This window comes from Theobroma umbraticum, unplaced genomic scaffold, assembly GCF_002168275.2.
Source record: "Theobroma umbraticum cultivar Fairchild unplaced genomic scaffold, ASM216827v3 scaffold_146.0, whole genome shotgun sequence".
Classification (NCBI taxonomy): Eukaryota; Viridiplantae; Streptophyta; class Magnoliopsida; order Malvales; family Malvaceae; genus Theobroma; species Theobroma umbraticum.
In genome coordinates this window covers 6169531-6223295 of record NW_018397265.1, presented here as the reverse complement: position 1 = coordinate 6223295, position 53765 = coordinate 6169531, and the positions used below count along the sequence as shown (strand labels likewise).

The following is a 53765-nucleotide window of genomic DNA, read 5'->3' as shown; positions in this document are numbered from 1 at the left end:
TCTTCATGGATTCTCTCATTGCTTTGCACGTTAGCTTCACAATCTGCTTGAGGTCCTTGGATTTCCCGACGAAAATTGGTGGGAGAACCTCCAGTAATGAAGCGTAACCGGCTGTTGGTCGAGCTATCTCAAATTCTCTCGCTAGATTTACTTCAACAATGTAGCGAGTTCCATTGGCATTCACATCGACATATTCATAACTCCCAGCTGGATAATACCGTAATTTCTTCCACTGGGATTTGCAGAGACCTGTTCATGGAAATCGTAAATTAGAGCTTATCACTCTGTAATTGACACTGCATATATATCATTATCAAAATCAATATTTACTGCCTAACTAATGTAATCATTAATCCCTTAGATTAATACTAGAAATTATGAACAGAAGTGCTAAAACCAAACAACTAACCAGCATCAAAGCCCTTGTCGCGCAAACGGGACATCAACTGACGCTTAAAATCCTCGGACAGCCTATCCCCTATGATCCCACATGCAAGTTCTGTCTCTCTGCAAATCTTTTGCTTCATTTCGTCTTCTTGGTAGCCATCATGGGAGTTGCTTAGCAAACTCTGTAACGTATGTTTCGCCTCAGATTCTGACCAATAACCATCGGTTTCATCTAGCTCTTTCTCTCCCTCTTGATGAACTTTTCCTTCATCATTTTCAACCTCGAAATCTCTCTCGAAGAAAGAATTCACTAGATCCGAAAGATCAGTTGAACCCTCTGGTGAGTGCTCGCTGCCGCTGCTCTCGCAGAGCCGCCTGGGAGCCTTGGCTGCTTCGTTGAAAGCCACTGCTATCCTATTCAACCTCGCTGGGATCCTCGACATCATAGACAGATGAAAATGTTAAAGGAACTCTCTATCCTGCCCGTTTCCTGTCTCACTTCTTTTGAGAAAGAATAATTGAAGGGGACGAAATTTTGGATCTACTGAAGTTACTTATATCGAAAGAAAGAATTTTAGTTCTAGGCAATTCTATCCTCCTAATGTCATCATGCTAGTGTCATAGACAAAAGCCAAAGCACATTCAATTAGAATATTCCCCAAAAATCAGGCTAGATTACTAGGAGATGGTCAAACAATAATGTAAATTATAACAGCATTATATTTATGGAGAGTGGAGATAAATACAGACTAAGCTATGGGTGTACCCAAGCTTAATTGTTCTATGAACATACCCCCTTTACAAGGCCGAATACAATTTGCTATTGGCACGTAGGTCTTTTTTAGTTAATTATCTCAATAATTGCATTAATTATATGATTTAAACATTTGTTAATTCACTATTGGCACAACCAAAGTCTCAAATTTTGAGTTGACTTGTTGACTGCACTCGGCGGCTGCGGCAGGTCGAGCGTTTGATTTAAGCGTCCATGCAAATTCCATGCGGTCTGCACGTGATGAATTGCACAAGCGGCTTGCAGAATTATGGTGCCTCGCGTCATACATGAGATTTTACTCTCCCTGCCGCCTTCGACGTGGAAAATAGACGCAGAGTATTTTTGTTAACTAATTATAAAACGGCCTAGTTCAATGAACATAAAGAATATGTCTAGGTACATTGAATCTGATTTTTCTCAAACCATAAGGTTTTCCAAGATAAGGAGGACCCTTGATAGGTAATCCTTAATAAGTAGTTTGAGGCAAGTACATTTTGGCATTGGTAATTACTAGATTAATTTTATGTTTGTGTTAATCTATAGTGGGATGAATATTGGGTCGCTAAATTAAGTTCTCTCACAGCTTTGAGATCATTTCTGGCCCCAGTCTTGATCCACTGATGTTTAGTGAAAATGCTAAAGAAAACTGCCAAGAGTGGCATCATTTGAATTTCTCAGCTACATTGTAATTTGGTTTGGTGGGTGATTTATGGACCTAAGTCGAAGCTAACAGGCGAACCCTCTGCCAGCTGAACGATGAGCTTTGATTTTTTTTTTTTTTAAAGATAATGATGAGCTTGGATATAGTGATGGCTATGCAAAAGTATTGACCAACTCATCTATTTTTGCTTTTCTTTTTTTGGTTTCCCTTTTAATGTGGCCCAATGGGATTTGGGAGAACAGCAAAATGAGAGGAACGGAGGCTTATTGCTGCCGAATCGTATAATAAAGGCTTGCATGTTGTTTTCAAGCGTTAGTTTTGTTTTTTCTCAATTATGGAAAATTTTATTAAGCATCCAAGTCCGGATACAAACATCGGCTTAGGCAAGGACAGTAAAGACAGGTCTAAGTGGACCTGCTACGCAACAATCAAAGGAAAGAAATTTGACACAATAGCATCTAATTACAAAGGTAAATTTACAGACCAGAACATAAAGCAAAACAAAAAGGGTGAGCCAGTCACGCGCTGCATGCCTAGGGAGGCTCCATATCCCTGAGAGGGTTCTCATCATTTAGAATCCATGAAGAAAGCAACAGGAATAGAAAATGATAGCAAGAACTAGAAATCTATGATATCAACAAGGAGTGAAAAATCACTAAACTAGAAGCATAATGCCAACAACCATATCGAAATAACATCAGCAGATGAGTGTTAGAATCACATCGAAACAAGCGGCATAGTACCATCAACCATGTCGAGGAAACACCAGCATGGTGTCAAATTCACAACGAGAAAACTCACCACTTCCAACAGTCATGGGGAGATTCGTTGTTCCTGCCTTGCTTTGCTAAAGCATTAGCAAAGGAGTTTAATAACTCTGTTATATAAAGTTATTTTTAATACATTTTGGAGATTTTGGAAGTTAGACTTTTGAGTTTTTAAGTTCAGATTTTAACATTTTAGGTATTTTTATAATATAAATTAGATTACATATTGAATAGTTAAATTAAATTGTTTTAATTTAATTTTACTTTATTTTGTTTTAATTTACTTTAAGAAAAGTCAACGTCGATTTCTATCATGGTTTTGTGCAAGATATCGCTGTGATGTGAGTTTTAATACATTGAAAAGTTAAGAGAATGTGCTATAACTTTTATTTAATACTTTGCCCAATTTGAATCAAATTAAGGTAAAAATCACATTTGAAAGTAGTAGACAGATACAGTTCTACACAAGATAGTATGGCAACTGAGGTCACAGCTCTAAGTTACTCATGGCCACGGCGTTGAAGAAGATATCGTTGCAGCATTGGGAGGATCATGGCCACGACACTGATCTAGAGGGGTGCACCATACAAATGGCTAAGAGCAGACCGTTATAGCACTAGAAAAGGAGTGTTACGATGCCACCAAGGCGTGTTACGATGCAATGATGCCAAGAAGTGAAGGCCATGATGCCACCCCGATTTCCAAAAATAAACTTTTGATGGAAATTTGGAAAGCAGGGCACCTTGCACATATTTAAGAGGCTTTTTGAAAGCATTCAAGGAGAGAATAGCAAAAGTTTTTCTGGAGAATTAGAGCTAAAAATTAAGTAAGAATTCAAGAGCAATTAAGAGATATTCCAGATTTACCAAGGTTTAACATCAATTTATTTATCTCTTTTGTGTTATTCCTTTTTTTTTAATTCATGGCTAAATTTCTTTAAATAATGTTTTATTTAGAAATTATGAGCTAATTTGCTTTTTTAAAATTGTAGTGGATTTCAACGTATAGTTTGAATACGTGTTTTTCTGCTATTTATCATGAATGGATATCGTTTTACTTATTCAAATACGTTTTTATACCTTTAATTGTCTGATCAACAATTAATTGATTTGTAAATTTAATTGAAACTGGACTAAAATTTGAATAGTGTATGTTTACATCACTTAGGTAATATGAATTACGATTCGGGTGGTCATATGCAACTTGCTATACATAGCCAAACTATGACACTTGCTTAATGACTTTAATTTAATTGATTCCTATAAACATATAGTGAACTAATTAAGTTAGGTATTTGTACAAGCATCTTGACAGAAACTTGTCCATAACTTTAGATTCTAGGCTAATAAACCACCCAAGAAAGATAAATAACAAGAAAAATTGGTATCACATAAAGTGTTGAATGAACTCATGATCTTAAGTTTTTAATCTACTGCTTTTCTCAATATATTTAATTTTTGTTGGTTAATTCAGTGTTTCTTTTAAATTTTGTTTTTTTATTAGTTTTACAACTTTTAGATTGCTTAAATTAGATTAATTTGCTATACAATTTTAGTACTTAGTAAAACTTTAGAAACAAATCCTTGTGGAAATGATAATTTAGACTTACTGTTTATATTACTTGCTCGATATGTATACTTGTGTGTACAAAATAGATAGCAAAGTTCCTTTCCCTTAGTACGTGTAGGAATGAAATATTACCAAGTTACATAACAAGGGTGTCAATCTCATTAAACACCCTCCATTTATCCCACGGTCTCTTGTTTGAGTGAAGAACCTACGCAAAGGCTATTTTGGAGTCAGACTCAAGCAAAAGTCCCTTTGTTAAAGCTAAGGGGAAGAGGCAAAGAGTTGAATAGCGTGCTTAATTGCCATTAACTCAATGAAGTTAGAGTCATGAATTCTGAGGGGTCTAAAGAAAATTCAAACCACATAACCTTTTTCTAAATCTCTACGCACACACACCACCACATCCGATACAGCCAAGTTTCCCTTTGGAAGAACCATCCACATTAAATCTCATCACCCTTCTTAAGGTGGAGTCCATTGCATTCAATTGATGGTGACGAAAGGCACACATAATCCCAATGTTCCAAGGATCCGTCCACCAACCGATCTCATCAATAGAATCAAGTTCAGCACAAGCACATAACCATAGGGCTAATCGTATACAAATAAATCTCTAAATTATCCCATCTTTTTTTGTTAAAGACAAATTTGTTTCTTGCCAATTATTAGGACTATATGGTTGCTCCATAAACAATCAAACTTCCTTAAAGACATTGACTTTAACAAAAATTTCATCTAAAACACCCATTCAGTTTTATTGCTTCGAATGGAATAGTTGCACACTTTTCAAAAAAATAGAATAATGACACAAGCATGTACTTGTTTTGTTATATTTCTAATAAAATTTTATAATTAAATTATAGAGATAAACATGAATTTATATGTTTACCTTAAACAATTTTCATTTTAAATTAATTTTCAAGTACATGGTCTAGATTCTTTAATAGTATTACTTGCAAGCTTACCAATGAGATGCGGTAGGAGTGCGTTAGCAGAAGAGAAGCAAAAAGACAAAAAGGAACAGTGCTAATACAAACTATATATCAAATCATGTAGAAGCCAGCAGGCCAAGATGTCGACACATTTTCAAGCACAGTAGTAACTCAATTGCAAATCAATAAATCCCAACAAATATACAATTTAATAGCCAAATCCCAATGCAGTGCAATTGCTCTACATGAATTCTAGCCAAAACTGACAAAAAAGGTTGATGGAGTTGCCTTGAGAATTGGATTTTGCTAGTTTCCAAAATGTAACCAGCAGAGCAAATCACTCCAAACCCACACGAGGAAAAAGAAAAACAGCCATCTTTATGTACAAATAATGCAATTCCCAGGAACGACTATGATTGTAAACCAATACTGCCGTTGGAATTAATTGCAGCATGCAAATAACCTCCTTTGAAACCACCCTTTCTGTCAAAAGTATCTCTGCAGTAGTAAGAAACCGTCGGCAACGTCTCAAACCCAACTGATCTTGTGGTTGTAACTGCGTCGTTTTTCTGTGATGCCTGTTTAGCTGAAATTTCATTGGTTGTACGCTTGTAATGGGCAAACCACTTGGCCTGCACGTACTTGTTTCGCCTCCAAGGAGGCACCTTCATGCCCTTACTTTTCATCGATCCTCTCATTGCTCTGCACATCAGCTTCACAATCTTCTTGAGTTCTTCTTGTTTTCCAACGAAAATCCGTGGGAAAACATCGATCAATGAAGTGTAACTTGTGGTTGGTCGAGCTATTTCGAATTCTCCAGCAAGATTTACTTCAATAATGTAACGGGTTCCAGTCACATTAACATCTACATACTCATAACTCCCTGCTGGGTGCCGCTCGAGTTTCTCCCACCGAGATTTGCACAGTCCTGTTTAAGCAAAATCAATATATATACTTCCTATTGCAATAAATATACATAAAAAGAACTGAATCTATTCTACCATATATAGTCTATATAAGCCATGTTTTCCCTGTCGGTTCTCTACAGTTCTAATTTATTGTCTATTAAACTCTGAATTAATGAAATAAAGGAAAATTAAAAGATGGAGAAAGGTGATTAAAGAAAAAACTCACCAGCATCAAAGCCGTTATCTCGCAAACGAGACATCAACTGACGTTTAAAATCCTCAGAGGACATGTCGCCTATACTCCCACACGCAAGTTTTGTCTGCAATAGAATCTTTTGCTTCACTTCATCATCTTCGTTCCCATCACAGATGTTATTAACCATTAAACGCTTTAACATATCTTTGGTCTCAGACTCTGACCAATAACCCTCTGTTCCATCGTTCTCATTTTCTTTCTCTTGCTCAATGTTACCCTCATCAGTTTCAACCCCGCAATTGCTCTCGATAAAAGAATTCACCAGATCGGAAAGATCAGTCAAATCCTCCGGAGAGTGGTCGCTGCCGCTACTCTCACACAGCCGTACCGGAGGCGCCATTGCCGCTTCATTGAAAGCCGCAGCTATCCTATTGAACCTGACTGGAATTCTCCCCATCATGAGCAAATAAAAGTAACTTCCCCCCCGCCCTGTTTCTGTCTCACTTTTGTGTGCTCCCCTTTCGCTCTTTTTGAGGAGAACGATTGAAGGGGATGTTGGGGTGGCTCTGGAGTTTATACTGGAAATGAAAATTTTCAGTTTAGGCAATGGTGTCGTTATGTGCTCATTCTATGGTCATAAATGAGGCCAAATGAAGAGAAGATTCCAGGAATATGTCGCCAGATTACACAAAGATGGTGATATTAGTGTAAATTAAACGGCGCTTATTACATTTATAGAGACACACAATCTTAGTAGCTGGGTATAGTGGGAATGGGATTTGACCTGATTCTTCACCGTTTCCAATGAATATCACCCATTTACTTGTCCAGATTCAATTGGTTATCGATAAACTCTCGTGGAAAAAGTTATATAATTAGCTCGGATGTCCCACGGTAAACAGAACGGATTAATAATGACCCCATACATTTTCGTAGATCAAATCTAAGACCTTTCACGTTGAAATTTTAAAACCCATATTTAATCTAAAATCAATTGTCAGGTAAATTAATCTTACTATATTTATATACTAAAATATCTCTAATTTTACAGATTTAAGATTCCTTTAACACTACTCTATTACTTGTTTCAGTGGGTTTTAACATGTAAATAATTCATCACAAAAGTGACAATAACAACTTTCTTTGATATAATGTTGAATTTTCACGTGTAAGTTTTTCATCATTAAATCTATAAATTTATTGCTTTAAATTGTTTAATTGAGCTGTAATAATTGAGAATTGGCTGCAGTGCATTTGTGAAGTTCCAACTCTCTTATCAGAGAGTTTGAGCTTGACTTGTTGGCTGCTCGGGTCAGGGCTTAAGAAGGCCTTGCAGTTTGAGTTGAGTTTCCTTGTTTAAGATTAGCCCATGGGTGTGCTCAAGGGACAGTTGCCAATGGTGGCTCGTCATACGTCGCTTCTAACTACTAGAACTATTTTACTGTCATATTCGGTTACGACGTGGAAAATAGACATTGGGTTCTGTTTTCGGGCGATCCAGAATCCAGGGTTTGCTGATATTGGAATGACCCAGTTCAATGAACCTGCGTTTATGTCTAGGTACAATGAATCTGATTTTTCTGTGATGAAATGATTTCCATGCTAAAGATTAAAGGATAATGTCATATTCCAACGGTAATGCATGAGAAAGTAAAATTGTTAGCTAATTCAATTTGGTGTTAATTAAGTCTGATGACTTCTAACATAAGCTTGTCCACGTCAGCATTGAACAAAGTAAAGCTAATTGGAATTTAATTAGTTAAACCCCAATCTCAGTATGGGTGTATCGGGCTGTTATTCCAGCTTGGTACATTGAGAGAAGGAACGCTTATCCTACTTGCTAAAGGAGAAAGCTTCCAAAATTGCAGCAATGAACCTGATCCGTTTTGTCGACGAGTAGCCGTTTTTCAAAAGCATGCATAAATTGTTCTATCTATAAAATGGGTTTGATCTATCTTGTACAGTTCATTTCTCAACAATTTATCATATCGATGTAATCTATTATGTAAAATTGTATCAAGAAGAAATTATTGTGATCTCATATCAAGAAGGGATTTTTTTCAAAAAAAAACTTTCAATAGTGACATATTTAAAATTATATATGAAAAGTGATTAAAGGCCTAATAAAAGTATATATCTCAAATTATATATATATTAAAAAAATAAAATTTGAGAGGTGACAGTTCGAGTTTTTGGAGTTAACTCACCCTCGTGGGATCGTGACCCTTTGTCCCGTCCGTTGTAACACGCAGGGGCGGAGCGTCCCTTCGTAATGGGGGCATGGCCTCTCAAAATTTATAAAATTTTTTATATATTATATATTTTTAATAATTTTTAAAATAATTTTTTATTAAATAATTAATATAATTAAAAAATAAAATGACTTTATAAACTCTATTTAATTTTATTCAATTTTTAATTTTTTTTAAATTTTTAAATTTCTCTACCCATCTTTCTCTCTTTTCTTTTTTGTTTTTATATTGTGAAATTATAAAAAAGTAAAATTTTTCTTTAATTTTTTTATTTATATTATTACTATTTATGTTTTTCAATTATATTCTATTTGTTCATATATTTTAAGTTTTTATAGATTTTTTTTAAATTTATACGAATCATCAATTATTTTTTTTGTTATATAGATTATATCTCTTATTTGTCATGGTTTTTTTTCTATTATGTGGATTTTATTTTTAGTGATTTTAATTTTTAAAAATTAAAAAATTATTACATATGTAATTTTCAAATATAAATTCTAGTGTTGCACTATTGGTTGTTGTTTAAAATTTCATTAATATGTTATTTTTTATTAATCCTAATTATATAAGAAAAAATTATCTTTGAGTATATATTTTTAATGTGCTTTATATTTTATATTTAGTTGAAAGAAAATTATCTTGAATATAAGAAAAAATTATTTATTCTGTATATCGTATTTAACTATTTCTATTTTATGCATTATAGTTTAAAATTTGGTATTATAAACTTAAATATAATAAAATAAAAATATTGCTATTGACTACATTAATTTTTTAGTTGATTATATTGAAAAAGACAAGATTTCGAAATAAAATAAATGATAAGTTTTTTACAAATAATTAATTATTTATATTAAAAAAGATATTACCATTGTCAAACAAAACTTTTTTAAAGCACTATTGTCTATTACAAGTTTTTTTCTTTTTGTTTCTTTTGATTTACCTATTATATAAAATTATTGTCTATTTATAATCTTTGATTATTAATAGTTTAAGTTTAATATATTAATTTAAAAAAAATGGAGAAAGTTAAAGAAGTCCTTTTCGTGATAAGTTTAATACATTAGCAAAATTAAAGATTTTTCTACTGGAAAACATTTCGTCAATAAAATTTGTCGACAAATTTTGATAGAATGGTAACAAAAGATAAATAGATTGATGGATTTGTTATTACCAACTGAATTTCAATAGATTATCAATAGAAAGTAAGTAATCAAAAAATAATCGAAATGCGCTTTGACACAAAAAAATTGGATATAGTAAGGAAAATTATCGATAAAATATTTTTTCTACAAGAAGGTTATTTTATAGTAATAGTAGTAAAGGAATTATTAGTAGTAGAACAAGAAACTTGAAGCATTTTATCGCCTAGAGAAGGTTTTGTGAAATTTAACTATACAAATTGTGTAGCCTTTATAAAAAATTAAATCTTGATAAATGCAGACAACAAAGTGGCTTCTAATCAGATGGCAGCAGCACTGTAGACAATTTCAATTTGAGGTAGAAACATATTAAATGTATTAACTGCTTGCCTAATGCCAGGAAAAACGAAAATGACTTGCATCGTCCAACAAGTAAATGAAATTCCATCACTCCAAAAATTAAGTAACCCTAAAAACAGCAAAAGAGAAAGAAAGTTGGTGCTTGTTTCTCTAATTGATTAAGATATCGTCCTACCACTCATAATGGCACAAACAAGAGCTGGAAAATTGGTTTCTTACAATAAGACAAAAGAAATAGGAAGTATTCCATAAAAAAGGACAAAATAGGTAAGAAACCATGTATAATTTTTTTCTTTTTGCAATCAAATGGATTCATTGGTCGAAAGCAAGGTTACCAATATTTTAATATGAGATAATTATCATTCACTATTTACCTAAGACTAACCCTTGATGAGGCATGTTTATATGCTTTATATATATACCACAGGAAAGTTGTTCCTCCTTAAAAAATTGCAGTAGTTTATGCCTGAAAAGGATAAGCATAGAAGAAAGAACTTATCAGCATTCAATCAAGTTATACTTATATGATGAAGATGCAATCTGGACCATAGAGTTTACCAAACTTCATAATTATAAGCCCTAATTATTTGGTATGACTTATCAGCAGAATGTACACCATTCACAATCAGCATTATTCTGGCTACCTCATCTCTTTCTTGCAGAAAAAGGGACATTGTGAAAATTTTCTGCCTCCCATCCTTTTCTTTATAATAAAGATATTATATATATATATTAGAGAGAGAGAGAGAGAAAGAGAATTCTGCCAAACTTATAAATTTTACCAAACACTTTAGTTTTCTGATGAAGTGAGGCTGTGATGGGATGAAATAACTATCAAATAGTTTTCGAAAAGGGTTGGGAATATGCTGTTTGGATTATGTTTAAGATTCCATAGTTTCAGCTCTCACCCAATACAAAAAGATAGATGAAATACCAAAGTCCAACCAATGCAAAGGCTGTGGACCCAATCTATCAACATTCTTGCGTCACAATCTGGGCAGCATCAAACGTCTTATCTCTACTTATCTGCTTTTGGTTTCTTTTTTTTAGTCTGAAATTAGCTTACATCTGCCATCAGCTGGGCCTGCAGTTTCCACTCACATCGACTGCCAAAGTGACACATCTCTAAACGTGTGGACAGGTGGGCAAGAGCCAATGCCCCTCAGTATTAATGAGGATCTCATGGGATTGAACATGTCATTGTTATGAGTTATCGTTCTAGTGAGTAATCCCTAAAATTGACAATAAATTGAAAGAAAAGCTAAATTGGTCACTAATTAATTGATTTTGATCACTAACAAATCACATGCACCCTCAAGGTTTTTTTTTTAATTAGAACTCAAAATTTTGTTTTAGGTATAAAATGTTAAAAAAAACCTTTGATTTTAAAATAATTTAAATAAATTTTTATTTTTTGATTGTATTCAATTAAATTTATTTTAAATCAAATAAATATTTGTAATTAATTATTGATTAACTATTATTTATCTAAATATCACTTATTATTTTGTGTCACATAATATTGATGTGATAATGACTTAAAAAATAAAAATATCATATAGTCAAATGATCATACCACAACATTATCAATTATTGTATATCAACATTTCATATTACCATCCTTTATAGCATATCAACATATCACGTAAGTACCATATGATATAAAATGATAATTAATATTTTGATTAAGTCAATTATTAATTATAAAGATTTATTTGACTTAAAATAAAGATATAATAACTTATTCGACTTAAACAAAACATAAAATGACTTGATTGAAAGTAATAAAAAAATAAAAATTTATTTAAATAATTTAATTTTTAATCTTATATTTTTTTATATACAATATTAATGGTAGTACCTTTTTAAACTCCTTATCTCAACTCAAGTTTATTCATATTTTATTTTAAAATTTTTTTAATATAAAAATTACTTTGAATCAAAGATTATAATCTTATCATCTGGAATATATGCAGCAATTATATTTATAATCACATATTGCATATCATATATCAAGTCATTGAATAGACAAACCAACTAACAAACTAGGCATATAGGTAGAGACAAATTTAACATTTAGTGGGATCAAATCCACACTGTGTGACTTGAACCTACACCTTTTAAGAATAGGCCTCTATATTTCCACTAAGATAAAACTTCATTAGCAACATTTGAAAGGTTAATTATAAGTTTTTATGTTTTATATTTTATATTATTTTTTCTTAGATTAAAGAAGTTAAAATTCTATTATTCTCACTATTTAATATCTAAGTGACCAATCATAATTTTAACTATATTAATCTTTTTTTGGTTTTTTTATTCAACTACATGTAAAATTAATTTGCTTTTTTTATTTGAAGTAATTTATTTAACCTATTCAATTACTTAGGTAAAATACAATCTAAAAGAGAATTATTCGCTTCTCCAACTATAAGTTAAACTTTTCAAGAACATTCTTAATTAAGTAATCTTTAATTTTGTTTCAAAATTTCATTAGAGTTTATTTTAGTTTACCTTATTTAGGAATTTATTTAACAATTTAAATTATGTGAAATACCAATATTTATTACATGAATTATGTGTATCTCGCTGCTCTAATATTAGGATTCTTAACTTAAAACTTGTGTAAATTTAATCAAGAAACTTCAACTTTTAAATATTTTACAACTCCACAAACATGAAAATTTGCACTTTAGTATGAAGAAAATAGGTTTCTTGATATATTTTATATATTCATTATTTAGCATAAAAAAATTCTAACCCTTAATATATATATATTTTTTAAAGGTACAAATTCATTGATAAAGCAAGGAATAAAGCATTCCCTGTTACTTATAACCCAACCCTTAATATTATACAAAACTTTTGCCACCTCATTTAAAAAAAATGTGACAATTATTGACATATCATTTTTTTCATTATTAATTATTTCGAGTCTTTTTTTTTTCAATCCTTTTATGCTAACTCATGGAAAATACTCAAAATATTACAATCATATGACCTCACATATATATATTTAATATGTAATACTCAAAATACTCCTTTTATTATTTATATATATTTAATTCAAAATAAAAACACAATAACAAAGTTTATCCTGATTAAAATACAGTACAATTCAATAATAACAAATTTAATATTTGTCCTTCAATCATGTCAATCTTCCTTGACTAACACTAAGAAGAATTATAGTAAGGTACAGTTCTTGGGAATTTGAGAGCAGAATTACAAGACAAATTTGGGAGGGACGTTCATTTCACATGTTGTGATTCGATCTTGACAACTGCAGTAAATTTCAATGTAATCTCTAATAGAATAAAATTTTGGTAAGATCTTTCTGTAGATGGTAATGCCGGTCACTTTCCATACCTATGAAAGATTATGGCTCCAATAATTCTTATTAATTAGGAACCATAAGGAATAATGTTCTCTTTGATCTCAAGTTTGTTTACATTTAATTTGGTAAAGAGATTTGAAAAACAAAATCGTGTATTATACATTAAAATTTAAAAGACATAATATTTTAAAAAATTTTAAATAAATCTTTATTTTTTAATTATATTTAATAAAACTCTTATATTTTAATTTTGAGAAAAAAAGCTAATGAATTGTTGTTTATTAAAATATCGTTTATTATTTTATATCATATTGTTGATGTAATATGTTGATATGTCATAATAAATAGTAATATAATGTGTCGATGTGATATAATAATATAGTATATATCAGCTTTCACATTCTATGTGCGCACCATATAAGTACAAAATGATAAATAATATTTTGATTGATGATAATTAGTCAATTGTTTATTATAGGGTCTATTTGATCAAAAATAAAAAAACAAGGACTTAATTGAATGTAATATAAGAATAAATGTTTATTTGAAATTTCTTAATAATTCAAGGACTTTTTGGAACATTTTATCAATTTAAAAATTTATTGTAAAATTGATGCTCAATGAATTTTATTTTTATTTTTTTCCTTTTCTCCTAGATCCTGTCTAACCTAATTAAGTTAACTTGCTATTTAGGCTAAATGCTCAAGTTGGGGCTAAACATTTGGATATTTTTTCAATTAAGCACCAAACATTTTAGTTATAACAATTAAGGCCTAAATATTTTTTATTTCTTATAATTAAAAGCTAAGTTGACAGGTAAAAGGAGTATGTATCACACCTGATAAAAAATCGCATGAGCTAATGATTTGACGTGTTGAAAAATATTTTTTTTAAGTAAATTTTATTATTCTCACAACTAGTATGCCAATATTAGTTTTGAGCTGAAATTGTTAAAAAGATTCCCATTGACATGAAAACCGGTTTTGCAAAAAAAAAAACCATACAAGAAAGGAAAGCGAACAATTACTTAAGAAAGGCAGTCGTCCCTCATCAAACAACAACCAACACAAGAAACTTTTGACCCTACCTGAACATAAAAACTTGATAGCAGGAACAAATCTTGAAGGTTCTTTTTAGAGGGGTTAATGGGTTTAGGGTGCTTTTGGGAGATTTTTTTTTTTTAGGTGAGGGAGGGGGAGTGTTTACTAGGAAAGGGGATCTCCTTTTTCCTTTTGGGTAGGGGGAACCTTGTTTTTTGGAGGCAACTTTTGATTGAATTGTAGAATTTGATCATTGCATGCTCCGTGTGTCCCCTTTTTTCTCGAATGTTGCTTTGATTCTCTTTGTTTTTTTTGACAGAAATGTTGTTAGCATCATGAAAAATGTATAGTTACATGTAATATTTTAAAATTTAATTATTACGCATCAACTTAGAAATAATTATTATTTATTATGTTGACAATTTTGTTACTATAAAAATTTAATTATTACATTTTATATTGAAGATGTGTCATGTTAAAAATTTAATTATTACACGTTATGTTAAAAAATATAATTGTCACATATCATGTAAAAAATATATAATTATTATATATTATGTTGAAGATTTAATTATTATACGTAATGTTAAAAGATGTAATTATCACACATCATGATAAAAAAATTGTTACATGTCACATCATATATTTTTTGACTTAATAAAAAGGACTTTTTAACAAAACCACTCTTTCGTATCTTACACGATAAGTCAGTGTTTAGGTAATACGTGTATCTTATATGTCCCAAACACCTCTCACCTTAACCTTTAATTGTAAAGAATTGAAAACATTTGACTTTTAATTTTATAATTAAAATATTTGACCTTAAATTGGTAAAAACCAAAAAATTTTGACCGAAAGTGGAGTATTTAGTCTACAATTAATGGTGGATCAAGTTTGCCTGCTAGGTCCAATCTGATTTAATGTTCCGGTTAGTCGGCAGTACACTAATTGCATTACAAAAAACACCAGTAAATAGGATTAATTTATTGTCTGAAAAAATAAAAAACCAAATGTTGCAAATGCAGACCAAGACACTTTAAAGCATAGTTTGAAGCATTCAAGTCAACTAATCCTATCTTAATTTGTTGCCAAAGTAGAAAGTACTAATTATCAAAGCGTGTGGGGTTCCATCAGTTTTACAACTAGTCCTAATTCACCTAGCGGCTATGCTCATGAAACATACATTTCCAACTAAACAATTACATTTCCTAAGATTAAGTACCTACCAAGTTAGAGTGATGATTACCAAATAATATTATTTTAATATAATTTATTTTCTATTTAAAGAGTTGAATTTGAAAACCCTTCTTCAAAATTAAAACAAAAAAAACCTCTATAGTGTGTTTAATTACAATATTAAGAAGTAATTATTAAAAAATTAAGTGTCGATATATAAAACATGAAATCTGATTTGAAAATCTTCTATTTGAATTATGAATGAAAGGGATAAAATTTACGAGATAAAAGAAAACGATCTGTCATTGAATAATGTAAAATTTTTTATTAATTCAACTCGAATTATTGAATTTATGAACTAATTGACTGGTCGATGTCATTTTGAAAGATACTAGGGGAGACAAAAATTTCAATACAAATAACTTGTTGTAGGTAGTTTGTTTCTATAATGATTCCATCCACATTTAAATCGATTTTAGGACAGTGGCCGAAAGGTAGAACTGATTTTAGGACAGCTTCTTGGACGGCAACAACTAGTCAATTCTTCTAAATTCTATCCTTAATTTTGGAACTTGAAAAGCCTTTTAACATGGGATTAATGATATTGCCGTACGGTTTGAATGCATGCTCTATTTCCCGAATTTGATTAGAATATATGGGTTAGGTATTTATCTCTTGCAGGTTAAAATTAATTTATTAAAATTTAATTTTGTTGGTACAGGTTATCAAGTCAGTTAAGATGTTATTCTCAAATATATGCTAATCCATTTTTTATTCAAAGAAAAAATATTACGATATGAATTTAAGATTTTTATGCAAATTTTTTGTGGTATATTTTTTTGTCACTAAAACTAATTAAGAAGTGTCAAAATGTTGGGATAGATATTTGGGAATAATGTGGTAATTTGACTTTAATCATACAATTAAAGGACTCTTAACCTTGTTTCTTATATTAGTGATGGAGAAGAATACAAACTTGAAAAAACATTATAGGTTGAAACTCAACTTTAAATTAAAGTGCTGAAAAGATAAATAAGTGCGTGAAATAACAAAATATTGTAAGGTAAAACAAGTGTTGAAAATAAAATGTTAGAAAGGTAAATAATTAATGTTGAAAATTAAAGGAAAACATAAAATTTTAAAATGCATTTTTTTTTTTGGGTTGGTTTTTGAAACTAATTCCACATCTTCGAAATCTTATCTATATTAAGATGTTGAAGTCTGTCCAACTTGTCAAATGAAACTCTTCATCCTTGTTGCTTTCTTTTTCATTCAAAATTATAAATCATTGAAGATTGTGGTTAGAAACTTTATAGACTTGACTAGTGTCATTCTATGGTGGAAATGTTGATAACCACCCATGATCCTTAAATTCTAAACTCGCCATGTCTCATCCTAATGTTGGGTATTTTTTTTCCTAAAAATTTTGAGAAATGTTATGTCTAGTGGTCTACCAATACCTTTTGATTGCACTTACCTAGTTAGCTATTGAAGTTGTGAAACCATCGAGATCATGTTTGGTAGTTGAGCAACGTTTGGATTTAAATACATTCATGGAACCCATTAACTTATGATCGAGGCCTATTGTCATTCAGATCTTAAACGTTCTTAAACAAGTACAGATTGGAGCATTAGACACATTCTCAAGTCATCCAATGGTGAAGTTGACGAGCTTGCTAAACAATGGGTTCAAAGGACAAGTAACCTGCCGTGGATTATTTCGGAGGTAACCACTCATAACCTTGAAAATAATTGATGTTGAACTTAAGATACAGGGTAACGATCGATGAGCTCATTGTGATTTTCTTGCTTGCATGATTTCTTGACTTTTATTTTTTATTTTGAGTACCTACTGAAGATGTGGATGGTGGAATTGTGATTGATGAGTTTATTGCGGTTAATGTTGATGTTGAATGGTGCGGATGTTGAAAGCTCATTGATGGTAAATTTGCTGATAGTAGATTATTCTGTTACTTCTCTAGGGGAGCTTTTGTTTATGGGTGATATGTGTAAGGAATGTATAAAACATGTCATCCTTCTTTTTCCTTCAGTTTTGTACAGGGGAATAGAAAACATTGGGTGCTGGAAAGGTTCGTCATGTTGACCCCTTATTTTGTACCAGCAGCAAGTTGACTGGTCTTTTTTTATATCTGTACAGTTACCAAATATAATATAATATTTATATTTGAGTATTTGATTCATTTTCTATTTAAAGAATAAAATTCGAATCCTACTTCTTTCAATTATAAAAAAATATATTTAGACATCCAAACTAATAAAACTACCTACCTTGTTCTTGTTAAAACTACAACTTTTCATGATGTTCATCAAAGCTTCCCTTGGCCTTAACTAGGTTTCAGCACCAAATTGTGAAACATCTTAAGCGACCACTGTATTCTTCGAAGGTGGATATTTTCTTGAAGATTTCTCTTGTTGGACTCATAATTTATCAAGATGTCCTACTAGGAGTGCCAATTATGTTTGGGATGGATTTTTGGGAGTAAATCAACAATTTGACCTTAATCAAACAATCAAAAGATTCTCATCCTCATTACTTACAACAATGACAGGGAAGAAGAACAACTTAAAAGATCTTCTTAGGTTGAAACACAACTTGGAATTAAAGGTGCAAGAAAGATGATAACCTAAAGAGGAGCTAAAATGCTAAAGAGGTAAACAAAGGCTCAAAATTGAAGGAAAACATAGAAAATGAAGAGAAATTGGCTCTAGGTTGGTTAATGGAACTCTTTCTACATCTTCAAATATCCTATTGATACTAAAGTGATAACCTTGTAGAAGTAGATCACTCATTCGAAGTAAATAGTAGCAACACTACAATTACAGCTCATATGTGTTGAAAATTAGTACAAAACCACCTCTGTAGATGTACAAGCAATAGCCCAAAATCATAGCTTACATGTGTTAAAAATAAGCACAACCCAAAATCATAACCCTCATGTGCTAAAAATCAGCACAAAATTTAGTAGAAATTTCCTCTATACCATTGAAAAACTTTCCACAGAAACAAATCATATACTCTATAAAAGCAGAGAGTTTCTCTACATCAAAAAACAAAAGAGAAAATAACAAATTCACCATTTGCACTTCTTATCTTCTTTGTTGAGTTTTTCTTCATGGTATCTGAGTTATTAAGGACAGATTAGTAGTCCACACTCTTCCTCTATCACAACTCCTTTCCTCTCTCTCTCTCAAGATTTTCATCACTAATGTCGGTGGTCTCCCACTCGGCATCCCTATTTTTTCTACCCTATTTTCTGGTTATTCCTTATTCCCTCTAACTAATATCTCTCTTTTTGATATTTAGTTTTTAAGCCAAAAGAGATCTCTAAAAATATTCTTTTTTTTCCTTTAAGCCCTCCTTTCTATTTATTTATTACTCTTTTGCCCTCTTGATATCTTTATTTTTAGCATTCCTCTTTTTAATTTCTTTCTTTTGACGCGTTTTTTAAAAAGGGAAGGGAAAACTTCTTTTTGGCGTTTTCAGTGAAGCTCTTTTTTTTAAAAAAATTTATTCTTTAAAAAAAATATTTTTTTAAAATCTTTTCAAAACTTTTATTTGACCTAACTTCTGATTTGAAGAGGTAAATAAGTTGAAAAAAAAAGCTAAACAGACACTTAACCATTGTAATATATTTTTATTGATTAATTTGACTTTAAAAATATATTTAATCATAAATAATTTTAAATTTTAAATGTTAAATATAATAATAAATGATAGATACAGCGAATCTTTCTTATAGAAGAAAATATGACAAATTCTTTATGAGAATGATTGTGGTCGATTATACTTAAATATTATAATTTCATTTATTATTCTTTTGTTGGATTTGTAAATCTCACTTGTGGTGTGTATGCATGGTTTTCTATGAGTTCGAAATATAAAATAAATATAACAAATTTCAATGCATTTACAAAAATATATTTTTTTTGCTGGTTATTATTTTATGCAAAGTTGATAGAATTAAGGGTCTGTTTGTTTTGACGTAAAATATCTTTTTAAAATCGTTTTCAACACTTATTGTTATTTGGAAGACGAAAAATTTATTTCAGATGTAAAACATTTTACGAGTTAATAGAAAAAATACTCATTGAACACGTCAAATGTCTTATGCCTCTTGCCCTTGAGAGGCGTAAGACATTTTTTCAAAAAATAGAAAAAAATGCTTTTATACTAAGCTTAGGAATATAGGTTTTATAAATATTAATATTTAACTTAAAATATTAATATTTCAATTATTTAATACTATTAAAATTTTTAAAAATAATTTTTAATAAAATCATTCAATGTAATTAATATTTTTATTTATAAATTTAATAAATCTTACCAATAATTATAACAAAAAATATTTCAATAACTATCATTTGATGAATACACATTTATAAATATAGGTTTTGAATGTTTTACATAATCGATGGATATTGATATTTTTATAGTATTATGGTAAAAAGGTGATGAGAAGGAATTTTTTTTTTAAAAAAATAAACTATAGCTTACTTTCGCTACAATATGTGGTTAAATGTTTTGGAAAATATCACTATTGATTTTCACCATTTTTATTTTTAATTTTAATGAGATAACCAAATGATACTATTGTTTTGTAATCAACTCTTATTTATCATTTTATCACCCAAACAACAATGATGGAAAATATTTTTTACAAGATAATCCAAACAATATAAAATATTTTCAACAGTTGAACCAAATAATAGAAAATATTAAATTTTCCTATAAAATATTCTACAAAAAATTTTTTCTACAACAAATTATTTTCCGATTACCAAACACATCCTCAAAGAAAAACATTTATTCTTGTATCAACATTTTTTGTTTCAAATTCTCATAACTATTTAAATATACATAAAGAAAATTTATATCAATTTCCAAAATCTAAAACTTTATCTTAACTAAATATATAATAAAACATTTTTTTGTAAAAATTTTAAAGTTTTTTTGCTTTATAAAATAATTATATCCTTCTTTTAAATAACTTTAGTGCATTAGGGATTATAGTTGGTGAGTATTTTATGACTATTATTACCATCATTATTTTTTTGGACATAATATTTTTAAGGGTAAACTCCATATAAATCTTTTATGGTATATTCTTTTTTCACATAGCACCCTGGGGTTATTTTTATCTCATATAAAATCTTGTATTTTATTTTTTTTCCCAAAAAAAATAACAATGTTAATTGTCTGTTAATTTTTTTATAAAAAGACAATAACAACCTTCTTGTTTTAATCTTTCTTTTCTAACGTTTCTCTCTCTCTCTCCTCACTTTCTCACTATCCAAACAAGAAACATAGGTGACACTGCCTATTACTTGCAATAAAATTCAATGCTTTCCCTTCTACTCCAATACTGTTATTGGCTTTCTTCAGTTCCTTCGTTGCTTCGGATGCAGGTTCACAGTGTTCTCTTCTTCAAATGCCCCATACATTTTAATATAATCTCATAAAGTTCAAATGGCTTTTGAGTTTCAACCTTCTTCCTGTTTTCTGCACTACAACCTTCGTGCAAATCTGCTTTTGACAAAAACCTGAGCAATGGCAGTAGCAGTTGCATCAGTGAAATTCCAATGTTTTAACTCCCCACACTGTCAAACTTCTTTCATGTTGGGTTTTGGTTGACAACAATGTTGCACTTATCCTGTACACAGACCAATTAATCCAGTGTTGTTGCTGCAAACTAGACTAGACCTTGAGTATAAGGCCAATAAGGCAATGATCACTACCCATAACATCAACGAGAATGTAAGAGTCATGAACGTCATCAGCAATGGCTTCTGAGGCTAAGGAGTAGTCTAGCCTTTACCCTTTGATAGTTTTATGCCCGCCACGCCGATAACCTCAGAAAGTACAGCCCACAACACCTGGATGCTACTTTCTAAAGGTGTCCACGAATCCTTGGATATGAAGTTTGTGTCGAAAGATTGCCTTCTTTCAATTGTACAAGCCTTAATTTGTTTTAATTAAACAAAAAACAATTAAAACACAGAGGTTTTTATTATCTTTTTATAAAAAAATTACACCATTATTACTTTTGAAAAAAAAATAAAACATAAAATTATATATATATATATATAAAATAATCCCAAGATATTCTGTGAGAAAAAATTATATAACAAGGGTCTATGTAGAGTTTACCCTATTTTCAAAAGTTTCAAAACTATTTAACAAAATTCACATAAACTTTTATTCTTTTAACACGCTCAATTAAGTTTTTGTATTTTATTTTAAGTCAAATAGACTTTTATAATTAATAATTGATAATTATTATTAATCAAATGTCACTTATTATTTTTATGCTATGCTAAAAGTGAAAAATGTCACATGTTAATATTATCATGCCATATAAGCATATCACATTATTATTTATTATGATATGTTAGTACCATGTGGTATAAAATGACAAGTGATGTTGTGATTAGTAACAATTAATTTATAGTTAGTTATAATAATAAAAAAATTAAAAATTTATTAAAATTTTTCTAAATAATTCATGGGTTTTTTAGGTATTATGTTTTTTAAAATATTATTTTCGTATAATTTGTTGAAAATTTATATAATTAAAAAAAAAAGAAAAAGGTAGCATGTTCGAAGAAATGCTTTATGCACATTGTCACATGCCATGTTCAATAAAAATGTTACACGTAATGTGCTAATACATGTTATTTCAATATATTTTTTAAACGTTATGTGCATTTTAGATGCATGGCGTGTAACAACTCTGGACAATATTTTTAATCTATGTTCTAATGTGCACAAAAAATTTTAAAAATTAATGTGTTACAATAATAAATTCAATAATATACATTGATGTCATATCTGCTATAAGATCTGATTATCAATGACAATATGACTAGATGTCAAGAGATAGATGACAACACGATAATGATAATGCTCAACAAAGAGTTGACAGAGTTGATACAGTTTATAGAGCTGAGAGAGACTAACGAGTTAAAATAGCTGAGCATTTATTTTTATTTTCTCTATTATGGGAGGGAGATATCGAGAGCTTAATTTGTCAAGATATTTTTAAAAGCATTTTGGTCTATTCATGTTTATATTTGGATAAAAAAAGATACTTTCATATAAGTAGTTATTTCTGAAATCACTTTATGAGGAAAGCTATTACTCATAATTTTCTCTTAATCAAATATTACTTATTATTTTTATGTTATGTTAGAAGTAAAAAATACCACATGTTCATGTTACCCTATCATATAAACATATCACATTATCATTTATTATGATATGTTAGCACTATGTAATATAAAATGATAAGTGATATTTTGATTAATAATAATTAATTTATAATTAGTTATAATAATAAAAAATTAAAATTTTATTTAAATTTTTTTAAATAATTCATGGATCTTTTTAAGTATTATGTTTTTTTTAAATATAATATTTTCATATAATTTGTTGAAAATTTTATATAATTAAAAAAAAGAAAAAGGTCGGATGTTAGAAGAATGCTTTATGCACGTGCCTTACCAACTCTTTTACTCCGCACGTGTTGTTTTCCTCAGAACCCAACTAATCTCATATTTACAAACTCTTTTCGTCCTTTTCAACTTTTTCACCTAATTAATCCTCCCCATTAAAAAAAAAACCCCGAAATTATTTTCCCAATAACGAATAAATTCAATTCAATAAATAAAATAAGGTAAGAAATTAATCAAGAACTTAATGAAAATTAATTTGGTAATTAAGGAGTGGATTAGGGGAAAAAAAAAGGAGATAATGATAATGTTTTTTTTTCCTTCCTTGTTGCCTATTGGTGAACTAAGTTGAAGAAAGCGTATATAGAAATAGTGTGGTTTAGTCTTCCTTTCCTCTCCTTCACGCCTTTCCCATTTTTGTTTTTCTTTCTCTCTCAAATTCTCTACTTCCCTTTTCTAATCAACCAAACAATCCCTTTCTTCCTCCTTGACATTTTTCTCTGTTCTTTGACTGAAAACCTTTGGGTTCTTTTTCTTCTTCCTGTTTGTTTCTTAAGAAACTGCAAGAAACTTCAGGAAAAATCAAGTTTATCTTTCCAGATTTGAGAGTTTGATTAACTTTTTACCTTCTCTCAACAAACCTATGCTTTGTTTAACTTAAATTTTGTTTGGGTTGATTTTTGGAAAGAGTTGAAGAACAAAGCAGTTTATTTTGGACTTTTTTTTTGTTTGCATTTTGTTTCTGTTCTTCCTCTGTTTCTAGGCAGCAAGCGGAGGGCTGATAATAGATAGAAAGTTGAAAGTGAGAATGCTGGGGACTGGGTTGCAATTTGGGAAGGTTCGAGGAGAGGATCGGTTTTACATTCCAGTAAAAGCTAGAAAAAATCAAAACCAAGCACAAAAACAGAAGCAAAAACAGGAAGTTGTTAAGGAAGATAATGAGAAAAGTAGTAGTAATTGGTCATCATCACCAGCAAAGAACAGGGCTTTAGCTTCTGATAATAATAATAATAAGAAGAATCCTAAGGAGACTTTGGTTTCAAGTACTGTTCCGTGCTCTGAGGAAACTGGGGTCTCAAGGAGTAACCTTGAAAGGTTCCTGGAGTCGACCAGGCCTTCGGTCACGGCTCAATATTTTTCGAAGGTTGATATATTCTGATATTCCTTTTCTCATCTGTATGATTTTTCTACTTGGTTGCTAAAAATATGCAAGAACGAGCAAGAAAATTTATCAATTTTTTTCTTAGAAGGATTATGGTAGTTCTGTTTATGTTGTTTGGTATTTGTTTAAAATGCCTCTTCATCATTTGTGGGTATGTAAACAGTAGAACTTTCTAGAATAGGGCTTTATTTTTCTTTGTTGTTTGTAATTTGAGAATTTGAGGAAATTCAATCATCTAAGCACCGGCTAGAGTACAATTATATGCCATGGTTGGTAATTTCTCCTTTTTTTGTTCATTTTATTATGGGGATTTGAATGAATTTTCATTTTGTATTGGTGTAGAAAACGATGAGGGGACGGAGGACTTGTGATGTGGAGTTTCAGCCTTACTTTACCTTGTCTGATTTGTGGGAGTCTTTCAAGGAATGGAGTGCATATGGCGCTGGGGTGCCTTTGGTACTTGATGGGAGTGATGGTGTTGTTCAGTACTATGTTCCATACTTGTCAGGGATCCAATTATATAGTGAATCTATGCAGGCAAATGCTAAGCTGAGGTAAAATGTCCCATGTATCTCGATATATTGATGAAAAATATGCAGGTTTTTGCAGTAAGTAGTACAAATTTTATCTGGATGCACAATTTTTGTTTATTTGTCATTCTATTCTGTCAGATGAAGTTCAGTTCTCACCCTCTCCCTCTCTCTTGAATTTACGGTATTTTATTGGCCAACAGCTATTACTTTATTCTGCTTCATTATATTATGCTTTTCAAGTTGTGGTACGTTATCATATATCTGACGCCCATCGAATGGTGCTAGTACTTGTTTTCTAAATGCTGATTGGTATCATTTAATTTGCATTTTACTAATTGTCTACTATAGTTTCTTGTATTCTTTTCCTTCAATGGTCGTTCATCTGTATGTTTTAACATTTGCTTGGCTTTTCATGGAAGGATGATGTCATTGGTTTTATGATTTTGAAAATGGACAGATACTGTTGTAGCTCCAGAAGAGGAAAATACCTTAATGATGTTTTCTGTTGATTCCATTCTTTGAGACTTGGGTTGTATTGCTCACTTTGTGGTTATTGAAAGCACAAAACAGTAAAGAAAATTGCCTATTGATATTTAGAAAATGCAATTTTTTTTGTTTTGTTATTGATCCATTTTTTGGAATCTTCTTCTCCAAAAGAATCATCATGCTTTGTTGTCTTTACATAAAGATACTGCCAGTATGATCTGCTTTTATGTTGATTCAGTAAAGACCATAAATCATTTTAATTTGGTCAAAAACAATTTATTTTTGTTAGTTGTTCACTTAGTGAGAGCAAAATTTAATTTATCAGCTTTCAGTAAATGTAGTTCTGTGAAATATAATTTTTTCTGGGGTTGCACCCCCTTGGTCCCTCTTCATTGTTTCATTTGGTCACCTATATATATATAAATCCCTTCTTTTGGTTTATCCATAAACTAAGCAGTGACCTGGTGGTTTTAGCGGCTGGCACTGTTGATCTATATGGTGTTAGGATTTTGTTATAGGCTTCACAGGTGAGAATAATGATACTGTAGTTTGTCTTCGTGAAGGATCTAGGGTGTGGGAATTATTAAATCAGATGTTTTACCTTAAGAAGCTTGATGTAGATGGATTCTTGTAGTATTGCTGTAGCCCAAATAAAGATACTACTATGGATATAAACATGTTGGCTATCATTAGGTCTCTACTAGGGAAAAACGCTTTCTTGTTACTAGCATCGGTAATTGAAAACAGACATTCTGAGTTATAGAAAATTGTAGAGCATGTGTGTACTGTGAACTCACTTATGTCTTCTTACACCACGAATGGCAACATAGCATGTTTTTGTATGCTAAACTTAAGAAAGTATTGTCTTGTTCATGAAACCAAGAGCCTTTGGCTTAGTGGTTCCCCTCCCCCCGAACTGGGAACTGTCTTGATCATGACTTAAGAACTCAGCTCATGTGCTTTATTCAGGTTTTGCATGCCTAAATTGTTGAGGCTTTGCAAAACTTGATCAGAGTGATTTTTTTACATTGTCAAATTTCTTTGTATCATGATTCTTTAATGCACAAAAAATTCGTTTTCCTGGTGTGGAAAATTAAATACTACTATTATTATAGCACATCACACCTGTCACTTTAACCCCTAATGGGGTATCTTTTAGCCATTCAATGATCTAAAACATATTCTTATATATGAAAATTTAACAAAAATTTTGTAAAAGTAATTTTTCTGTGGCTATATGCTGTTCCATTACGATAAACATGTACATTCCAATAGGGGATGACTGTACTTGTTCAATTTATCTTGCTACCAAGTTGTTCTTCCTTTCACTTTTCTGCAATGTAGGTTACACCGTGACTCAATACAATGTGATTGTATCAAATTCTGTGTTTCTACTTTGTATTTTGAGTTAGAGTGTATGCACGATTTATTAACTCACAACAAATTTGAATTGTGTGGTTAGGCTATCTGGAGAAGAGAGTGATGGTGACTACTACAGAGATTCAAGTAGTGATGGAAGTAGTGATTATGAAATAGACAAAGGCATTAAATTTCCTAGAGAACAGCGTAGTCGATTCAATTTGACAAATGATATCCATTTTGGAGTTAGCAGTTTCTCCATAAGTGATGAAAACAGTACACTGCATGAAGGCTTTTTTAGTGATGATAGTGAAGCTGGGAACTCTCGAGATCGCCTGCTGTTTGAGTTTTTTGAGCATGATACTCCTTATAGTCGTGAACCCTTGGCAGACAAGGCTAGTTATTTTATTTTTAATTTAATGGCTCTGGTTTGATCTCTGCATCAACTCTTATTTATTTATTTTTATTCTCTTCTACTGTTGTTAAAGATATTTGATCTGGCTTGCGAGTATTCTGGTTTGAAGACATTAAGAAGTTGTGACTTACTGCCCATCAGTTGGATATCTGTTGCATGGTAAAGTTCCTGTATCACCTTTTCTCTTTTTGGGGTAATGTACAAATGTTCATTTTCCTTGATTTTACCTTTGTAGGTATCCCATATACCGAATACCTACAGGTCCTACATTAAAAGATTTGGATGCTTGCTTTCTAACATACCATTCCCTTTGCACACCCATAGAAGGTAATCGCCATCCTTGTTATTATTGTTATAGTGGATTGGGGAAATTCTCTCTCTCTTTCCCTCCCTTGCTTCCCATTTCCTTTTTTGCTGCCCCACTTTACTTGTTCGTAATCTCAGCCTTTGACAGTGAAGTGGTTATCTAAAATTGATAGGTTTTATAATATTATATTGTTCTTTGATGCAACATTTAAGAAAATGAATATCCCTTCTGTTTCATTCACCTATTAAGTTGCTTGTATCAGATTATTACGAGTATGACTGAATGCCTTTTGTGCCAATATCTGCTTGCTGTTATACTGAAAAGTTAAAATTATTTAGTCAAATGTGATTTGCATTCCTCATCCCCTTGCATTTGCTGAATCGAGGGCGTTCCTTGCTGGGAGAAACTTTACTCCAGAAGCAAATTGATCACTTTTAGTTGTTAGGTGTCTTTCTTCATTGTTAAAACTTAAAACATGGGATATGAGCTTTTGATGAGGTAAGTCTGAAGATGGACTGTCCATCAAGAAAAGAGCTAAGTTCGATTGTTGCTCTATATAGAAAGCATGCAAACTCTGATACATTCACGTTTATTTTTAGTTCTTTGAGCATCTGATATTTTCTATCTATATCACATTCTGCTAGAAAATGTAACGATATCTTCTTTTAGTTTTCTTGGGGTTTGTGGTACAACACACGAGTTTGCATGCACTGTGGTCTTCGAGAGAGGAATAGTTGACCATAAGGCATTTTAGCGGTTAGATTTAGGGATCTTATTAGGCTGTGAGTGACTCTTCCAGTGTTAATCCATTGGCTTCAGCAACCTGTTCTATAGTTGTCCAGCCAATTCTGAATTACTAAACGGCCCATACATTTTGCTATTACTGGTACTGGTCAGTTTTATCTGCTTCAAACTTTTGCAATTTGATATCTTCTCTGATATTTGGTAGATGCATTTTGAATCTTGTGTGCCTTCATCTGTATCTTTCTTGAATACTATAATAAAATGATACCTCATATAGTGTATAATGTATAATTACTTATGATATAGTTTTGAAGACCTTTTTATTCACTTCCTTTATAGCATCAATGCTTTATAGCAAAGAAAATTTTGAATTGTTATTCATACTAGAGATTTGAAATTATGGTTCATACTAACGCATCGTACAACATGTTTTTGTGTTTTTTAAAATAGTTTAAATATTTCTCATGTCCTTTAAGTGACCCTTATTTGGCTTTTGTAGGCAGTGGAAGTGGCCAAACACCATTTGTAGTATATCCTGATAAGGCTGATGGTATACCGCAGATTTCACTACCTGTTTTTGGAATGGCATCTTATAAATTTAAAGGATCCATGTGGACACAGAATGGCGTGAGCGAGTGTCAACATGCTAATTCCCTTATGCAGGCTGCAGAAAACTGGCTAAGGCTGCATCAGGTCAATCACCCAGATTTTCAGTTTTTTGCCTCACATGGGATGTACCTCTAGTGAAATCAAATCAAGATATAAGTCAGTCCGATTCTTGCTTTTCCACACTGCAAACAAATCAATGCCCTAAACTTGCATGCTAAATGCATGGTCAAACTGAGGTTAAATGCTATAAATATTTGGTACAGTGGTGGCATACCATTTGAGGGATTTTTTTCTGGTTCAGATTTCCTATTTACTTACAGAGCAAAGAAAAGAAAGGAAAAAAGAAGCTGAAATGGTTAGACCTTCAAGCATTGTAAAGCAGAAAGCACAAAAGATAATGATATAACGAAGAGAGTGGAAAAATTCATGGCATCAGATAAAGCCTGATTACTGAGTTGGGCGATGCATATGATACTGAGGGATCGAGATGATATGGTGGCAGTTGAGCTACTGAGTTTTGAAGATGGTTTTACAAGCTGCTGGGAGAATAAGATATGGCCATGATCAGACTTTCTTATTTATATTATATTTACATTATGATGATAGTGGGAAATAATAGGTATATGTATAGGTTCCCATGAATATGTGATGTGGTTGATGTACAAGACGGCTGGACTTTTGGGCTATGCCTTTGATATATGCTAGCTTATGATAATATAAAGTAACAAGAAGATAAATGGTTGAGACTTTTTATCTTTTTGCATATTTGTTTGCTCAGTTTTGGATGTTGCCTTTAATTGCTTTGTTTGGTTCTCTACTTTAGAACCTGAAACATTGGGGTCCATGGACCTACCATAACATTGAGGTTGGTTCATGCCAACATCAAAACTAAGCACATGCATGAACGTGTTTAGACACCTTATACACATGCTTTGTAGGTAAGTTAGGGATTTTGCCAAGTTTTTTAGCTGATATAAGGTTGATATAAAATGCTTTGGTTGGACTTAATTTTTCCAGCTAAGGAATGTTACAAAACTATATGTTTATGTATATGCGCATATGAAAGAATCGAATAAAGACAATTTGGTGGGAGTAACACTTTTATTCAAGTGGCTCTTTAGTCTTCTTTACAAGCAACAAAGGGTGAGAGGACATCCATAATATTAGGGTCATCCCATTCCACTGATTTCCACCACTCTCTTGGCTTTATGTAGATTCCTTCGAGGAAGGGAGGGGGCGATGGCTGCCCATTTTCAAGCAAGGCAAGAGACAGTGAAATCCTCTTTAGCTTCGGGCATTCCACTATCCAAATGTATTGGAAAGAATCTGCATGAATCACAACACCAGCACTGGAGATGCTTTTCAATTCCGGTAGTTCCCACAAGACTAGCCTCCTCAATTTGGGAAGAATAAATGCTGTTATGTTGGCACTCCCTACTTCTCCTTTGCCATTTCCTTCATCTTCCTCCACTGCTATTATTTTCTCCATTTTACTGCAAGATTCAACTTTAAGAAATTCTAGGTTCTGGAAGCCCTGCAATATCTCACGTGAAAATAACTTCTTCATGCTTGAACAGTTGCTCAATTCAAATGTTACAAGGGAAGAGAAGATGGCAGGCGGTGCTGGGGCAGCTGGAGTGGCCGGAGATGTAGATTCAATGGCTAGTCCACTCACAAGTTGGCGCAAGTTGCGCAATCCCTTAAGGTTTAACACCTCAATGTTCTGAATTGAGTTGCAAGACAATAATGACAAGTCAAGTGCGCACTCTATCCCTTCACACTCGCTAATATAACATATCTTCAAGTCATTAGCTTCATGGAACAAAGAAATGGTGTTTAAGCTTAAGAGATTGGGGCACTTCTTAATAGCCAAACCGTGAAGATCATTTGGGAGAAGCACAAGATCTTCTCTACCTATCTCGCAATTGATAAGAGTTATCCCATTATGAAATTCCTCAGGGTTCTCAAACAGCTCGGTCAAATCATCGTGCTCAGCAGACCAAGGTGATCCCACTACAAGCTGGTAACTGGTAGGCCATCGACCCCGTATAAACTTGGCATACTTTTGGAAATCTTGCACCTCAGGAAATGAGCCTGTCAAAGTCTCCAGCTTTCCCAATTTGGTCATTTCCTCTCCATTTATGTTGAGTGTGGTTGCCAAGTACTGAAGATGAGAAAGCATGGGTAGTATTCCCCTGGGTAGCTCCTTTAGACTCCCTGAATGTAAGCCAAGATAAGTGAGGTTGACTAACGTTTCCATACCATGAGGAACCTCCTCAATAGCTGTATTAAAAAGGTCCAACTTTCTCAGTGCTCTAAGTTTTGCTACCGAAGGCACATATCTTAACCTGTAACATCTTCTAAGCACCAGTGTCGTAAGATTTTCCAAGTTAGAAATGGAATTTGGCAGATCAAGAATACTAGTATAAGAAAGATCTAGAACCTTTAATCCATGCATGAACTCAAAGAAAACTTCTGGAATCCTTTCAAATCCATGATTTTGTTGCAGCAACAAGGTGGAGAGAAATCCACATTTTGGTGATATATTGGGAGGAATTACCATTATTGAATTTTCCATCAGGGAAACCTTGTCAAGATCCTGAGTCCATTCATGCTCGCTTGGTAGTTCCTTTAATAGCATGCCAGCTTTCACCATGAATCGAGGTCCAACGCTTCTAATAGACAATGCCATGTCTCTCAAAACGTCATGCATCTTGACCCCTTTCTCGAAAAAATCCTTAACCTTCTCTACCAAGCAATTATTTTCAAGCTTGTTTAAAATACTATGTCCTCTGTCGCGCATTGCTTGTCTACTCCCATATTCATCAATGAGTTTTTCATCTATCCATTTTTCTACTAACTCGTTCCTTTCAATTATATAATCTTCGGGATACAAGGAACAATATAGGAAACACTCTTGAATTTTTAGATCTCCCAAACGGTCATAACTAAACATCAAACATTCAAATATTTCATTGTCCAAACCTCTCACGCTTTTTACACGCTCACGTAATTCATTCAGTGCATTTCTCCACTCACGAACATCATCAACCCCTTTCATGCTACCGGCTATTGTCACAATGGCGAGTGGCAAACCACCACATTCGTCAACAATAAGCTTCACAATCTCTTTCAAAGCTGGAACTTGTAGAACATCATCCCCTACATGATTTAGGAAAAGGTTGAAGGACTCCTGTTTTGAAAGAGGCGGCACCTTGAGTATCTCACAACCCATAGATAGACAAACATCAATTGATCTGCTGGTGATTACTAACTTGCTTCCATTTTGTAAAGTTGGTTCAGGGATTCCCGCATCACGCAGGGAAAACCTGTTCCATACATCGTCCAAGATTAAAACAAATCTCTTTCTTTTCAAGATATCCATCAACATAGTTGCTCGTTCCAATTCATCATTAGGAAGATAATGATTCAAGGCAGATCCAATATCTTCCTGCAATTTGACAACATTGAACTCTTTCGATACAGTGACCCAAATAACTTTATCATATCGACTCTCCCTCAACAACTGATTGTTGATATGTTTCATAATGGTAGTTTTTCCTATGCCGCCCATTCCACAGACACCGATCATCCCAACCACATTGCCCATCAGGTATTCCCATATTAGTTCTTTTATATCGATTTCACCTTCGAGGTTTGTTGTCTGTAATGTCTTTCCGATGGTCGGAGGTCCATCAATGGCGACACCCTCAGGAAATCCACCTCGTTCGTAAATTTCGTTCACTTCTTCAATCTTTCGACAAACGAGCTTTCCGAGGCGGGCACGTGAGAAGTAGGGGACAATGCGCAGCATGTCTTCCATCGCTTGCATTCCAGCATTCATCGTTTCCACATCTACAAGCCACTTCTCGACTTCTTTCTTTACCAATTTTTTGCTGCGAAGCTCTGCTTCCTTTCTTGATTCTATGTCTTGCTTTCGAATGTTTAGATCATTCAATTTTCTTCTAAGACGTTCCACTTTTTCTTCAAGTTTGCGGTGGTTGTCCAAGTACTTGCAAATTGGAGCCCCACAGTACCTCATCATTTCAAAGATTGACCCTATTGCAAGCTCCATACAGGCTCCTTGTAAATATGAAACGAAAACCATTTTAGCAATATAACAAAGACGATAAGCAAGCAGATTGGCCAGTGTTACAACAAAGTTCATCCAAGATTTATCATCAAATGCAATAACATGGCTTTATAGACTTGAAATTTGAAAAGTGCCGAGGGTTATAGTTCCTATATATCTAATCACTCTGACTAGTTTCAGGCCCAAATAAGCCTAACAAAACAAGGAAAAAGAAATGGAAACGTGAAAGAGAATGAAACAGGAAAAACCTACACATGATGAACTGAAGGTTATATGAGGTGTTTCATGAGGTATGATTTTAAAAAACGATGCAAAAGAGTTAAACAGTTTACCTGATTTAATGAGCCTGGTACTTCTCCAGTTCCCCTGTTCTCAAAGATGTTGTTTAAATTTGAGAAATTAGCAGGAAAAATGCACATTCAAGAAAATTAGCATCCGGTATAAAAAACCAGAAAACTTAAAAGTCAATAATCCAAGTCAAGACAAGAGAGTCCCAATGAAGTTGTATATGTTTTAGTTGTCCAACTAAGTGGGAAGTGGACTTTATTGTTATTGCTATGACTTCCTGATATGGCTCTGTCACTTGGGTTTTAGAAGAATTGTAAACTGGTGCAGGGTTATCCCAGGGAGGCTCTCCTTTGGGGATGCTTGTTTTTGGCTATGTGGGCAAACCTGAACCTCTTGTAATGAATTTTATCAGCAATAAATTCATTTGACCATTTTTCTTCTCATGGATTTATAATGAGGCTCTATTCCATGCAGTAGGATATGTTCTGTACTTAAATTTGATATTGTTTCTGTTAAACCTTTCTGATATGGAATGAAATTTCTTATTTAAAAAAAAAAATGATTTGACCTTTCAAAGCAAAATTCACAGAGAGATTTCAAAACTGTACTACCTTTGGAATCAACGAAAAGTCAATTGAAGAGAAAATGAGTGTGAACAACGGTCCATTGGTTTGTTCTTTCCTTAATGATAGCTGCTATCAGCATCTTAATTTGAGCAATTCCTCAAGACTTCTTTTTCCTCTATTATTTTGTTGTTTAGTTCATAAAATGGTCATTTCGAGAGAAATTGAAATAATTATTATTGATTTCTCATGAATAATAGATATTCGGCTTGCGATAGAATAGATTAAAAAAATTTTAAACAAAAATACCCTTAATTATTTTGTGAAATTATTACTTTATATGCAATAAAACCTAACCCTAATATGTAAAAGGAATCCTTTTATTTTCTTGTTTTTCTTGCTCTTTCTTCCTCCTCTCTCTAATTCGCCTCTTGTTCTTTTTCATTTCCTTGCTGTCCTCCGATGCTCTAGCGGCCATCTATGTTGGGTTTCATTGCGTCAACCGCATCTGCGGTCACCAAACGATGAAAGAGGAAAAAAATAAAATAAAAATAAAATAAAAATCAAATTAAAAGTTTATATAATTTATAAAAAATTAAAATTTCAAATTAAGAAATCAAACTAAAATTTTAATTTACAATTATTAATATTTTAAATAAATTATAAACTGTTAATATTTTATTATTTTAAAAGAAAAATAGAGAAAATTAAATTAAATTGAATTAAATGATCATAATAAAATTTAATTAATAATTATTAATATTTTTGATAAATTATAAAAAATTAATATTTAAAATTAAAAATCACAAATTGTAATAAAAAGTATTTTTATATATTTATCACCTATTCTTTTGTTATTCCAAATTATTTTTATCAATCAAGAAATAATGTGAAAATAACAATTCCATTTAATAAATTAAACTACATAATAATTATTCTTACCTTATTTTATTTTTACCAAATAAAATTTATTCTCCTCTTATATTCTACAAATAAAATATATTTATGTGTATTATGAGCGTTTTCAAAAGGACATCATTCTGACCTCATCACAATCTGTTTTTTAGTCCAAGCTGTGTATTCTTGCCTCCTGATTTGACTCCTGTCTTCCTCAGGTAACTCTTGTAAAGCTCTGTCATATATATATATATATATATATATATATATATATATATATATATATATATATATATGAAATGTAATGTAAAATTTACAAAAACATCATTTTATTATTATTATTATTAAAAATATTATTATTATTATTTATTATATTTTTAATTATAATTTATATATTTGGATTGTGAAGTAATTAAATAAAGTAAAAAAAAAGTGGCCAAATATTAGAATTAGACATCATGTGCGGTCAAATTGTGGCACACAAGTTAACGCCCAAAATTTGGGAGCATTTACTTTGACTATCACCTACCATTGTATATCTTAAGAAAGATGAAAGCCACAAAAGAAATTAATTAATTATTATATAGAAGATTAAACCAGAAAAAGAATAGAAACATGGAAACAAGCTACAGATAGAGATGGTTCAAGAAATGTATTACGTTGTATAGTATGCTATAACTCCTAAAGAAGGTAATGAAATGAAAGAGATGAAGAGCTAGTAGGTGGGTGGGTCAAGCTCATTCTACACCAATCCTAGTCTTAGTCCTAGTGAGGAATATAGTCTTTCACTATAAATCCCTATTATTAATAGCAATCAAAACAAATCCCACATGTCACAACCATGATAATTAATATGACCTTCATTTTATATATAAATATAGATTATGAAAACTTTAACAAAATTTTGTCCTCTTCTTGTGATAATGGAAATATGGTGAATAGGTGTTAATTACATGGTTTCTTTGTAATTCCCCTAATCTCCAACATTTTCCTGACAAATAAGCAATATTATAATCCTTTTCATTTTCCCTCTTCTCCTTTCATTTTTTCCTTAAATTCATTTTCATTCTTTTTAGCTACAAAATTTATCTGATAAATTATATATAAGTTAATTAAGGTTTTGTTTGAATTGATGTTTTTACTTTTTTCTTTTTTACTATTAATCTTTGGTTTTTATTAATTAATAGTAATAGTAAATATTTCAGACTAAAAGAATACAAAAAATATTAAAGGGAACTCTTATGGAGTGTCTTAAGGTGAATTTATAGAGATGTTTTTGCAATTAATATATTATCTCTTCTTAAATTTGGTAATAACAATGTATTAAATAAAAACACGTTTTAAAAATACCTTATGATTTGAAGTGAAATAAATTTATCTTTTGAGATTTATAAATCGAAATATTTAGTCGCCCTTAAAATTTTTTCTATTAATTTGAAAGCTAATACCATGCCTTTAATTATTTTTTTCACTTTTTACTATAATTTGTCTTATGGCATTTAACTTTCTCTTTTCCTTTTACACTTTTTTTTCATTCTTAATTAATTTCAAACTCCTCTCCCTAAACTTTGGCAATAATCTCTGTCACCAGTCTTCCGACTATCATGGTTGACAATAACCTGGCTTGGTTCTAAAGCAAATCAACCATATATTATCCGTCCTTCACCATATTCATATTTGGCATTCACCTTTGAATGTCAATTTTCATTTCCCAAATTAAATTTTCCACTTAAGTTTGATAGTGAGACATTAATAATAATGCTTCAAAATCTGTCAAACAATAGCAGCACATGATCATTAATCCCTTGGTTCTCTTTTTCTTGCCAAATTTTCTTAATTCTAAGTCCAACTTCGAATTAACACAAGAAAAGATTTTTTTTTTTTTCAAGTTCGATGCCTGCTCGAGGATTTCATCTTCTATATTGTTGTTAATCTTTTCCAATTTTAGTTTCCTTTCTTTCAGTGTTCTGTGGAGTCTTGCTGCTGCCAAAGACTCAAACCTTCAATTTAATTGATTGTAAAGAAAAGTTTTCATATTCTTAAATTTTACAAGTGTGAGATTGTGCAATTAATGGTTTCTTTGAATGTTTGGATTTTACGGTTTTTGAGACCACTATTTGATTGCACAGATAAAAGGAAAAAAAATTCTCAAAATATCTCACAGGTTCATGTATTATAGTATTTTTATCTGTTTAATCATTTTACTTTAAAATTGATCAATTTAATTCATGGATTCTAACATTTTATGCAATTGAGTCCTTGTTAAAATTGACTTGTATTTTACAATTGAGTTATGCATTTCCTAGTAGCATTGAAGCTTTGTGGTTCACTTAAATTGAAGACTATTTTATGCAATGTTTTAGGTTCAAATGTTAAGACTTTTTATTTCTTTTCTTTCCTTCGTAAATCGTTGGTCGATTGGACATGTGTAGTAACGCCAATGGTGGTCTAGCACTAAGAACTGAACACTGTTGATGAGCTGTGCCTCTCATTTGCCAAGGTATTGTTACTTTGTTGTCAATTGAATGATGCTTCGAGAACCTTTTTCTTTCTCCTTTTTCTGGCTCATCGTCTTCCTTTCAACTCTCTGACTGCCTAACATTGAAAATATAATTTTTAAGCCTTTTCAACATAGTATTAGAGCTTCTCAATCGATCTTAAAGGACCCTACTTAGAAAACCAAAAAAATCAATCATTGAAGAACCTTACCAAGTGTTTCCTCTCTCATCTTAGAAAATCACATAGAGAAAAATGGTGCGTGTGAGCTTTAATGTCACTGCTTGAACATTTAATGGTGACAACTATCCACTCTGGGCAATCAAGATGAAAACTTACTGGAAAGTTTTTGATTTGTGGGATGTTGTTGAAGTCGGAGGTGAGGTCCTTGTTATGAGGCATTAGCATCCAACTATGGCTTAATTGAAGCGACACAGTGAATAGGTTGCCAACAGGTATAAAGCTCTTTTTTGTATACATTCAGCTGTCTCTACAGGTATATTAACTCATATAATGGCTTGTGAATCTCCTAAGGAAGCTTGGAATAAACTTAAGGAAGAATTTCAAAGAAGTGACAGAACTTGTCAAATCCAAATCTTAAATCTCTTTAGAGAATTTGAGGTTTTGAGGATCAGAGAAGATGAAAGCATTAAGGAGTATTCAGAGAAGGTTATGAAACTCGTTAATCAATTAAGGCTAATGCAAGAAGAGTTACCAAGGAGAAAAATAGTGAGTAAAATTTTGGTTAGCGTTCTAGAGAAATTTGAAGAAAAAAATCTCATTTTTAGAAGACTCTAAAGACTTAACAACACTAACTTTTACTAAGTTAGTTAATGCACTCTAGGCCCAGGAGCAAAAAAGGGCTCTATGAGGTGAAAATAACACTAAAGAAGCCTTAACGACAAGAACCAAAGAAAGAAGTTGTAGAATTGGAAATGGAATTTTAAGAAGAATGAGAGGGATAAAAGGGCTAAAAAGGGATTTGACAGAAGCAAGGCAAACAGAAAGGTCAATATCCATTGTGTTCCTATTGCAAAAAGAGGAATCACATAAAAATATTTTGCTGGTATCGATCCAATGTGAAATGTCTATCCTACAATCAGTTGGGGCATATCAAAAAGGTTTGTTAGAACAAGGGAAAGGTTGTAAAGGAGAAAGTTGTAGTAGTTGAAGAAAAAGAAGATTGGATGAAGTTCTTTTTATGATGAAGGTACTTAAGAAGTCAAGAGAGAAATCTACCTGGTTATTTGATAGCAGTTGCAAGAATCACAAGACAAGTAATGCAAGCAATTTTATTACTTTTGACAAGAGCTACAAATCTCAACTCGAAATAGGAAATGGAGATTACTTGAAGATTTGTGGAACTAGTACTATTGGTGTAAAAACCTTGTTAGGTACAAAATCAATTGCAAATGTTCATTTTGCTCTTGATATTAATTAGAATTTGCTCAGTGTGGGCCAATTAGTTGATGAGAATTACTTTATATTATTCAAAGATAGAATGTGCATTGTCTTTAGTCCATTTGGAGTTAAATTATTCATTGTTGTAATGAGCAATAAATGCTTTCCTTTGAATTGGATGATAGTTAAACATAAGGGTTATAATTGTTTATCTACTGATCCAACTCTTTGGCACAAAAGACTAGGGCACAGAAGTTATAGTTCACTAAAGCTTATGCTGTCATTAAATCTAATTGAGGGCTTCCACACTTAGGTCACAATGAACATGTTTTCAAGGTCTTCTGTTTTGGAAAACAATTTCATACATCATTTCCAAAACAAAGCTTGACAAGGGCCAGTAAAAAGCTACAGATTGTGCATTCAAATCTTGGAAGTGTAGAGTAGGAAGCATCATTTAATGGTAGTCTTTACTACATAACTTTCATTGATGAATATACCATATTTACTTGGATTTACTTTATCCATTATAAATCTCAAGCATTCGAGAAGTTTACTAAGTTTGTTGCCTTAGTTGAAAGCAATGTAGAACGTCAATGAAAGCTTTAAGGACTGTTTGCTTGAAAATGAGCATAGTTTTGATTATGACAAAATGATTCGAATTTGCATTTGCTTTATTAGAGTGCTTCTTGACAAGTTCTTGAAATAATGTAAATCTCATGCATTTGTTTTTACATGATTACAAGCTTGATTGTTTTGGTTGTGTGAATTCTTGAAGTTACTAAACTTTCGCACATTCACTTCATAAATGTATGCAAGCTTGAATGACTTACTTGTATGAGTGCTTATGATTCTTCTAACATTCATCCTTGAGATGCTAAAGTTGGATGATAAGTTCACAAGTGATGGAGTTTATCTCAAAGCATTCAAAGATCATCAATTTACACAATAACAAATGTGTCTCAAGTCAAGAAACAAATTCTCAACTTAACATTTGATAACAAGGAAGATATGGCTAAAGTTACATGCTAAAATGACAACAAATTTTGAGGAATGAAATTTCCAATAGAGCAAGGTAAGTTGATCCTATGATAGAACGAGCAAGGAAACTTGAACAGACAGCCACAGTCAATTCTATAAGAGAAGTAGTTGATCCTATGGCTGCTTGGATGTGAAATTTGACTTTTAAGAAGTCATAGTCAATTCTCAAAGGAAGGTAGTCGACTACCCATGCCCAGAATTTAAAAATACATGCTTTTGGGAAGTGGATCAAGTAGAGGATGGTTATATTCGACTGTAAAAGCCTTAATTTGAAGCATTGAAAAACTATAGTTGATCTTAGGTTCCTTGTAGTCGATTCTAAAGCTCTAGCAATAGTCAGATTTGTTTTAAACTTGTATCTAATGGCTAAATTCTCACTTGATTCATCTTTAACGGCTACATGACCTTTCCAACAATATAAAAGACCTTTTGGGAGCATTTCCAAGTAAGGAAGAAGCGAGAAAAAGGCCAAACTCTTGAAGATTAAAGTATTGAAAAGAAAAAAGAGAAACACCAAGCAAAACCAAGCTTTCTTGAGCTGAAATCTTCTTTGTACTTTCACTCCAATCTTTATGTCTTATATTTATACTCATTGTTACGCATTCTTCCTCCATTGTATTAAACTAGTAAAATCCACATCTTAGAGGCATTCTTGCTATTCTTGTAAAGGTTTTAACTCATCATTAAAAAGTTATAGGAAAGGTTATCGCTTGATCCTGTGAAAAAGTCATTGAAAGGGTTTGGTATGAATGAATTGACAAGTATTTGCTAGCTAGAGGATTCAATTGAAGCTTTAATGAACCTATACTATATGTCAAAGGCAAAGATATACAGGTCAGTCTCATAATCTCACTATATGTTGATGATATTCTCATTACAATACCAGATGGTCATAATTTAGAAGTTTTTAAGTTGCAGCTAAAGAATGAGTTTGAAATGACAAATCTTGGTAAGATGAGTTATTTTCTTAGTTTAGAGTACCTTCAAATTTCTTAGTACATTCATATTAACCAAAAAAAGGATGCTTAAGAACTCTTAAACAAGTTTAAGATGGAATCATGTAAAGCTATTGATACTCTTTTAGCCTCTAACAAAAAATTTTCAAAGTGTGATGGAAGTCCTGGTGTAAACAGCATAACCTATAGAAGTTTAATTGGTTGTCTATTGTATTTAACTACATCAAGACCTTATATAATGTATGTTCTTAACATGCTATCAAGGTTTATGTAGAGTCCCACTAAAGCACATTTTATTGCTACAAAATAGGTGCTTTGATATGTCAAAATGACTCTAGACAATGGTATCAAATACTATAAACACGAAAGTCAATCTAGTTGGACATTGTGACATTGATTGAGCTAGTTCAGTTGATGATTCTAAGAGCACTAGTGGTTTTTGTATTTGCTTGGTGCTTAAAGAAACAAAAGATGGTTTCTCAATCTTTTGTTGAAGTTGAGTATATAGCAACAGTTTTTGTCATAAATCATGCAATTTGGCTAAGAAAACTCTTTGCTGATTTAAGGTTTAAATAGAAGGAAGGAATAATTCCCAAGCTTGACAATTAATCAATGATTGCGATTGCTAAGAATCCAGTCTAGCATGGTTGTACCAAACATATAAAAGTTAAATTTCAAGCAATTAAGGAATTAATGAAAGATGAAGAAGTTCAAGTGATGCATTGTTGCACTGAAGAGTAGCCTGTTAATATCTTTACTAAAGGGTTAAAGAAAGATAAGTTTGTTTATTTTAGATCAAAACTTGGTGTGTGCCAGATAGAACCCAAGGAGGTGTGTTAAAATTGAGTTCTACATTTCTTGGTAGCAATGGAGGTTCATGGCTTTTGGTTTTACAATTGAAGAAGAAATGTGAATGGTGCAATGTGGTTAACTTAAATTGAAGACAAATGCATATTGTTTTATTTTATGCAATGTTTTAAGTTCAAATGTTAAGACTGTTATTTCTTTTCTTTCCTTTGTAAACTATTGGTTGACTAGACATGTGTAGTAGCGCTAATGGTGGTCTAATACTACGTACCTAACACTATTGATGAGTTGTGCCTCTCATTTGCTATGGTATTATTTCTTTTTTGTCTTTGCCTAATTTTTGATATGCTTTTAATGGTTTTCTCTCTCATGTACTCGAAATATCAACAGTACTAAAGGAATGAATTGAATGTTGTTTCGAGAATTGTTTTTCTTTCTCTTTCTTCAAGTTCATTGTCTTCCTTTCAACACTTTCATTACTTAACATTGAAACCATAATTTTTAAGCCTTTTCAATAGTCCTTCTGCCTAACTCTATCCAAATTGATCATTAGTGATGTTGATATGTGTGCCAATATATCAAACGATGCTAACGTGGCACTAACGTGTCATACCAAAAAAAAGTTTTTTTTTGCCACATCATAGGAACCAAATTATACAAAACTACAAAATACATGAATTAAATTGAGCATAACTCTATAGTATAGGGACTAAATTGAATAAAGCTCTATATTTGACTTAGATTAAATTTTTATTTCATAATTAGCAGGTATAGACATTTTAAATTCTATTAGGCTTTTTGAACTTATAAAAATTTGATCATAAAATACCTCTTTAGCCATGTGTAACAACACAATTTCGAATTCACACCTAATGTCCAATAGACATTTTATGTCTTTTTACTTATAATAGTTGTCATTCCCATGCTTTAAAGCAAGGATTTCCCATACGCACTCAATGACAGCACATTTTACTCTCATTCTATATCTTTGGAACTTACCTTATTGGACATGGCTAAAAAGACATTTTATGATTGAATTTTTGTAAGTATGAAAAGCTTGATAGAATATAGAATGTCTATACCTATTAATTTTGAAGTAAAATTTTAATCTATTAAATATAGAGTTTTGTTTAATTTAGTCTTTTTAGTATAGAGTTTTGTTCAATTTAGTCTTTGTACTATGCAATTTTGTGTAATTTGATCCCTATGATTTAGTAAAAAAGATTTTTTTTTTGTCTAACACATCAACACCACAATCAATCAATTTGGATGGAGTTAGGCAAAGGGATTCAATTACATAAAATGTTAAAGTACATGAACTAAATTGACTAATTTTAAGACAGAGAGATTAAATTGACGTAAACATAATAATATAGGGAAATGTGGGCACTTTGACCAAAAATAATAATTGGGTACCATTTTTACTATACAAAAGTCCTAAAGTTTTCATTTGCTTCCTTTTTTCCTATTTTATTTGTATTTCACTAATATTCATTAGAATAAAAGACATATATATATTATTTCTCTATAACAGTGTTAACTTTTGAGTTAACGAATCCCCAAGGAGTGGAAGTATCACTTTTTACTTTTTGGAAGCAAATATATTTGGTCCTAAATCATAAGTTATTCAATTTAATTATTTTAAAAGTTTAATTAATTTGACAAATTATATTTTCTGTACATTGTCAAGCTATCATAAGATGCCACTTTCATTATAGTAATAAATTTAAAACTTTTAAAAACTTAAAAGTAAATATTAATAATTTTCTTCAAAAAATATGTAAGAGATAAAAACAACTTTTAAATCATTCTTTAACTTCATCTCATCCATCTCCCCATCTTTTTCTCCTCTTCTTTTTTTTTAAAAGCACCAGGGTTTGACTGCAAGCCTTCAACTTTTGTTAGAACATTGCCATATTTATATATATATATATATATATTATGCAAGGATGCAACTTTCATTACTAAGTAGAAGTAAAAATCATTCAATGTTGGAGTAAAGTTAGGAATGTAAATGGGTAAAGTATTCCCTATTTTTTTTTAAATATTTGACTCTGAATCCGTTTAATTAAGAAAGTATTTGAACCCTATTAAAACTTGGATAAATTCACAAAACACTATCAAAAACCTAACTCTAATAATATAGTACTATCTGTTAATTACACAATTAAATAACTCAAATAACAACTTAAATAATTAAAAATCATATAAAAATTAATTTTATATTTCTTAGTTTACAAAAAAAAAAAGTTGGTTAAAATGGTAAATGTGAAAGTAAGAGAAATAAAGGTTCAAATCTCACAAATTACAAATTATAATGGATTTGGGTTTAGGGCATCTTAAGGGTAATACTTGAAACCTTATTAAATATAAATCTCCTTAATATATGCTTAACCTATGTTGAACAATATCCTTCCCCCCTCTAGGGTTAAGGAAAACTTAGGTCAAAGAGCCACGCTGATGTGGCTTTTTATTAAGAGGAAAAAATTAATTGAGAAAATGCATAATTTCCTTTTAAATTTTGGTCAAAATAGTCATTAGCCGAGGTGATATTTAAGAAAAAAATTATAATTAATGAATTATCTCATCTTAAATTTTGATGAAATAAGTTAGTGATTTTTATTTTGAAGAAATAAGTCACTGATTTTTTTTTTTAAGAAAATGTAATTAATGCATTATATTGTCTTAAAAAAAATTTATGAAACAAAGCAAAAATTGAAAATTTGTTACCTAACAAAATATAATACCTTCCTATATTTCTTCGTTGGAAATGTATTTTTAATTTTAGTTATTTAATAAAGTTTATATTTGATGTATTGTCAGTGTATGATATCTATACATTATTACTTAATTAGAGAGAATCACTTCATAAATTGGTAAAGATAAAAGTTAAAAATTTATTCAAATAATTAAAATTTTAATTTATTTATTAATGAAATGATGGCATTTGATTTATTGATATGATATACAATTCATGCATTGACATTTCATTAAATATAAAAAAAATAAAAAATACATCAATTCGGGTGTGCTAAATCTTGTGATTTTTAAATTATAGAAAGGGTTTCACAAATTGGGTTAGCATCTAATTCTTGAAAATCATAGGGAGCTTTTCATAATTTAATTAAAAATAAACTCGTTACCTTAGAGGGTCTTTTCAGCAAATATTTGGTTCTTTTTGTCGGGGAAAATAATTGTAATTAATTAAAAATTAAAAAACCGTTATTAAAACTTGAAATCCGGTCCCGCTCCAAGGCGACGATAAAAAGAAGCAAAATGAGTGAACTCGATAAATCGGCGAGAAATAATAAAATACTTAAAAAAATTGTGAGAAAATGAACTAGCCGTTACGAACGTAAATTTCAAATCTATCGGCCACTTCTCCCTTCAGTGGCTTTTCATTTTTTCCCCATTAAAGACAAAGCTTCAAAAATTTCTCACTTCTCCAAACCCTAGAAATCTCTCTCTCTCTCTCTCGATTGTTACGCTCCTTTCTCTCTTTTCTTTTACTGTTTGGATCTGAATCTCAATCAAATAATCTTGATTCCGATCCAGATATTTGAGTGAGTATGCAGCTGCTTTTTTTTTTTTAATTTTCTTTTTGTGGTACGATTTGAGTTAAAAATAGAAAATAATTGAAGGAAGTGAACTTTCCTTTTACGAAAATTGGATTTTTTTTAATTTATGGCTATTTATTTATATACTCAATTTAGTTAAAATGCGTCATTTCTCGGATAATTTTTGCTATTCGATGAGATCATAAATTTTTATAGATTTTAAGTTAGAGAAACTTTAAATTGTTTCAGATTTACTAATTTTTTTTTTCAGCTTATTGAACGTCTGATCTTAGGAATCACTAGAAATTTTAGTTTTTATCATGATTTCAATTAGTTCATAAATTGATAAGTGTGTTAAAGGATTTTCTTTTATCTGTTTATAATTTGTTAATGATTTCCATTTCTACTTCATCATTCCCAGTTAAGATTCGACTCGATTTCCTTAGCCTCTGGAGGGAAAGGGTTCTGGCTGCACTACTTTGGGTCTTTTCAATTTTCAAAGACAAAAAGGAAATAAGAAAAGATGACAGTTAGAACTCCAGGAACCCCAGCCAGTAAGATAGACAGGACGCCTGTAACAACCCCTGGAGGTCCTAAATCGAAGGAAGAGAAGATTGTAGTTACTGTGAGGTTAAGGCCTTTAAGCAAAAGGGAGCAACTGGCCAAAGATCAAGTAGCATGGGACTGCGTCGACGAACACACCATTGTGTCTAAACATCCTGCTCAAGAACGCACAGCTCAGCCAACTTCTTTCACATTTGGTAATTTAATTACACCCTTGTTACCTAGTTGGTTTGAGTTTCATGAAATTTGACATTTGACGTTTCTCTTTTGACTTGCTCAGATAAAGTTTTTGGCCCTTCATCCTTAACTGAAACGGTTTACGAGGATGGAGTGAAGAATGTGGCTTTGTCTGCTTTGATGGGCATCAATGGTACTTCATGTGTTATATTTTCTACTGATTACTTAATTTGAAGCCCGTGTTCATTAAATTTTGTTTTCTCCCTTTATTGAGCCATTAAAGTTTGGAATTTCTGTCACAGCTACCATATTTGCATATGGCCAAACCAGCAGTGGGAAGACTTACACGATGAGAGGAATAACAGAGAAGGCTGTTAATGACATCTACCAGCATATATTGAATGTGAGCTGAGCTTCCCTTGAGTCTAATTAATTATTCGTGTTGCCCCATAATTTAGTTTGTATTTATATGCGGACTTTGGTTCTTATCATCAATCGTTGCGATAAGAAGGCTGTGAGTTTTCTTAATTGATTTATTGCATGCTTGGAATTGTTGCAGACACCAGAGAGGGATTTTACTATTAAAATTTCAGGATTAGAAATTTATAATGAGAATGTTAGAGACCTGTTAAATTCAGAATCCGGCCGCAATCTCAAGCTTCTAGATGATCCGGAGGTAATGGCCTCTGTTAAGTTAATTTCTTTTCATAGGAATGAGGCATCGATCCTCCTCTTTTTGTCATTTACTATATTTTATTTATTTCAATCTCTGCTTGCAGAAAGGTACTGTGGTTGAGAAGTTGGTGGAAGAAACAGCAAGCAATGATCAGCATTTAAGACATCTGATTAGCATATGTGAAGGTAATTAGTGAGGCAATTGCTTTGAGGTAGCAAAGCTTTTCACTCTTCTTCTAAATGTGAGGCTAATTGATTTACTGGAATTTTGTAGCTCAAAGGCAAGTTGGTGAAACTGCCTTAAATGATACTAGCTCACGGTCACACCAAATAATAAGACTGGTATGAATGATGATTTATGTTGTTTCTTTTTAACTACCTTAATGCCTTGTGGAAGCTAACGCTTGGATTTGTTTGGCTGACAATGTAGACAATTCAAAGTACTCTGCGTGAAAATTCTGATTGTGTGAGATCATTTGTTGCAAGCCTGGTAAGGATGTCTTATCACTTCTCTACCTTAATCAAAAAAAATGAATAAATGGGAATTTCACAATCCACTCTTGCTTTAGTAGTTGTTTGATAGAAGGTCAAGGTTGGGGAGGTTTAACTTGTTCTCCCTCAACCTTATCCAAATGAACCCCAAATTTCTGTATGAATTCTTTTTCCTGATGAGAAACTGTTGGGGACAACACTTGCAGAACTTTGTGGATCTAGCTGGAAGTGAAAGAGCTTCACAAACGCATGCTGATGGTGCAAGACTCAGGGAAGGCTGTCATATTAACCTTAGTTTGATGACTCTGACAACTGTAATCAGAAAACTCAGGTCAGAATATATCCTTGCATATTTGTTGCACATTTATATTTCTTGAGTATTGTTCCTATATCTGTCTTAAACTTTTCAGTGCACTGTGGAATAAAGTCTTCCTATGATGAATGGAGAAGAAAATAATATAACGGACTTCTAAAATTAAAAATATACATATTTTAATATTTGATGGTCGACTACATCAACTATTTAATCTCCCTTGCATCTAGAGAAACTGAATCTCCTTGATGTCTCGTAAATGTCACAAGTTTTATACGTGACTGCAGAATTGATACTTCAATAACATTAGCTGCAAGGACATGGACATTATAACTTTGTGCAGAACAGAATTTCATCTCTTAACTAGATGTCCATTAGAACTTTTGGCCAACTTCTAGTTGATTAAAGCTACGCAGACATGGACAGATTGAAGGCAAACTTCCATATTAATTTATCATGATTGATTTTGCCCCATGTGTTGATGAACTATTCCTATTTGTAGCGTTGGAAAAAGAAGTGGTCATATACCATATCGAGACTCGAAGCTTACTCGTATATTGCAGCACTCACTGGGTGGAAATGCACGTACTGCCATCATATGTACTTTGAGTCCAGCGCTGAGTCATTTTGAACAATCTCGTAATACTCTCTTCTTTGCCACCCGGGCCAAGGAAGTGACAAATAATGCACAAGTCAATATGGTACCTACTTTACAAGACTGACATGTATTTTGAAATGAAGTTTTCTTTTCTTTTTTTTTCTTATGAATTTCTAAATGAATGGACATGTTCTTTTGAAAACATTATTAGGTTGTTTCAGATAAACAACTAGTCAAACATCTGCAGAAAGAAGTAGCCAGGCTAGAGGCAGAGCTTCGCACCCCTGATCCATCTGGGGAAAAGGACTTAAAAATACAACAGGTACTATAAGCTATTCAAGATTGGCTTCATTTTGAATCATTTTTATTTTGCAAATGAAACCATAAGTAATCATGTGTTATGTTTTTGATTTGTAGATGGAAATGGAGATTGAAGAACTGAAGCGCCAAAGAGATCTTGCACAGTCTCAGGTGGATGAGTTACGCAGGAAACTTCAGGAGGATCAGCAGGTTCCCTCTCTATCCCTGCTTATCAGCCTCTCTTTTCTTTGTCTCTGTATTTCTTGATTATTTCCAACTTTTTTGTCTGTTTAATTTGTCTCTATATAGATCTCAAACCCACTTGAATCAGCACGTCCATCAGTAAAGAAGTGCCTATCTTATTCTGATGTGTTGTCCCAAAAACTTGATGGTAAGGAGATTGGCCGCAATGATAGAACAAGGAAAACAATGTTAAGGCAGTCTATGCGGCAATCATCAACTGCTCCTTTCACACTTATGCATGAAATTCGTAAACTTGAACATCTTCAAGAGCAGCTTGGAGACGAAGCAAATCGAGCTTTGGAAGTACTTCAAAAAGAGGTGGCTTGTCATAGACTAGGTAATCAAGATGCAGCTGAGACAATTGCCAAGCTGCAGGCAGAAATAAGGGAGATGCGTTCTGTCCGGTCAATTCCAAAGGAAGTCGAAGTTGGAACTGCTATAGCTCCTAACAAAAGTGTTAGTGCTAATCTTAAGGAAGAGATAACAAGACTTCATTCACAAGGTAGCACAATAGCTGACCTTGAGGAGCAGTTAGAGAATGTTCAGAAGTCAATAGACAAATTGGTAATGTCTCTTCCAGGCAATAATCAGGAATCCAACTGTGAAGCAACCCCCAAAACTAAGAGTCAATCTAAAAAGAAGAAGTTGCTTCCTTTAGCTTCTAGTAATGTTGTGAACCGGCAAAATTTTATAAAATCTCCATGCTCACCTCTATCAACCTCTCGGCAAATTTTGGAGCCTGAGAATGAAGAAAATAGACCTCCAGAGGATGATGACATTGTCTCCAAGGAGACTCTCCCAGAGTCTGAGAAAGAAACACCTGTGAAGAGTGAAGAGGGTGGAGATGTCTCATCAAAGGAAGGCACTCCAGGATATAGGCGTTCAAGTTCAGTCAACATGAGGAAAATGCAGAAGATGTTTCAGAATGCAGCTGAAGAGAATGTAAGAAGCATACGAGCATATGTAACAGAACTGAAAGAGCGTGTTGCCAAGCTACAATACCAGAAGCAGCTACTTGTTTGTCAGGTATAATAATTGTCTATGCCCTTTCTATATGATTTAGCTTGCATTTGTTTTTCCATTTGTTGGGAACTTATTTAGTTTTTGACTTGCATTTTAGGTGCTTGAGCTGGAAGCAAATGAAGCAGCTGGATACAATATAGAGGATGATGAGAGTGCCATTGAAACAGAGGAACCCCAAGTTGCATGGCATGTAACCTTCAGGGAGCAAAGGCAGCTGATCATTGAGTTATGGGATGTCTGCTACGTCTCTATCATTCATAGAACACAGTTTTATTTGTTATTCCAGGGGGATCCTGCTGACCAAATATACATGGAAGTGGAGCTTAGACGCTTAAATTGGCTGCAGGAGCATTTTGCAGAACTTGGAAATGCAAGCCCAGCTCTTGTAGGAGATGAGCCCTCAGTATCTTTGTCATCAAGGTTCTCTCTCTCTCTCTCTCTCTCTCTTGCTTGAACACATAACACAGTCCCCTTGGAACTTCTAGAACTTGTTGAAAGTTATGCCTGCTTTCTTCTTGCAGTATTAGAGCGCTGAAGCGTGAAAGGGAATTCCTTGCAAAGAGGTTGACCTCACGCCTGAGTGTGGAGGAGAGAGATGCATTGTACATAAAATGGGATGTGCCACTGGACGGAAAGCAGAGGAAACTACAATTCATAAACAAGCTGTGGACTGATCCTCATGATGCAAAACACATAGAGGAGAGTGCTCAGATAGTGGCAAAGCTGGTAGGGTTCTGCGAGGGTGGTAACATGTCGAAAGAGATGTTTGAGCTCAATTTTGCTCTACCAGCTGACAAGAGGCCTTGGGTTGTGGGGTGGAATCAAATATCAAACCTTCTTAATTTGTAAGAGAAAGAAAGCCTTTTTGGTTTGTAAGTAGTTCCAATTTGTGTACATGTAATTGAATTTTTGGAGTCCTTTCTCCAGATGTCCTAGTTTCATCCATTGCAGTGTGACCAATCAAGCACACTGTGTGTGAGGATTGTTTAAGCTATTCTTTGTACTCTTTATGTTTCAATAAAGGCTTCTGGCATTCTCTTCTCATTTTCTTCCCTTTCCGGATGGTGGGTTGTGTTGTGGTTTGCATTTCAAGAATGGGCCAATGGGGGCAATTCCCCCCGGCCCACTGAAACCATTTATTGCATATTTAAGAAATGATTTTTGGTAGTATTTTTTTATTATAAAAACAAATTATTTTATTTCATGAAAACGACATATTAGGCCATTATTATTTTTCAATATCATTTATATTCTTCATACCATATAATTTCACTAAAAAAATACCATATTATTTAATTTAGTACTGAAACCATAACCTAAACATCATGTCCTCGTATGTTTGGTGGCTAGAGAATTGTCATTGGTTATAAATGTAAGCATGGTTGACTGTAGCAAACTTTTATAAGGAATCCAATGGTACCTTCTATGTAAGAGTTAGAAAGATTAAGGTGAAAGGTAAACTCTCTCGTCTTTAAAGAAAAATCACTCTCTTTCCATTTTTAGGTGAAAGCTCTTTTATGGTGAAAAGTATTATCATTACTCGATTTTGTAGTAATTTTTTATCATAAATTTTTAGATATTAATGTCTTTTAAAATGGGTATGTTTTCTTCTGGTTCTTCATTATTGCTGCTTATTCGCTGGAGTAGATGCAAGAAGTGAAGAATTAAGTGGTAATTTTGTCAAGAAGATTGTAATGACTTCCAGAAAGCATTTCTGGGAAGAAGCTCTTTGCTCCCTGAAGGAGCTTCCCAATTCAGAATCATGATGCCATTGAGCTTTTCAAATGCTGGGTTTAGGCTATTTTTGGTTCTGTTGTTCTGTCTGATCAGGTCCATTGGAAGGGGTTTCCATGTTGCACATAAGCAAATGGGACATGGAATGGTCCTCTAAAGTATTAGAGATAAAGATTAATCCTGAGACTGTCAGAATTCAATATTTCAATAGTGCAGAACAAATGATAAATCGTATCATAATCGAAACCAACTGAATTGCTGACAATGGACATGGGAATAATCTCGAAGGCTGATCAGATTGCATTTGTGTGTGAGGAAAGAGAGAAATTCAGAGAGAGAGAGAGAGTCAGAAGGAGATGTTTTGATAATGATCCAACACTGATATTCATTAAACATAGTGCGTCTGCAACAACTAGTAGTATATATGATAGATCACACATGAATAAAGTCAACAAATTGGTGACATGAGACCATGACCCCAACATTATTCCCATCACAGCTAACCTCACTGCTTATACTACAGACATCAAAACAAGATATACCACACCAGAACTATAATAATTAATTAATTTCTCCCTATCCTCCAGCCTTAAGACTCTTTTGTTTCTAGATTAATCCATGTTCTGCAGAGAAATAGAGAGAAGAGAGCCTTAAAACAGGTTCAGTCACCTAGCACCTTGGGAAGGGAGTACCACAAGTGCTAGCAACCTTCCTGGCATTGGGGGTGTTAATGAATCTCTTAAGGTTGGGGTTCCTAAGGTATTGGCAAAGGCAAGGCTTCTGTTCCTTGATCTTGCTGCAGCACAGTTTAGATGGTGGAGATGAAGATGTTATGGCACTCACGCAAGAGCTCAGCTGTGTTGGGCTGCATGTCACTGCCATTGAGACCTGGGCTTCAGCCAGGAGGAGCACCACCACGGCACACAATGCAATACACGATGCCTTCATTTTTTGGTTTCCCTTCTCTTTCTATGTGTAAAAGAACTTAAGAGTGTGCTTTGTGGGAAGAAAATTTTTGTATATGATGCTTGCTGCAATTCCCTTGGTTTCCCTCCCAATTTATAGAGGGAGGCTTGGTAAAATGGTAATGTCAACTTCATGTAGCATTTAATTACCTCTTACTTGACTTTAACTTGGTTGCCAGGGAAAAAGCTAGTTGTACAATACATTGAGTTTGGCCCACTTCTACAATAAATTCGGTGCCTTATTTAAATGAAGAAATTCGTAGAATGTGAGAGAGAAAACTACTTGATCCAATGATTTCAAGTCACTAACAAAAGAGAGAACATTAATGGGAAAAGAATGGCCAAATGATTTCAGGACATAGCTTTCCACTTTTGCTTCTTTCCCCTCCCTTTGTGTCTGCTAAGCTTCTCTAAATTATTGAAGTAACCAAGACAACTCTTGAAAGGTCTCAAATAGCAAGGTCGCTAAGGAAACAATTTTAAAGATTTTTCCACGATTTGGTGTGAACAGAATGAAAATCACTTGAAATATAAGCTAAAACCTTTTCATTAGTGTCAAATCAAAGGTTAACAGATAAATAGATCACGATCGCCACCGAAATGAGGTGTGCCTTTGTCATTGTCCTCCACTAATCCACGCATGTACCATACGCTTACAAGTCCTGTGAAATTGGAGGATTTAGACTTTTGCTTCCTTCTTAGCTGTCAAACTTTATTCAAAATTCATGAAACTAATTGGTACCAAATGTCTTCTTGAGTTAATTGAGGATTTTCTGTTGATCGAATGATTAATTTCTCTGTAAAATGAGAATTGGTGGTCTCAATATGTTCGGTACGTATTGGTGATTGGGTTTATGTGGTAAATGACTCAAGGATTGGTTATAATGATGCGTTTGTAAAAATGAGTATTGATCTCAATGCGTTCAGTGTGGTGTTGGTGACTGGATTTATAATGTAATGATTCAATGCCTGGTCATATGTTGAGGCCAAATACCTCAACGAATGCCTTGCAAATATGGAGATTGATTAGACCCACTATGCCTATGTGCTTGATTATGAGAATTTTTCCTTGGTTCAACTCATAATTTTTTTTGTTATGTGTTATGTAACGAGTTTCATTGTAATTATCATTTTTCTGATTAGTTAGGTGTTGTTTCTAATGAGTTATGTTTGTCTTTTCAATTCAAAATCTTGGACTGTAAAATTTTGTATACTCTTTTTTATTGATAAAATAGACTTATTGGAACAAAAATAAATAAATAAATAAAAATAAAAATTGAATTAACCCGCTTTAATCTTATAAACTATATCTCCTTGTCCCACGATTTTAAACCTTGACACTAATTTTACATGATTATTATTGAAACAAATGCTTAAATGTTCCTAAGATGATTAAATGTAACCCACAATGATTGATATGATTCATGTTCTATGATAGCGCCGCACCCAGCAAGCTGTGCCTCAAATTCTTTAGTGGATGCAGGGAAACTTGATCCCCCAAAGAATATTGTAGAGAAAGCCAATGATTGCCTTTGGTAAAAAATGAGTCTAAAGTATGACCGAGACCGTAACCCCAACATATAAAGAGAGATGATAGAACTTACCCCCATGATAAATCATTTCCATATCCCCTTTGATGGATACAAATTTTTGCATGATGACTTATCATTATTTTCCGTATCCCAGTTCTATATCGAGGAAATTGTGAGAAAAAGGCCTTAGGTGATTTCAAAAATAACCAATAATATAAAGTTATCTGTTTCTAACCACTAAAAAGCATGAGTAGACTAAAATGCCCTTAAAAACATCGTGGCAAGTTAAGCTCCCGATATCTCCCTCCAGCCAGAGAGAAAATAGAAATAAATGCTCAGCTGTTTGAGGTCGCTTATCTTTCTCTCTCAACTTTCTGAACTGTATTAACTCTGTTAAGCACCATTGTCATCAGCTCGCTCAACTCTCTAAACTGTATGAGCTCTGTCAACTCTCTATTGAGCA

At 32.3% G+C, this 53765-nt stretch overlaps 6 protein-coding genes across 6 annotated transcripts in view; 2 read left to right on the top strand and 4 right to left on the bottom strand.

Moving 5' to 3' along the window:
• Window positions 1-894, bottom strand: part of LOC110422773 (uncharacterized) — a 1333-nt gene extending 439 nt beyond the window's left edge. Inside the window, exons 1-2 of the mRNA XM_021436789.2 lie at window positions 410-894; window positions 1-249 (exon numbers count right to left, since the gene is read on the bottom strand). The exon at window positions 1-249 is cut by the window's left edge and continues 439 nt beyond it. Coding sequence (XP_021292464.1) covers window positions 1-249; window positions 410-833 — 673 coding nt within the window. The 5' untranslated portion in view covers window positions 834-894. The remainder of the gene's footprint in view (window positions 250-409) is intronic.
• Window positions 895-5258: 4364 nt separating this feature from the next.
• LOC110422715 (uncharacterized) lies at window positions 5259-6773 on the bottom strand. Its single transcript, XM_021436731.1, has 2 exons — window positions 6226-6773; window positions 5259-6019 (listed from the first exon to the last, which is right to left on the bottom strand). The coding sequence occupies exons 1-2, from the start codon at window positions 6653-6655 to the stop codon at window positions 5502-5504; spliced, it is 948 nt and encodes a 315-aa protein (XP_021292406.1). The 5' UTR covers window positions 6656-6773; the 3' UTR covers window positions 5259-5501.
• Window positions 6774-23324: 16551 nt separating this feature from the next.
• Window positions 23325-29276, top strand: LOC110422409 (uncharacterized). Its single transcript, XM_021436293.2, has 6 exons — window positions 23325-24119; window positions 24480-24691; window positions 26619-26910; window positions 27004-27089; window positions 27166-27257; window positions 28481-29276. The coding sequence occupies exons 1-6, from the start codon at window positions 23784-23786 to the stop codon at window positions 28723-28725; spliced, it is 1263 nt and encodes a 420-aa protein (XP_021291968.1). The 5' UTR covers window positions 23325-23783; the 3' UTR covers window positions 28726-29276.
• Window positions 28876-33179, bottom strand: LOC110422408 (putative disease resistance protein At1g61300). The gene is made up of 2 exons (XM_021436292.2): window positions 33016-33179; window positions 28876-32673 (listed from the first exon to the last, which is right to left on the bottom strand). The coding sequence occupies exon 2, from the start codon at window positions 32663-32665 to the stop codon at window positions 29708-29710; it is 2958 nt and encodes a 985-aa protein (XP_021291967.1). The 5' UTR covers window positions 32666-32673; window positions 33016-33179; the 3' UTR covers window positions 28876-29707.
• Window positions 33180-44548: 11369 nt separating this feature from the next.
• HIK (ATP binding microtubule motor family protein) lies at window positions 44549-50107 on the top strand. Its single transcript, XM_021436426.1, has 15 exons — window positions 44549-44692; window positions 45108-45447; window positions 45531-45620; window positions 45730-45830; window positions 45987-46103; window positions 46207-46288; window positions 46377-46444; window positions 46533-46592; window positions 46801-46925; window positions 47410-47608; window positions 47717-47827; window positions 47923-48015; window positions 48115-49074; window positions 49169-49491; window positions 49593-50107. The coding sequence occupies exons 2-15, from the start codon at window positions 45210-45212 to the stop codon at window positions 49918-49920; spliced, it is 2895 nt and encodes a 964-aa protein (XP_021292101.1). The 5' UTR covers window positions 44549-44692; window positions 45108-45209; the 3' UTR covers window positions 49921-50107.
• Window positions 50108-51209: 1102 nt separating this feature from the next.
• LOC110422487 (non-specific lipid-transfer protein 2-like) lies at window positions 51210-51832 on the bottom strand. The gene has a single exon (XM_021436427.2). It carries the CDS (start codon window positions 51751-51753, stop codon window positions 51475-51477), a length of 279 nt encoding a protein of 92 aa, XP_021292102.1. The 5' UTR covers window positions 51754-51832; the 3' UTR covers window positions 51210-51474.
• Between the last annotated feature and the right edge of the window lie 1933 nt (window positions 51833-53765).

Bases quoted from the DNA above. Each gene is read 5' to 3' on its own strand.
- LOC110422408 (XM_021436292.2), bottom strand. From the start codon at position 32,665: ATGGAGCTTGCAATAGGGTCAATCTTTGAAATGATGAGGTACTGTGGG.
- LOC110422409 (XM_021436293.2), top strand. From the start codon at position 23,784: ATGCTGGGGACTGGGTTGCAATTTGGGAAGGTTCGAGGAGAGGATCGG. The intron at 26,911-27,003 runs GCTAGTTATTTT...CTGTTGTTAAAG, and splicing joins GTGAACCCTTGGCAGACAAG to ATATTTGATCTGGCTTGCGA. The intron at 27,090-27,165 runs GTAAAGTTCCTG...TTACCTTTGTAG, and splicing joins AGTTGGATATCTGTTGCATG to GTATCCCATATACCGAATAC.
- HIK (XM_021436426.1), top strand. From the start codon at position 45,210: ATGACAGTTAGAACTCCAGGAACCCCAGCCAGTAAGATAGACAGGACG. The intron at 46,104-46,206 runs GTAATGGCCTCT...CTCTGCTTGCAG, and splicing joins AGCTTCTAGATGATCCGGAG to AAAGGTACTGTGGTTGAGAA. The intron at 47,828-47,922 runs GTACTATAAGCT...TTTGATTTGTAG, and splicing joins AGGACTTAAAAATACAACAG to ATGGAAATGGAGATTGAAGA.
- LOC110422487 (XM_021436427.2), bottom strand. From the start codon at position 51,753: ATGAAGGCATCGTGTATTGCATTGTGTGCCGTGGTGGTGCTCCTCCTG.
- LOC110422715 (XM_021436731.1), bottom strand. From the start codon at position 6,655: ATGATGGGGAGAATTCCAGTCAGGTTCAATAGGATAGCTGCGGCTTTC. The intron at 6,020-6,225 runs GTGAGTTTTTTC...TTGCTTAAACAG, and splicing joins AGATAACGGCTTTGATGCTG to GACTGTGCAAATCTCGGTGG.